The sequence below is a fragment of the Aedes albopictus genome, chromosome 3 (assembly GCF_035046485.1).
Source record: "Aedes albopictus strain Foshan chromosome 3, AalbF5, whole genome shotgun sequence".
Classification (NCBI taxonomy): Eukaryota; Metazoa; Arthropoda; class Insecta; order Diptera; family Culicidae; genus Aedes; species Aedes albopictus.
This window is the reverse complement of record NC_085138.1, coordinates 37459103-37520050: the sequence shown is the minus strand read 5'-3', so window position 1 is coordinate 37520050 and position 60948 is coordinate 37459103. Positions and strand designations below refer to the sequence as shown.

Below are 60948 nucleotides of genomic sequence, written 5' to 3'. Positions count from 1 at the left end.
TTTATATATAGCAGTGTGGCAGCGAGGACATCATCGGGACCAGTGGATACGGAGATCGGGAGTTCGATTCCAAGTAGCGGCAGGTACTTTAATTATTCAATTTTAAAAGTGATAATTCCAGTTCCACATGTATTGCGTCACGGTATCCATAGCTTAATTATATTTAATCGATTAATTTGGGGATGCCGTAAAACTATTATTTAACAACTGCGAAAAGGCTGAAAAAGCGCCTTCTCAAGATGTTATTCAGTTAGTGGTTACATAAGAGCCGAGAAAAGAGCTATGACTAGGTGGCATAGTAGCTGATCGCACAGCATGTACAAGTGGATTCAGTTCGCCAGATTCATTGGTATAGGGCTTGCATAGAAGCTTCCGTCCATATGTACAACACAGTAACTCAGCATCAAGCCGTATTGAGGACGCTTTGTTGACGTTTACATTCACAATAAATGTTAGTTGGGAGACGTCTCACTCTGCTCACTTCCCCTCGTTTCTCTTTTTAACGGATTATTCAAATATTCCATAGTTCGCAAATCGCGCGCTCATGGCGCTCGCATAATTTTTACTCCTGTTTGACCTTTGCTCACTACCGCCATCTACTCAGTGGATTTGCGTACCACAGCGTAATTAGTATGGGGCGATTATGTTTGCGTGACGATGATTTTTATCGCATTTTGTTCCAAGTGATACGTCTGTTTGTCTGTGATATAACTCTACGTTGTTTGCGTAGAACAGACGGATTCCTGGTGGAATCATGTTGGAAGCTGGATAGATCATTCAGAAATATGGAAAACAGTAATTGTCTTAAATTAAAATGGTTCCTATGTTTCCGGTTTGATTTTGACGACTAGCTTTCGATCCGTTAGATATGATTCAAACCAACGAACAAGATCGTCAGAAACAACTAGTTTTCCCAGCCGCGCATGCAATATCCCGCGATCTACGTGATCAAAGGCAAATTTCAAGCCTGCATATACAGTTTCGACCTGCTTTTCGGAGTCCATGTGACGAAAAAAGAGGACAATTGAATGAGATTTGTGGAGGTGGAATTTCTGGGATAGAATCCGTTTTAGTCTACAGAGATGTTATGTTTGCAAGATGTTTTTTTTTTTTTAATAATGACACTTTAAACTATAAAGTGCATCCGTGTCTGGTTTGCAAGATGTGAACAACACATTGTTTATCACGATTTCAAAAATCTTTGAGCTAGGAGGAACTCCAGGGAAAAATCCACGAGGGACTCTGGAAGCGAACCGGAAAACCTTTGGAAAAAAAATTTGAATCCTGGAAGATTCTAAAGGAAGAGGCCCGGAAGGACTGCTGGAGTACAGTGAAAGCAGCCATCAATCAAAGGAGTCGTCGGAACGAATAGTTCAAAGAAGAGTTCAGAGCGATTTTGGAGAAGAACACAGCGAGGGCGGTAATGCTGCAGCAAGGGACTCGACAGAAAGTGGAACGTTATAAACAGAAGCGGAAACAGCACACTCGCCTCTTTCTAGCGGAAGAAAGAAGCGCCGTTTTCAAGAAGTAGAACTGCTGTGCCATTATCAAGAAATACAGAATTTCCATCAGAAGCTCGACGCATCCCACAACGGCTACGTGCCGCGGGCCGAAATATGCAAAGATAAGGGCTAGCGCCTCTTGACGGACGGACGTGAGGAGATTGAAAGGTGGAAGCAGCACTGCGATTAGCACCAAAATGGCGTGGAGAACGCAAGCACGGGACACCAAGGCAAGGCAGCGGAAGAAACGACTACTCCCTCGCTGAGGGAAGTTAAGGGTGCCGTTCATCAGCTCAACACCAATAAAGCAACTGGTAAGGATAGTATCGCAGTTGAGCTCGTCAAGAAGGGCTTGGAAAAGTTGGACACCTGCCAGCACCGAATGATAGTCAAGATAGGTCAAGATCTGAGAAACCGAACATCTACCAGATACAGGAATGGAAAGAAGGGGTGTTATCAAGCCACCTGCATCGACGGCCGGTCGACAACAGACCAAATTTTCCAGATATATCATGAATACCAGGTCCACACAACATCACCTGTTCATCGACTTCGTCTGCAGAATTCGATAGTATCGACTTCACAGAGCTATGGAAAATCATGGACGAAAACGGGTTTCCTGGGAAGTTGACCAGATTGATTCAAAGCAACGACGATGTGTACAACTGCGTAAGTGTTTCGAATGAACTATCCAGTTCATAATGGCTGTGGTATCTTCACTTCGACAATCATCCCACGTTCACGTATTGTTGATTCGTACATATATTTGTTCTATTATTTTCACCTAATCTTCAGCCATGTCCTGTAAACCATTGACCCTCTTACATGACCTAGTTACACCGTCCAAAGAGTTCCTATTAACCCGAAGGATCCCCTACTTCACTTGGTTTGTGTAACATTCAGCTGAGTTGATCGCAAAGCAACGTTGCCTAATACAGTAAAAAATACATCTAACAAAATAGAAAGCTCATAGACAATAGAATTCTTCTCAATAACTATACTTAGCTAACATTTGTTTTGTTTTTAACTAACACTTAAAAAAGCTCCTCATTGTCAGCTATGGAGAGATATGACGACGATATAATCTAAATCGGTCGGAAATCGATCGCAAATCTTACAAATGCGCCAATAGAAATAGAAAGAAACGAAACCGAACTATATCGCGCTTATATGGGGGAGCGGTGTATCACAAAAATTCCGTCGAAATTTCACACTGTTCAGTTATCTCAGTTCAAGAAAGATAGGCAATGCGCGCGCAGTCGTAGTAATTAAGGGTGTCTCGTCATAAGTATTGTTAATTTGATTGCGGTTGGTTGTTTTCTCGATCACCGAAAGGGTTTGCGCCATTTTGGGCAGGAACTGCCCAGTGACTAATCTCATTTGATATTTATGTTACTATATATTGGGGGGTAATTACTGTTACTGTGGTGCGATTAGAGTGGTAGTAATTAAGCTTGCCTTCTATATTACTTATAGTTTTGTTTTCGCTGTTGCAGCTTTCAGTTTCATTGTCCTATACAAGCAGGATGGATTGATTGCGCAGTAATGAGGTTGCGTAGTACGTAACCTCAAAGGTGTAGTAGGTGCCATGTGTTTTTGATGAGATGCAGTATTTTACTAAAAAAATGTAGCAATACTTTGAGTAGTTTTCGCTGAAACTTTTTCAAGCCATGAGTCCATCAACCAAAATCGATGAACTATTTTTAGACTAGCCGTAGCATATAGTCCAAAGGTTATGTTTCACTAACCTTTCCATTCCTAATAAATTTTGCGCATACAAGTTTAGATGTTCATTTGGCCCATTCTTCAATGCTTCATCTATTTTAATGAAAATTTGTCACTACTAGAATTTATTACCGATAAAACATCGGTAGACAATATCCGAAGCTCACGACAATTGAAAAAAATTCTCTCCTGTTGTGACACAGCCACACAATAGAGATGTATGTGTGTGACGTTCATCTAATCTCATTCGAAGAAAAAGAAGATTGTCAATTAGCTCCGTAGCTTGGAGGAACAGAAGCGTCCGTCTTGGCGAATTGGGAGTTGTGTGTTCGATTCTCACCGGAGCACGTGGATTTCTTTTGGCAATTTAAATCTCAATTTTTCCATCAAACACGTGTTTCTGTAGTGTAGATGATTGTCTGTCAAAGCATTATCCACATTATAATTTCCACTTGGCTTGGTTAGCCTAAGTAAAATAAAGACAACTTCTAGGCTTCTAGTGTCTGGAAGATGTTTCCAGGTGAACTCATGGAAAATACTACCTAAGATTCATGAATTTCTATGGGAATTTACTTGAGTTTCTGACTGGATGATTCTTGGACAAATACGATAAATGCAGGAGGAAGAATTCTTTGAGGAGCCCGGATGTCTGGAGGTATGTTTGGAGGAATGTTTGTAGTGATGCCTGAAAACAACAAAGCAACATTTGTAGCTGAAAGCGACCCTAGATATGCTCATCAAAAAATCTTTGATGAATGCCTGAAGACATTCTTAAAGGAATACATGAAAGACTTGCTGAGGAATGTAAGAAGAGATTCTGTAACAACTTTCTCTTGAGAAATGAGAATAACTGATTTCTTCAGCTACAATTGTATAAAAACTTACTTTTAGGAAAAAAGCAGCGATTTCTTCAAGAATTTCTCAGGAATATTATTCAGAGATTAGAACAACAAAACTCAAGATTTTCCTTCTAGACTTGGCTTGAATTGCTTCACGTAATTGCTTCAGGGATTTCTCTGAGATATTCCGGCATTATCATTTCTGTAGAAATCCTTGCTAGAACCCCTAAAGAAGTCCTACAAAAAACATATTAAGGGATTCTTGAATCCTGACACCAATAATTATATGAAATTTTTTTTCTTATTCTAATGCAAGAATTCCTCAATCAATTGTTTTCCAACTTGGCCATCCGGTGTCTTATGATTAGGTATCATTAAAACCGATTGAAATTTCAAGAATATAGAGCCAAATGAACATCAACATTTGACTGCGCAAAGCATGTCAAGAACGGAATGGTTTATGGTAGCTTGGTTTCAGCGAAAACCTCTCCTACTAGGAAAAATGGATGAGAATGTATAGTATGTTGCCTGCATTTACCTACACATAATTTATTGTTTTTCACTAACTGTTTGAATAATAATTTACACAGACGGTGAAACGATCCCTATCACGTGGTGCGTCATCACTTACCTTACTCGTCGAAGGTAGGCGACCCGATTTCTGACCGTTCGACCGGGCTAACTACCTCCAGATGGTGGCCCCATTGCGGCGGCGAGATCGGGCCGCAGTCGGTTCAGCTGCGGTCAGGGCAGCATCAGCGGTTTGAAGTACGCCCGGCAGAAAATGGCCGCCGACGAGGGCGGTAGATCCTGACTCCGGTAGTAGGTGTTGCACTCCTTTTCGGTGAGCTTGTCGAACACGGCCGCGTACTCCCGGTGGAACGAGATCAGATCGATGTTCGACCGGCCGATGGCAATGAACGCCAGGAACAGAATGTCCCGGTAGATCGAGTGCGTGCGATCAACGCCGCGGTGCTTGAGCTTGTGCCGTTCGTTGGCCAACCGCTTGACGGGGGTGAGCAGATCGTTGCAGCGGATCGAAGCTATGACCTGTTGCATGACTCTGGAATAGTGGAATTGATCACATTAGACTGTGTTTGAGGAGGAAAAATCGACTAACAGAAACTTACGCTCGATTGATGGAGGTCTGATCGGTGAGGAGAGCCTTCAGGAGCGGACTGGCCGGCTGGTTTTGCCGCCACAGCATGTACATAGCGGGCCCGGCTTCCGAGTGTAACCGCGGATTGTCCCACAGACAATGGACCGAAACGGTTTTCAGATTGCTCAACGGATCCACATTCTCTCCTTCCTGGAATGGATAAAGCACGGATAGGCTATTTAATAAGACTTGTTATATGAGACTTGATCTACTTTGTCGAAAAAAAAAACCCATAAAAGAAAAATTCGAGAAGCACAATAATGCTTCCAACAATTTTCAGCATGAATTGTGCCTGAAAGTTTCCTAGCAGATCCCCGGTAACTTTTTTCCATGTCATCTAGCTGTGATGTAAATTATATTACGGATATCACCTCTAGTTATAATTGGCCTCTGAAAATATTCAGCAATTCCTCCCAATAATTATTCATGGACTTCTTTTGGGCTCCCGGGATTCCTTTAGAGATTTTTTTTCGGAGGCCGGAGGCTCTTTCACGGATTATACCGGAGATTCCATCAGACATTCCACCAGGGATCTTCTTGGCTTTTATCCCGGGTTTCCTTCACAGATTTTTTTACTGACTCATCCTAGAATTATCTATAGAAAAATCTATAGAATTTCACCCAGGATTCCTTCATTGATACCTCCCGAAACTTCTGCATTGAAAAATCACCTCGTTTTCTTTCGGGGTCCTTCCCAAGATTCATTCAGGGACTCTTTCAAGGATTGTTCCCGAAATTTCTCCCGAGATTCTTTCGTCATTTCAACATTATTTTTCCCGGAATTCGTTTAGGGATCTCTCCCGCACTCCGGCATTCTTTCATATATTCCTTCCGAGATTCATTTAGGGATTCCGTTGGGCATTCCTCCTAGATTTTTTGCTAGGGGTTCCTTCATAGATTTTTTTTCCAGTATTCCTCTATTAACCCTCTAATACCCAACCCCGCCTTTAGACGGGGTATAGTTTGAGCATTTTTGTAATTTTTGCTTCGTGGAAAATCTTTTTTTTTTCTAATATTTTTCGCTAATATTTTGGACTGTTCTGTATATCTCAAAAAGGTATTTGGTGTATTTTAAAAAAGTATTTAATTTTTTTTAAATTTTTGAAAAATTGATGTGTTAGTCACCTTTCAGAAGTCATTGTTTATTTTGTATTAAATCGCTACAATTAACATATTTTAATATTTTCCCAAACCTTTCTATTCTAGTTCAATATGTAGTTTAAGTAAGTCAAATGCACTCTAAAATTATTTTCCTTAAAATTACTCGGAAAATAAAATTTCCCATGAAAAAAAAAATAAAATAAAAATATTTCAACAATTATCATAAAATCTCAAAATGTTTCCGTCTCAAAAAATCCGTACTCCGAATGGGCTTCCAGGAAAAATATGAAAGTGTAGGGATGTTCAAAAATAAAAATTAGAAAAATCAAAAACCGAGATTCACGAAATCGAGAAGTGAAAAGAATCATCTTCCAAAACATATTTAAATCGATTTTTGATGACGAAAAATGATAGTAGGATCAAAATAAAAAAATGGGTATTAGGGTGTTAATTTCTCGCAGGATTTCTGCAGCGATTTTTCCCGGGATTCCTTCAGGTGTTCTTTCGGAATTTTTTCAGAGATTGCTTCCGGGATTTAAAAAAAAAAGTTTTTTCGAAAATTCTTTCATTGATTTTTCTCATGATTTTTACATTGATTTTTCCCCAACTTTCCTTTAGAGATTTCTCCAGAGATTCAAGGATTCTCCCAGGATTTAGTTAGGAATTTATCCCAGGATTCCTTCTTAAATTTCTCTTAGGATTGCTTCGAGGTTTCCTTCGGATGTATCTTCGGGGTTTTTTTCAGGATTTTGTTTCCGAATTCCTCCAGGAATTTATACCGGAATTCCTACATTAACCCTTTCCTTTCTACGATTTTGAACGATTATTGATCAAATGCGTTTCCGAAAAAAGAAATTAAACAAAAGTTATTGCAATTTGGCCAAATTTTTCGAAATCAACGAAAAAGTTGTTAAGTTTTAAGTCAATAGTATTTTGACTGTCTTTCAATAGTTCCACTGTGGAAGCAAGTAGTTGGCAGTTGGCTTTGTCCAATCAGATTACAATCATATTCAGGGTGTGTACTCATAACTCAAGATAAAACTCCCTGAGTTTTCCAGATTTTTTCCAGGGGAAATTTTGAAGGTTGAGATAAAAAAAATGACCTACACACTAAGAACCGCTCGGTATTTTTTCCATTGTTGTACTGAGCTCTCAACAGCAGATTTAACTCGGTACGGTCGGTTGGTTCTTTTGCGGATATTCTGTAAATGAGTTACCGAGCTCAGATAATAAACTGTCAAAAGTTACTGATACACGGTAAATCTCGTTACCGGTGAACGGTAAATACGATAACCGAGTGTACCGAGATAAATCTGCTGTTGAACACTCAGTAGGAAGATGGAAAAATTACTGAACTCAGTGAAAAAAATAACTGAGCTGGAACATCTGAATCTTAGTGTGTAGGTTTAAAAAAATATATAGGGGGTTGTGGGGCAAGATGGCCATATGGGGCAAGATGGCCAACCTGTGTTTTAAGCATTAATTCACAACACAAAAATATTTTCTGCATGGGTTGCGATTATAAACAATGCTTCATGTTTATAATGTGCGAAAAAGTTACTATTAGTTTAAAAAATCTGCTATAAAATAGTGTTTAAAGTTAGATTGAAAACAGTGTTTTCTTATAGTATCAGGTCATCTGATTTTAAGGATTAATAATGAAATAACATCGTTTTGAAAATTATTTTTAATTTTTAATGGTGTCTATATGTGACTGTTGTTGAACCTCGACAATAAAATTTCAATGTTTTAAATTGATTATGTCATATAAAAAATCATTCGGGGCAAGATGGCCACCTGTGGTAAGGCCTATGTCGCCAACCAAAAATCAATCTAAAGCAGCCTCAAAACTGTTATTGATGTTTAGAGATACTGCAAAACCACAGAAAATTGCTTTTTCGTATTAGTTTGAGCTGTTAAAAATAACTACGTGAAAGATGATACCTCAGAAAAACTTTGAAGTTATTTGCTGTTCAACGGTGATTGGTTTCATTGTATATTTTGGCACAGAGATGGAAAATTGTAGCTAAAACGGCCATAAGAGGGTTCGTAACAAGACGATGAATTACAGTATAATGCGTGAAAAGAGTAATGCATCTGCAGATAAATCGTTTCAAGAGAAACAAGTTTGCTGAAAAAAGAGACCAAATCATAGAACATTTCCAAAGAAATTTCTATCAATTTTATTTCAAACATTATCATAAAGAAAATGTTGGCAAATACCACACCAAATATAATAAATTAAAATTATAAATTATAAATTATAAATTACTTAAAAATTAGCGTTGCGGATGATTCGACCTTGGTTTATTGAACGTTGCTTGGGGATTAAAGCACACTAATTGCGAAAATTTAGCTCTGTGGCCGTCTTGCCCCGATGGGGTGGCCATCTTGCCCCATATGGCAAAAATTCTATGTCGAAAGTAACATTTTTCAAATGAATTTATTTTGCATTCGTAGTGCAAAATAAAATGCTTTTTTGTGTTAATAAGATAGAAAAGACATGAAACAAAGGGGTTGAATGTTAAATAGCCATATTCTAAAAAAGTGTATGCTCCCAAGGCGCCTAAGCTTAGGGTGGCCATCTTGCCCCAGAACCCCTATATGTACATTTCAAAAACTACACAAGAACATCTTCGAAAATTGAGTAAACTTCTTTAAAAGTTTGTAACATTTTTTGAGTTTTGTTAATTCCTTTCCGATAACGCATTAGAGTCACATTGTCACATTTATTTTCATCTATTCCTAATCTCCTAACCATGTGATCTAATGTTATAATTTTCTTAATTATCAATCTTCGTGCACATTTTCCCTCATCTTCAGCATCGAGGAGATCCGCCGGGCACCGCGAGTCCCCCTCTCTTCTCCATCCCGTTTCACTGTCCGCGGGAACACATTAGATTCGTCGAGATCGTCGGCCTTCGATCCGCTTTTTTCATCTTCGAACGAGGTGAGCTCCGCACTCGAACATCTCTTCATCGATCCATGACCTGGCAACTACTGAACCGTAGGAAAGCTCTGGAACCGCACCCCGCTTCGACCGAAACGACTTCTGCTACACTGTCAAAGAATGAGATATTTTCTCACTAGAGAGCCGACGCCAGTCTCATCTTTCTACTTCTCTTCTCGGCGTCGTCTCCATCGCGTGCGTGGTGTGCTTCAACCGAACGCTCTCTGGCCACATCTCGATCGTGCATCTTGCTCGTGAGATAAGCTCGTCAAAGTCGGCGATAGGACTCGTGTTTATCGTTATCGCGCTGTCGTGCAGATGGTGAAGTATTGTCGTCGCGGTTGAAACCCGAAGTTTTCTCACACCCGACAATCGAATTTTCTCAAAATCCATACGTGAAACCTAACGTCGGACATAGTGCGCTGGACAGCGGACCTGGCCTTCTATCCAGCGCACTATGCCCGACGTACGTCCGACACACGGTTTAGGAGAAAAATCGATTTTCGCGTGTCAAAAATTCCGATTTTCAACTGCACGAACAATATGTGTGGCCGAACAGTCACATGTACCATACTGAGATATGCGGTGTTAGTTGAGGTTGGATGAAATTGATGAGGCCGTTGCAGGGGTTCTCAAAACGCGGTGCACGATTAATTACTTTGTTCATGCTCAAAAACAAGGTCTTTTACTGATACATATTTCAAACGTAACAAACTTCTGAGACAAGTTTTTCACGATATGCTTCCAGAATTTCTCTGTTGGATTCCTCCTGACGATCCATTCAAAATCATTCAAAATTCCTTCAAGAATGTCACTTGGTGGTTCTCCGGGATAGCTTTCCAACAGTTTATCTCAGGATGTTTACCAATGTTTCTCGTGAGTTTCCTCGTGGAATTTCTCCCATAACTGGTCCCTGGTTTACATGAGATTTTCAGAGTTCCTCCTTGGATGTCCTTAATATTTTCTCTCGAGAATACTCTTAGTACTTTTTCCCGAGATGTCTCAGTTTTCTCAGGTTTTTTTTTCCTGAAGTTCTTTTCAAGATTTTTTCAATAAGACTTTGCGGAGTTTTTCGTAAGATTTCACTTGGATTACTGCGAATGTTTCTCCGGGAATTCCTTGTTAGGAATTGTGTTAATTATCCCAGACAACATTCTGAAAAAAACCCGTGGAAAATTCCTGGAAGCACACTGGGAAAACCTATTCAAGAAATACCTAAAGAAGTATCCAGCATCACAGGACAATTTCCGGTAAAGATTCCGGGAATATCAGGTGGATGATTGCAAGAAACTCGATACAACTACGAGGAACAGCCTGCCCTGAAAGAAATCACGGGAAGTATTCAATGAGAAATATCAGCAATAGCTCCTGTAGAAATTTCAGAAGGTACCGTCTTACCCCTCTGGTTCGACACGTTTTAATACGACACTTTTTAATTCGTACGCCGCTTATACGACACATGTCGAATTAAAAAATGTCCAAATGTCACAGCGATGTACACTGTTAATGCAAAACAGTTTGATATTGCGCTTATACTCGCACCCGCAGCAACTCCTCTTGCAGCCGCAAATTCCGGAAGTTTTGAGTTGGTGCTATTCAACACCCAAACCGCCTGGAGACCAACCGCAATGAACTGAGGATGGCAACAATCGTAGAAAGAACGAGCTTTTCATTCGCGCCACCGCAATATTTCATGAAATTATGTTTCATAACAAATCCGGGAATCAAAACAAAAACAAAAATACACACCAAAAATCAATTGAGGGTTTCAGCAAAATTTTGCTGAATTTTGCCGAGCTGAAGGTTTCAGCAAACATTTTGCTGAAATTCAGCAAAATTTTGCTGATTTGTTCAGTAAACTCTGCTGATCACCAGTAACGTTTTGCTGAAATTCAGCAAATTTTGCTGAAAGTTCAGCGAAAAATTTTGCTGGACCCTTCAGCTCGGCAAAATTCAGCAAAATATTGCTGAAAGCGTTTAGTGTGTAGAGTTGCCTAATTTCAATGAGCATGATGGTGTAGGGCGACCAGTATGTCGAATTTAAAGTTTACCCCGGTTATACGACAACAGTCGGTGTCGTATTAGCGGGGTAATACGGTACTCCGAAAAAAATCTCAGGAGAAAGTCCAGGGTAAATTCAGAAAAAACTCTGAAAGACATCCCACGACCAACACCGGAAGGAATCTTCTGTGAGAAGTTCCAGGAGAAACTCAGGTAAAACTTCAAAATAAACCCCCGTGAGAACATTTAATAACAATTCCAGCTTCCTGTAGAAAACCAGGAAGGAATTCTAGAAGAAAGCTCACAGGAATTTGTTGAAGATATTACAGGAAAACATTTGGAAGAAATCTAGGGAGGAACTCCAGCAGAAAATTCGTAAAAAAAAACGAGAAATTCTTGGAAGAACTCTAGTAGAAATGCCAGGAATAACTCCTGTAGCAACTCAGAGAAATTCTAAGAATATCTCCTGGGGAAGGCCCAAGAAGAACACCGGAAGCAAACGCGCAAAACCTCCAAGAGGAATCCCGAGAGATATTCTAGGAGTAATTCTGCGACAACTTCTACGATTTATCCCGAAAGAAATTCTTATAGAGATTTAGGTTAGATTCTGTTAGAAAACATACGTAAATGTCGTGTTGTTTAAGCAGGAGTAACTCCAGGAAAATCTCACGAGGGGCTCTGAGAGTAATACCGAGAAGAAATTATGTAGCATCCCCGTGAAAAACTCCAGGAAAAACCGGTTGGAGTTCAGGAAGTTTGAGAAAAAAAATCAGGAAGGAATCCGGAATTATACCTATCCGGGAAAAATTCAAAAAACAATATCAAGTAAAGTGGCGTGAAAAATACGGAAGCAGTTTGGTGAGAAAACCTAAAAGACACTCTGGGGGGGTGGGGGGGGGGGGGGGGGGGGGTGGGGTTAATTCTAAAGAAGCTCCAGAAAAATTCATGGGAAAAAATCCTTGTAGCCTAATTTCCAGGTTCATTCACGTCCACGTGGAATTTGCAACATCTTATCGGAATCGTCGGCTTGTCGGAAATATCTGCTAGGTCTAGAAGCCCTGCTTGTGGTTCACGATTGTCCAGATTCCTTCTTGATTGAAGTTGCTTTGAGAATAATATTTCAGAAGATTTTTTAACGTCTCTACGGAACCCCTAGCTACCAGTAAGAACATGCAGCTTTACGGGAAAAGTATTTGTTTTGACAGTTTGTTTTTACTACAAACATGTAGTAAAAGCTCATGTTCGACAGATGAAAACACTGCATGTTCGAAAACTTTTTTATTCATACCAACAATTCAGAAATCTTTTCTTTTGAGTAGATCTACAAGTAGTAAAGTTGACTACTTTTTATTCATACGATCCAGTGTTTTATTTTTTTAACGGATTAAAATTTCCCTGAGTACTTAAGTTATTCCTTGAGTGTTCCAGGTTTCGCCCTGTTCAATAAAATCCCCTAAGGATTTCCAGGTTTTCCCAGGTAGTAGACAGACACTTGTTATATAAACTAGTGCATCATATTCATCTGATTCCGTTTGTTAGGAGTTCGTCGAAAATGGTGCTCTAGAGCAACCATGGGAAGTAGAGGGTTAATACCTCTAGAGATTCGTCCAGGAATTCTTTAATGATTCCATTAGGGATTTCTCCTCGCATTTTTGTATTGATTCTTCCAGAACTCTTTCACAGGTATGTTCCGGAATTCTTTCCAGATATTGTAAAGGAACTTCTTTTGCGATGACCTCAAGGAATACTTCAAGATTGTTTTAGAGATTCATTCAGGGTTTTCAACTGCGTTTCCTTCAAGGTTTTCTTCAGATATTCGGTGTTCTTCTCGGGACAACCTCGAGTATTTCCAAGCTTTATCCTGCCGTTCGTACAGAAGTTATTCCTAGAATTTCTACAGGAATTTCTCACCGGATTTCTTTAGCAATTGTTCACGAAGTTTCTTGGGAAGTTTGGGATTCCTTCCAGAAATCTCCCCGTCTTGCTACCACAATCCCTCACTGGATTCTTCCCGGAGTTTATTCTGTAAGTTCTTCTAGAATTTTTCGTGAGCTTTGACCTAGAGTTTCTCCCGGGCCATTTCTGGATAACGGTTCTCGCGGGATTTCTCTTGAATGTTCACCTGAGATGCCTTTCCGAGTTTGTCCTGGGAGTTGTATTAGCAGATTCCTTTCGGTGATTTAGGATATATTCTGGATTTTCCTTCGGTGTTGCTTTTGAGATTTCTGTCGGAGTAACTGACTATATTTCTGTACTCCTCGTGAGATTTCTCTTATGGAAAATCACAGAATTACTTCCAGAGTTCGTCCCGGAGTTCATAACGGAAATTGTACGAGATTCCTTTTGGAATTTCTCTGATAGTTACTACCGGTGTTGTCGTCGATATGTTTTCAGAAATTTTTATTGAATTTGTGAGAAATTCCTGTAGAAATATCGAGAGGAATCCTGATGAAACCTCGCTCGCTGAACTCCGCGAAGAGCTGTTGGATAAATCCCGAGAGGAACTTCAATAGAAATCCCGAGAAAACTGGGACACTCCGAGAAAAAAAAAACTTCTGGGTGTAATTCCGGGAGGAAATATTTGGAGAATTCCGGAACGAACTCTGAAAACTTATAAAGAAAATCTCGGCAGGAATACGAGAAAATTCCCGTGAGACGCTTCAAGAAAAATCCCAGAGAATTCTCTGGAAGAATACTGGAGAAACTGTTGGTAAGCTATCCTGGAAAACTGCTAAGAGACATCTCTGAAGGAGCTTTGGAAAGAAATTCCTTTGTGGAAGAAATTCCGAAGGAATCCCGCGAGAAACGAGCGATACCGGGAAAACCTATAGAAGAAATTCCGGGCAGTACTTCTGCAGAAATTCCAGGAATGAACACCGATGAAATCGTCTTTGGAACTCTGGCAACAAATCCTTGATAGCCTCTGGATCAAATATTAAGAGAACTCCGACGGAACAAAACTCCGACAAACCTGCAGTAAAAAAAAATCCCAGAAAAATTCAAACAAGAACTCTACGAGAAAAAGCGAAAGAATTCTATGAGTAACTGCAAAAGAATCGCATAAAATATGCCAGAACTAATCGCGGAAGGCAGTCAAGAGAGAATCTTTGATATATCTATAGAGTTCCGAGAGAAAATCTCAGAGAAACTTCGGAACGAATTCTGGATAGATTTCCAAGCACATTTTAAAAAACTTTCTGAAGAAATGCCTAATCCCTGTAAGCTTTTTTGAGAACACAGATCTTTCACCAAAGTTTACTAGTATCCATCGAATTACTATCTCTGCCGCCCGTTTTTATTAGAAATTGTGAATAGTCCATTGTACTTTGAAGATTTTCATCGGAAGCCCAACATTACTACAACACTACTTGTAGCATCCTCTAAGTCTGCTTTTAAAACTTTTAGTATAAACTATTTTTATTCATAGGCTTAGTTTGTATACGAATATACGAAAGTTGTAGTTTGGTGAACTCGTTATTCACACATCACACGAACATGTACAAAAAGGTAGTAAACTCAGAATTACTACTTTACATTCATATGGCCCGTACATACTGTTACACAATTCTTACCTTCTTCGGCAGACAGAGGTTCGGTAAATGCGTACTGACGTCGATTCGCTCCATGAACCACACCAAGTTCCAGTAGATGATGGGATGTTCATCGACGAAGCTAGCCTTGGCCAGCGCTAGGTCTCCCTCCTGGGCCAGAATGTTTTCCAGCTCCTTCCGAAGTACCAACGGATTCAGGTATGGCACGGTAATTACGTCCGCTTGCTGTTGCTGCTGTTTGGACAACGTCGTTTGGTTGTTGGACGACCGCTGTTCCTCCGATATGATGAACACGTTCAGGAACGGGACCGTTACTTTGGTGCAGGCGTGACACGTTGTGTTCAAATTCGAATCCTCGGCCGACCAGCCGGCCATCACATCCTCGTCGTACAGTAGCACCGAACAGTTGTGACACTGCGAGCAGGATGTGATCTGTAGGACGAAATCGGACTCGTTCGGTTCCGAAATCTGAAAGGATTGAGAAAGCAAGCTTCGAGAGCAAGTTCCGTGAAATAAATTTTAGGAAATCCTACCTCAGCTACCGCCGTGTACACGTTGTCCGGCAGCGTGGGATATGTGTTCAAACTGTTGTTGGACGTGGTGTTCTCCCCAAGAGGCACTAGGTTATTGTAACTGGACTTCCTGGACTCGCTGAACCGACCCCACAGATCGAACTCACTAGAAACTCTTCGCGATCGGTTTCCGTTGATGCCGTCTTCGTTTAGCAAATCACTCTCCGAACCGTGAACGTCACGATCCAGTCCCCCGACGCCGTTGATCGTTCCGGATCCTGTCTTAACGGGAGTTGTGTTGGCCGAAATAGCCTCCTTTATTTCATCCAGCTTCTTCGCAACGGAAGTGGCTGCGTTTTTGATACTGCTCAGACCTCCCTGGAGAATCTCGTTCGATTTCTTACCCGTCAGACTTGGACTGAAATGGGGCAAACAATCTCGGGTTAGGATAATCCTAAGTGTTAGGGGATTCTCAACATCTACGCACTCAACATGGGACAACATTGAACGAGCACGATTTGAGGGGAGAGGGATGGCGTGCACTTACCTGACGCTAGAAATGCTCTCTATCACGTTCGTCGATAGGGATTTGAAATCTTTTTTCATGGATAAACGTGCAGGTGAGTAACGGCTACCAAAAATATAAACATGATACATGAGAATGGGAAATTATAAGGCGCATCAAAGGATTGGGAGGGAGAACTTATGTATACGAGCTGGGATGTAGATTATTCTGTTCGGGTTTGAATATGGCGTGACACACATCCATTTACTCGAACATCAATCGAAACCCCCATGGATGATCGGTTGGGCATGCATCATTCCGACTAAAACTCAACTTTCCAAATGACATCGAGAGCGACAAAAATAAACCGCTTAGTTCTCATGCAACTTTCCCGTCCATACTCACCCGAAGTTGAACTTTAACGACGACCCAATACTGGCAAAACTGGAAGTAACCGAACTCGTCACGGGCATAGTTTCCGACCGGTGCATGCTCTTGTTCAGCTGCATCGAATCGTCGAACGTTGCGGATCGTTGACCCTTGAACAGGATCGGCTGATCCGTGTAGATGGTATTGTTGTGATGAATTCCGTTCTGACCGCCAGTTCCATTGGCACTCGCCAAGGACAGTTTCTCCGTAGACTGTTGCACTGCCAACAGCTCGTCGTTCCCATCATCATTCAACGCACCCAACGGATCGTCCTGGGTCACTAGTGTGCGAGGCGAGACCCTACATTCAAAAGCAAACGATCAATTCAGAAATATCAAAAACCAATCAATTACACACCAAAACTTACTTTGTTGGACTTCCCTTGGCGTTATCCTTATCGTCCGCCAGCTCCTCCTGCGAACTGTTCTCGTTTTCGTTCTGGAAATCCAATGCCCGCTTCACCTTGGTCACGGCGCTGTCCCCTATCGCACCGTTGGCCGTTACCACGGTACCGTTTGGAAAACCCTTGGCCTGCTTCTGCAGTTTGTCGATAAACTTGGAATCACCAGCGAAGCTATCGGCCCGGGCCAACATCCGGGGACTCAAATCGCACGACGAACTCGAAGAGGACGGTTTGAATGAGGATTGCTTATCTTTCGGACTGTTGCTTTTTAGGTGGCCGGCTTCGCCGCTTATGAGCAACCCGGCACTGGACAGCACGTCCGATGATTCCTGATGGGCGGAAGTTTGCCGCACGATCGCTCCCAAGCGCCCTCGCAGTTTGTCGAAGGCGGCAAAGTCAATGGCGGAGGTGGACTGGTGTTCCGCTTGGGAAATCCCCGAGTCCAAACTGGTGCGAGAAGTTCCGTCAACGGATTCCAGGGTGCAAAGGTTATTCTCCTGGGACGCGGAGAGCCTTCGACGGGCGGCGAACTTTTTGCCTGCTCGCTTGAAATGTGCAGCTCCCATCACGATGTTCCGAAGACGATTCCAGCGCATTTGACTGGAAAGGATAGAATCCGAGGGCCACTGAGCTTCCAGCACGCAACGATTGTAGAAACCGTAGGTTAAGGCATTCGGTTGGATTCCGGATCGTTTCATCAGGTAATGCAGACGCACGGCCAGGACCGGGAGATTGTGCATTCCACACAACTGCATCATTATCCTGTAGCAGACCTCATCGCACTGAATTTTCAGTTTGCAGGCTTTCGCCAGCAAGTCGTAGGCCGCCTTCAAAATGGTGTGCTCTCGACCGGAATTTTCCGAGATCAAACTCGGAAGAACCATGAAAAAAATGGAGTAACAGGCAGCCAACAAGTGTTTGGCCCACAATTCCGGATTGCCCTGGTTCTTCCGAGCCAGCTTCTGGGCCGTTTTAATTTCATGTTTTGTCCGACGGGCCATCGGAGATCCGGGAGCCAAACTACTGTGCTGCTGCAGCGCGTTGACCAGCAGGCTCCGTCGGGATTGTTTCAACAGAATGGGGTTCAAAACGAACGATCCGTACAAGAATCTCTTCTCGGTTAGCCCCGGTTGACACTCCGGAGGCAATATGAACTTTGTCCGCTCACTGCCGTGACCAGAATCCCAATCAATCAGTTTGATCTCGGTGGGAGTATCCTCGTAGGCGCTGACTTTCTCCGCACACTCATCGAAAAAGGCCAAGTTGTGATCTCCGTCGGACACGAATGAACGCTCCTCGATGAATTTGATGAACATTTGCGTTTTCATGAGCATCTGAAAGAACTTGTGATGAGCTTTATCTCGCGATCGTAGAAACGCATTCATCTGAAACAGTGCATCTGGATCGGTGGCTCGACTAGTCGGGGCTTGCGAAATCGGCACCAAGTAATCCCTGTACCCCTTCAAAATCGAAGCCATGAACTGCAGAAACGCTTCCTGTATTCGTTGTTCCAGGTTCTGCTCGCGTCGCTTTTTCTTAAAATCACGGTCCAAACTGTTGGATGATTCGTTCGAGCTGGTTTGACTCAGTTCTTCCAGGTTCCGTAGGGTCTGTTTCAGGACGCGAGCCGCTCGTTTCGGAAGAAGCTTGGTGTTCAGATGTTTCTGCGATTCGCAAAGTCCGATCGTGTTGGTATCCAGATCGACGCAGGTCACATCACTGGGTGGTTCGTACAGATCGAAAAACCTCGAGTCCACTCCGATCAGATAGGGCAGTGGCGCGTGCAGGACCTCTGCCAACCCCAGTGGACACAGCGGAATGTAGGGACACTGCCATTTAAACGGGAAGAGAAAAGACGAGACAGCCTCGGCGACGGCCGTCAGCGTGGCAGGTCGAAGAGAGTGGATGAGGATCTTCTGTTCGGTCATCACCAGGAGCAGCACGTGCAGGCAGTTCTCCGGACCCAGATTGGAGAGCAGCTGGCGGAATCCGGCTCCACTTCGCGGAAGGGGCGAGTCTTCCGGAAGGGTGAGCAGAATTCGCTCGTTGTTGAAGTTGCACAGCTGTAGCAGGATGCTCGGGGACGGGAATGGCACTTCGTCGAGCAGATGGGTAATGTAGCGTTCGATCGGAACCTCTAGCGGAGCGTCGAAGATGGAAACTTGCTGGAAGGTTGAAGAATTCTTGTAATTATCAGACCGATGTAGACGAATAACGGACTTACGTGCAAAAATTGAAGCCATTTTTCAAAAGTATCACCAAAAGGCCACCTGGACAGCAGACAGATCGATTTGTTAACATGTAGGGAATGGGTTTTGTGGGAATCCGAACCCCATTCGAGCAGTTCCCGCTGCTGTTCGTTTAGCTGTTTTTCACTGGAAACGAAAATCGACAGTTATTTTATATACCTCGGTACATTATTGTTAGATCGGCATTGGCGCAACTAGGAAATTTGTCTAAAGAGGTTGGTTGAAACGAGTTCAAGACTACGAGGATGTTAAACATGAATATTGTCCATATTCGCATAGACAATGTGAGCGCCACTGTAATTTTCAAAACAGAGATTCTCTCAGAATCCTGAGAGAGATTCATTCAGAATACTGAGAGGGATTATTTCAGAATCCTGAGAAGGATTCTCTCAGAATCCTGAGGATTTTCTCAGAACCCTAAGAGGGATTCTCTTAGAATCATGAAAGGAATTCTCTCAGAATCCCGGGAAAGATTCTCTAAGAATCCCGGGAGGGACTCTCTCATAATCCCGAGAAGCATTCTCTCAGAATCCCGAGAAGGATTCTCTCAGAATCCAGAATCCTGAGAAGGATTCTCTCAGAGTCCAGAATCCTGACAAGGATTCTCTCAGAATCCAGAATCCTGACAAGGATTCTCTCAGAGTCCTGAGAAGGATTCTCTCAGAATCCTGAGAAAGGTTCTCTCAGAATCCTGAGAAGGATTCTCTCAGAATCCTGAGAAGGATTCTCTCAGAATCCTGAGAAGGATTCTCTCAGAATCCTGAGAAGGATTCTCTCAGAATCCTGAGAAGGATTCTCTCAGAATCCTGAGAAGGATTCTCTCAGAATCCTGAGAAGGATTCTCTCAGAATCCTGAGAAGGATTCTCTCAGAATCCTGAGAAGGATTCTCTCAGAATCCTGAGAAGGATTCTCTCAGAATCCTGAGAAGGATTCTCTCAGAATCCTGAGAAGGATTCTCTCAGAATCCTGAGAAGGATTCTCTCAGAATCCTGAGAAGGATTCTCTCAAAATCCTGAGAAGGATTCTCTCAAAATCCTGAGAAGGATTCTCTCAGAATCCTGAGAAGGATTCTCTCAGAATCCTGAGAAGGATTCTCTCAGAATCCTGAGAAGGATTCTCTCAGAATCCTGAGAAGGATTCTCTCAGAATCCTGAGAAGGATTCTCTCAGAATCCTGAGAAGGATTCTCTCAGAATCCTGAGAAGGATTCTCTCAGAATCCTGAGAAGGATTCTCTCAGAATCCTGAGAAGGATTCTCGCAGAATCCTGAGAAGGATTCTCGCAGAATCCTGAGAAGGATTCTCGCAGAATCCTGAGAAGGATTCTCTTAGAGTCCAGAATCCTGACAAGGATTCTCTCAGAATCCAGAATCCTGACAAGGATTCTCTCAGAATCCAGAATCCTGACAAGGATTCTCTCAGAGTCCTGAGAAGGATTCTCTCAGAATCCTGAGAAGGGTTCTCTCAGAATCCTGAGAAGGATTCTCTCAGAATGCTGAGAAGGATTCTCTCAGAATCCTGAGAAGGATTCTCTCAGAATCCTGAGAAGGATCCTCTCAGAATCCTGAGAAGGATTTTCCCAGAATCCTGAGAAGGATTCTCCCAGAATCCTGAGAAGGATTCTCCCAGAATCCTGAGAAGGATTCTCCCAGAATCCTGAGAAGGATTCTCTCAGAATCCTGAGAAGGATTCTCGCAGAATCCTGAGAAGGATTCTCGCAGAATCCTGAGAAGGATTCTCGCAGAATCCTGAGAAGGATTCTCGCAGAATCCTGAGAAGGATTCTCTTAGAGTCCAGAATCCTGACAAGGATTCTCTCAGAATCCAGAATCCTGACAAGGATTCTCTCAGAGTCCTGAGAAGGATTCTCTCAGAACCCTGAGAAGGATTCTCTCAGAATCCTGAGAAGGATTCTCTCAGAATCCTGAGAAGGATTCTCTCAGAATCCTGAGAAGGATTCTCTCAGAATCCTGAGAAGGATTCTCTCAGAATCCTGAGAAGGATTCTCTCAGAATCCTGAGAAGGATTCTCTCAGAATCCTGAGAAGGATTCTCTCAGAATCCTGAGAAGGATTCTCTCAGAATCCTGAGAAGGATTCTCTCAGAATCCTGAGAAGGATTCTCTCAGAATCCTGAGAAGGATTCTCTCAGAATCCTGAGAAGGATTCTCTCAGAATCCTGAGAAGGATTCTCTCAGAATCCTGAGAAGGATTCTCTCAGAATCCTGAGAAGGATTCTCTCAGAATCCTGAGAAGGATTCTCTTAGAATCCTGAGAAGGATTCTCTCAGAATCCTGAGAAGGATTCTCTCAGAATCCTGAGAAGGATTCTCTCAGAATCCTGAGAAGGATTCTCTCAGAATCCTGAGAAGGATTCTCTCAGAATCCTGAGAAGGATTCTCTCAGAATCCTGAGAAGGATTCTCTCAGAATCCTGAGAAGGATTCTGTCAGAATCCTGAGAAGGATTCCCTTAGAACCCTGAGAAGGATTCTCTCCGAATCCTGAGAAGGATTCTCTCCGAATCCTGAGAAGGATTCTCTCCGAATCCTGAGAAGGATTCTCTCCGAATCCTGAGAAGGATTCTCTCCGAATCCTGAGAAGGATTCTCTCCGAATCCTGAGAAGAATTCTCTCAGAATCCTGAGAAGGATTCTCTCCGAATCCTGAGAAAGATTCTGTCCGAATCCTGAGAAAGATTCTCTCCGAATTCTGAGAAGGATTCTCTCAGAATCCTGAGAAGAATTCTCTCAGAATCCTGAGAAGGATTCTATTAGAATCCTGAGAAGGATTTTATTAGAATCCTGAGAAGGATTCTATTAGAATCCTGAGAAGGATTCTATTAGAATCCTGAGAAGGATTCTGTCAGAATCCTGAGATGGAATTCTCTCAAAATCCTGAGAAGGATTTTTTCAGAATCCTGAGAAGGATTCTCTCAGAACCTTGAGAACGATTCTCTCAAAATCCTGAGAAGGATTCTCAGAATCCTGAGAAAGATTCTCTCAGAATCCTGAGAAGCATTCTCTCAGAATCCTGAGAAGGATTCTCTCAGAATCCTGAGAAGGATTCTCTCAGAATCCCGGGAAGGATTCTCTCAGAATCCTGAGAAGGATTCTATTAGAATCCTGAGAAGGATTCTATTAGAATCCTGAGAAGAATTCTATTAGAATCCTGAGAAGGAGTTTGTCAGAATCCTGAGATGGAATTCTCTCAAAATCCTGAGAAGGATTCTTTCAGAATCCTGAGAAGGATTCTCTCAGAATCCTAAGAAGGATTCTCTCAGAACCCTGAGAACGATTCTCTCAAAATCCTGAGAAGGATTCTCTCAGAATCCTGAGAAGGATTCTCTCAGAATCCTGAGAAGGATTCTCTCAGAATCCTGAGAAGGATTCTCTCTGAATCCTGAGAAGGATTCTATTAGAATCCTGAGAAGGATTCTCTCAGAATCCCAACAAGGATTCTCTCAGAATCCTGAGAAGGATTCTCTCAGAATCCTGAGAAGGATTCTCTCAGAATCCTGTGAAGGATTCTCTCAGAATTCTGAGAAGGATTCTCTCGGAACCCTGAGAAGGATTCTCTCTGAATCCTGAGAAGGATTCTCTCTGAATCCTGAGAAGGATTCTATTAGAATCCTGAGAAGGATTCTCTCAGAATCCCAACAAGGATTCTCTCAGAATCCTGAGAAGGATTCTCTCAGAATCCTGAGAAGGATTCTCTCAGAATCCCAACAAGGATTCTCTCAGAATCCTGAGAAGGATTCTCTCAGAATCCTGAGAAGGATTCTCTCAGAATCCTGAGAAGGATTCTCTCGGAACCCTGAGAAGGATTCTCTCTGAATCCTGAGAAGGATTCTCTCTGAATCCTGAGAAGGATTCTATTAGAATCCTGAGAAGGATTCTCTCAGAATCCCAACAAGGATTCTCTCAGAATCCTGAGAAGGATTCTCTCAGAATCCTGAGAAGGATTCTCTCAGAATCCCAACAAGGATTCTCTCAGAATACTGAGAAGGATTCTCTCGGAATTCTGAGAAGGATTCTCTCAGAATCCTGAGAAGGATTCTCTCAGAATCCTGAGAAGGATTCTCTCAGAATCCTGAGAAGGATTCTCTCAGAATCCTGAGAAGGATTCTCTCAGAATCCTGAGAAGGATTCTCTCGGAACCCTGAGAAGGATTCTCTCTGAATCCTGAGAAGGATTCTCTCTGAATCCTGAGAAGGATTCTATTAGAATCCTGAGAAGGATTCTCTCAGAATCCCAACAAGGATTCTCTCAGAATCCTGAGAAGGATTCTCTCAGAATCCTGAGAAGGATTCTCTCAGAATCCCAACAAGGATTCTCTCAGAATACTGAGAAGGATTCTCTCGGAATTCTGAGAAGGATTCTCTCAGAATCCTGAGAAGGATTCTCTCAGAATCCTGAGAAGGATTCTCTCAGAATCCTGAGAAGGATTCTCTCAGAATCCTGAGAAGGATTCTCTCAGAATCCTGAGAAGGATTCTCTCAGAATCCTGAGAAGGATTCTCTCAGAATCCTGAGAAGGATTCTCTCAGAATCCTGAGAAGGATTCTCTCAGAATCCTGAGAAGGATTCTCTCAGAATCCTGAGAAGGATTCTCTCAGAATCCTGAGAAGGATTCTCTCAGAATCCTGAGAAGGATTCTCTCAGAATCCTGAGAAGGATTCTCTCAGAATCCTGAGAAGGATTCTCTCAGAATCCTGAGAAGGATTCTCTCAGAATCCTGAGAAGGATTCTCTCAGAATCCTGAGAAGGATTCTCTCAGAATCCTGAGAAGGATTCTCTCAGAATCCTGAGAAGGATTCTCTCAGAATCCTGAGAAGGATTCTCTCAGAATTCTGAGAAGGATTCTCTCAGAATCCTGAGAAGGATTCTCTCTGAATCCTGAGAAGGATTCTCTCAGAATCCTGAGAGGAATTCTCTCATAATTCTCAGTGGAATTTTCTCAGGATCCCGAGAGAGATTCTCTCAGGATCCCGAGAGAGATTCTCTCAGGATCCCGAGAGGGACTGTCTCAAGATCCCGAGAGGGATTGTCTCAAGATCCCGAGAGGGATTCTTTCAGGATCCCGAGAGGGATTCTCTCGGGATCCCGAGAGGGATTCTCTCGGGATCCCGAAAGGGATTCTCTCAGAATCCCGAGAGGGATTCTCTCAGAATCCTGAGAAGGATTCTTTCAGAATCCTGCACCCTTAAGGTGAATATATAACGAAGCCACACCTCTAATTTTCGAGAGCACACATCTGAAGAACCGAATGTCGGATTGAGCTGAAAAGTTGATCGATTGGTTACCCGCTGGTGGTGACCAATCGATCAACTTTTCAGCGCAATCCAACATTCGGTTCTTCAGATTTGTGCTTTTGAAAATTCGAGTTGTGGCTTCTGCATATATTCACCTTAAATGAAACAACACAACGCACGAGTAACTTTCACGCAGCGTGAAAATTTCACAAATCTGCGTGAAAATTCTTTTGTCTTTTCTGTCGCGTGAAAGTTACTCGTTGCTCTGTGTACATCGAGTTCTGCGTGTGAAAGAGTTTGTCTCAGAATCCTGAAAGAGTTTGTCTCAGTATCCTGAGAGGAGCGAACCCTTAAGAAACATCTAGAGGAATCTTTGAATGAACTCCAGGAAAAACCTCTGACGGGTTTTCAAAAGGAATCGCTGAATGAGTTCCTGATTAAATTGCTGATGAATTTCAAAAAAAAGTTTCTGCAAGAATCCCTGAAGGAGTTCCTATAGGAATCCCAGAAGGCGTGTATGGAGGACAAGGAATCCCTGAAGGAGTCCTTGTAGGAGTTCGTGGAAAAATCTCCCCAGAAACTCCAGGAGTAATTTATCAAAGAATGCCAGGAAAAATCCTTGTAGGTATTTATGGAGGAATTAAAAAAAACATCTAGAGGAATCCTTGAATGAACTCCAAGACAAAAACCTTCGGACTATCTAGAGGAATCTTGAAGAAGTTCCTGGAAGATTTCAAAGAGAAAATCCTGGAGATATCCCTGAAGAAAGTCTTGTAGAAATCCTTAACCCTTTCCTTCCCACGACTTAGAACGACTATTTTTATGCCAAGCAAGCATTTCTAAAAAAAAGTGCTTGAACAAAAGCTATTGCAAATTGGCCAAATTTTTCGAAATCAACAGAAAAAATAGTTGTAAATCAATAGTTTTTTGATTGTTTATCAATAGTTGCAATATTGAAACAAGTAGTTGGCAGTTGGGTTTACCTGATGACATTACAATTGTATTCTAAAAACTATGGCATCATATTCATCTAATTCCGTTTGTCTCGATTTCGTCGAAAATCGATGGTGCTCTAGAGCAACCATAGAAAGTAGAGGGTTAAAAAACTTCTTGGTGAACAAAGAGGAAACTCCTGGAGAAAACCCTGAAGGAGTTCCTGGAAGAATCTCTCCTGCAATTACAAGATAAATTTCTCCAGCAACTTCAGGAGAAATCTCTCAAAGTATACCAGGAAAAATCTCTGAAGGATTCCATGAAGAAATTCCTGAAGGAATCCCTAAAAAAATCTAGGAGAACTCACTGAAGCACTATCTGATTAATCTTGGAGAAATCCCTGAAGGAGTTCCTGGCGGATCCCCTCAAGAAATTCCAGGAAAAATTATCCATGGAAATCCAGGCGAAATCCATTAGGAATTTCTGAAACGATTCATTGAAAAATCTCTCGAGAACTCCTGGAGGAATCTCAGAAGGAGTCCCTGAAGGAGCTTCTGCGGCAATCCACGAAGGAGTTCCTGGAGAAATTCCTGAATTTCTGAGTTGGAGTTGAAGAAATCCTTGAAGGAATTTAAAAGGAAATCCCTGGAGTTCCTGAAGAAATCTCTTCAACCATTTCAGGAGAAATCCCTGAAAGAGTTCCTGGAAAAATCCCTGAAGAAATTCCTGCAGAAATCATCGAAGGAGTTCCTAGAGAAATTCCTGAAGGAGTTCATGAAGAAATCCTTCAATGATTTCCAGGAAAAATCCCACAAAGAATTGTAGGAGAAATCCCTTAACGCTTTCCTAGCCACGACTTCGAACGACTATTTCTATGCCAAGAAAGCGTTTCCGAAAAAAATGCTTGAATAAAAGTTGTTGTAAATTAATCATTTTTTTTAAAACAATTAGTTGGAAATCAATAGTAATAGTACAGTGATTGTTTATCAACAGTTCCACTAATAAAACAAGTAGTTGGCAGTTGGATTTACCTAATGAGATAACAATCATGTTCTTGATACTATTGTATCATATTCATCTAATTCCGTTTGTCTCGAGTTCGTCGAAAATCGATGGGCTCTAAGGAAACCATGGGAAGTAGAGGGTTAAGGAGTTCGTGGAGAAGTTTTTGGAGGAGTCCTTGCAAAAACCTCTGGTAGGAATTTCTGGAGAAATACCTCAAAAAGTTCCAGATGAAATCCCTCAAGAAACTCTAAAAGAAAATCCTCGGAAAAAAGCCAAGAGAAATCTCTGAAGGAAATCCTGGAGAAATTTCTGGAGGAATCCTGCTGGAGGTACTGCTGGAGGAATCCTGCTGGAGGTACTGCTGGAGGAATTGTTGATAAAATTCTCAGAGGAATCGCTGATTGAAGTCTTGAAACAATCTCTTAAGGAACTCCTCGTAATATCTCTGATGATTTTCCTGGAAGAATTTCTGAAAAAACTATCGAATCCCTGCAGAATTTCCTGGTGGAATGCCTGAAAAAAATCTGGAGAAAACCTTGGACCTTGGACCTTAGACCTTAAGAAAATCTTGGGAGGTATTCAAGAAAAAATCCTGGAGAAATTTCAGAACGAAAATCCATCGGGCAACTCCTGCCGAAAGATCTCTATAAATTCTAAGAGAAATTACTGAAGGAATTACTGTAAAAATCCTTCAAGAAGTTCATGTGGAATCTCCTGTTAATCTAGTGGTTAAGGCTATGATCGACAATCCGCAGACGGAGGGTTCGATTCCCGTTCCGGTCAGAGACGAACCAGCCAAGGGCTGAAAGTCTCTCTAATAAAGACAAATCAATCAATCAATCCCGTTCCGGTCGGGAACATTTTCTCGACTTCCTGGGCATAGTGTATTATCATTGAACTTGCCTCACTATAAACACACTCATGTAATTGCAGGCAAAGAAAGCCCTTCAATTAATAACTATGGAATTGCTCAAAGAACACTAAGTTGAAGAGAGGCAGGCCAACTCCCAATGGGGACGTAGAGGCATAAAGAAGAAGAAGAAGAAGTTCCTGTTGGATTTTCTGAGGGAGTTCTAGGAGGAGTCCCTCAAGATGTTCTTGAAAAAAAAAATCATGAAGGAGTTTCTGGAAGAGTCCTTTAATGAGAACTAACTCAAAGAATTCCAGGAAAAATCCCAGAAGAAATTCATAGAGGAATTTAAGAAGACATTTCTAGAGGAATCCCTGACGGAGTTCCTGCAATAATCCCAGTAGGAACTTGAGAGAAAATACCTAAAGGAACTGATGGAGAATCCTTTGAAGGAGTTGCTCGAGAAGTCCTTGATGGAGTTACTGAGGAAATAGCTTCAGCAATGCCAGGCGAGGTCTTTACAACATTTCCAGCACAATCCTTTAAGAAATTCCTGGAGGAACCAAGGAAGGAATTCCTAGATAAATTTCCGAAGATTCCGAGGAGAAATCACTAAAGAAGTTCATGCAGGAATCCCTGAAGGAGTTTATGACAGAATTCGTTAAGGAATTCCAGAAAAATCCCACAAATATTTCTAGGAAAAAATCCTGCCGAAATCTCTGAAGAGTTTTTGTAGAAATCCCTGGAGAAGTCCTTGGAGAAATCGCTTAAGGAGTTCCTGGAGCAGTCCCTGAAAGAGTTCCTTCAGAAACCAATGAAGGAGTTCCTTAAGATATCCATGAAAGCGTTCCTGGCGAACTCGCTGAGACAGTTACTGGAATAATCCCTGAAGGAATTTGAGAAGAAACTCCCGCAGGAATTCATGGAGAAATCTCTCCAGCAATTCCAAGAGAAAGGCCTCGCAAATTTCCAAGAAATTTTCTGAAGCAATTTCTCGAGAAACACAAGAAAAAAATCTTAAAGAAATTGCTAATGGAATCCGCGTAAAATCCATGGTGAAATCAATGAAAAAGTTTCTAGAAGAATCCATCAAGGAGTTTATGAGGAAATTTCTCAAGGAATTCCCAGAAAAATCCACCAAAAGTTCTAGGAAAAATTCCTGAAGGAATCCCTGAAGAGTTCCTAGAGAAACTTCTGGAAGAGTCCCTGGAGAAATCTATGAATGAGTTCCAGTAGAAATCCCTCAAGGAATTCCAGGAGAAATCCATCAAGGAGTTTCCTTAAAGAATTCCAGGAGAAACCTCTTGAGGAATATGAGTGTAAAATTAGCATTTAAGTTAAAATACACATTAATAAAAATGAAAAAAAATCTTGAGGAATTCCTAGAAAAATTCCTTGAAAAAATGCTAGAAGAATTTCCTAAGCAATTTCTGGAAGAAACCCTGAAAATAATCTTATATTGGATAAACTCCCTTACGAAATTCCTAGAGTTATTCAAGAAGAAATCCCTGAAGGAATCTCTGCATGAATTTCTAGAAGAATGCTTGAACCAACGCCAGGAGAAGCCTCTTACAGAACTTCTAGAAAAATGTTCGAAGGAACACTTAAATTAATTCCTGAATAAATTCCATTGAATCTCTAACGAAGTTCCTGAATCAACTTCTGATGAAATTCCTCGAGGAATCATTGCAGAAGTTTCCCAAGAAATTCCCAGAAAAATCCACCTAAAAATGCAGGAATCCCTAAAGAGTTTCTAGAGAAACTCCTGCAAGAGTCCCTGGAGAAATCTTTGGAGGGGTTTCTAGAGGAATCTTTAAAGAAGTTCCTGGAGAAATCCTTCTAGGAACTTTAAGAGAAAATCCTCAAATAATTTCAGGAGAAATCTATTGAGGAATTCGTGGAAAATTTCCTGGACGAATCTTTGAAGGAATTGCCTGAGGGATTTTTTAAGAAATTTCTTGAGGAATCCCTGAATAGTTTCAGGAATTATTATCTTATGTTGGATGAGTCCCACATAGAATTCCGGGAGGAATTTAAGAAGAAATTCCTGGAATAATCTCTGAAGGAACTTTTGGAAGAATCCTTGAATTAACATCCGGAGAAACTTCGAACAGAACATCTAAGCCACGGTTCCTAACCTTGGCTCTCGCGACCTCCCAGTCTGTCGTCACTACGCTTTTCGTAAAACAATCGAAGCGTGCCTGCAAGCGGTTGGGGGGTCGCGAAACGAAGGTTGGGAAGCTATGATCTAGAGGAATGTTCGAAGAAATTCCTGAACTAATCCCTGAATAAATTCCAATGGATCACTAAAGAAGTTCCTGAATCAAAAACTAATGGAATTCCTGGAAGAATCATTGAAGAACTTTCTGAAGAAACTTTTGAATGAACTCCAGGATAAACCCTTGACGGAGCTTTTAAAGGAATCTCCGAAGGAAAATCCTAGAGGAATCTCTGAAGAAATTCCTGGAGGAATCCAAGAGGAAAATCATAGAAAAATCTGAAGGAACTACTAGCGTAATCCTTGGATTAGCTTCAGTAAAATCTCATGATGGAACTTCTGGAGAAATTCCTAAAGAGATTCTACGGTATGAAGGAGCTTATCAATTTGGGTTTATATTGGTGGACATCGTCTTAGAAACTTGTCCTAGTTCTGATTACAGAAATTTCTAACTACGCCAATATAGATCGATGCCTCTCAAATACTCACTCGAAATCTTCGTAGAATGTTAAGGCCGAACCGTACACTTTGTAGGTTCCATCGTTGACCGTTAGCACAAACGTGCTAAAGATAGGCTGGATGGGCTTCCGCTTCAACTGAAATAAGAAATAGTCATATAATATCTTGCTAATAATAAAACCAAGTAACAACCACACGTACTTTTCCATCGCCCCCGGGCACATGCGGCCACGCTTCCAATGTGGTCCCCATCGGGAGGCAGAACAATGGTACACTGGGGCACAGATTTAGCGGGAAATCGTTGTGGTCCACCGTGGGGTACCGGTGCAGAATCTCCGGCTGGTAGCTGATCAGTTTCGGACGGTTCATTGACTTTTTGTAGCATAGGTACACGTCGCTGCCCATGATGCCCTTGTTGAGCGTCTTGTGGATCATGCAGAAGGCATGCGGTGGTTTCTCCCCCTTGGACGGTATGACCACGCAGAGATCGGTGACGACCAGCTCGTTGCAGGGCATGTCATTCTTGGCGCGGCGAAACGTGAGAAATGTTTTGGCCGACGAATTGTTCACGTTGGCCAGCCGATCGCCGGGGGTGTAGTGGACAATCTCCGCATCGGGCATGATCCGCTCGGCACCTTCGTACATGACTCCGATGTCGACCAGCGGCGGTTTATCCTTCCCCCGGCGGTAGTAGATGAAGCAGGCCACTGTCCGGACGGAGCCATAGTTGAGATCTGCCAGCAGACCGGTCGGTGTGTTCTCGAGCACCTCGTAGTCGGCGGGAATCTTCTCGCCCAGCGATGGGAAGAACACGCCGATGTCGGTGATGGGATCGATGGTGACCGCCGAGCGCAGGTGGGACGAATCGTTGAAGATGTTCTCCTTCAGCAGCTTTGGGTTCTCCGGCATGCCGGCCACCACAAAGTAATCCGCCACCCGACGCTCGTCCATCGTGGGTGCGGTGTTCTGGAAGAGATGAGAAAAAGCCGGTGTAAGAAAATTTAAAAAGCAATGAATCGTTTCTTAGAAATAGCACAATGTATGTACAACTACATCTCTTTCCCATTGATGACCTTACCACCCATCATCCAAGTTATGGCCATCACATTTTGCTCATCTCGGCACTATGTCGGCCATTCAGCGCACGTGAGTCAAGATATGAAAAAGTCACGTTTTTAACCCTCTAATGGATACCTGGGGTCCATTGGACACCAGAGCCACTTTGAAGTGGTCGCAAAAAAGTTTGGATTGACACATCGGTCCCGTTTTCACAGTACCTTCAAACTACACCACGATGAGTTATTTGTGCAAAAATAACAAATATTTCATGGCGTACTATAGATTATTTTTTATGTCAAAGTTGAACCGGGCGATTTTGGTCCCCTGGGGTCCATTGGACCCCACGACACGAATGATTATATCTTGTGATCGTCACTTCCTAGAATAATGCTGTCTTCGACAAAATTGTTCAATAGACCAAGGGCAATCTTGTGACGAGCAAATTGAATTGGAATAAGCCCAGTAGGTGGCGCTATTGTTTATTCAAATTATGGATTGAAAGTTAAATTTAGCTTGAATATCTTGAGATTCGGAATGTATAGAAAGTTTGTGTCTTCGGCAAAAGTGTTCAATACATCAAGGATTATTTGGTAATGAAAATTATTTTGAAGTTTTTCTGCAAAATGGCGCTAATTAATTCGTATATGCCCAGCATCCTAGATTACCGAGTGGCAAGCGTCCTCAAATAAGTACGCTTCTTTTGAAGTGAATATCATGAGAATAACACAATATAATTACATTCTGTTCACAATACTAATACTTTCAATTTGGTGGATAATTTACTTCAGAATTGACTCACCCGGATACCTCCAGGAATTCCTCCCAAAATTTCTGAAGGAACTCCTACCAGGATTCTTCCAGAAATTAATACAGGGATTCTTTCAGTAATTCCTCCCGAGGTTCCTCTACGATTTCATCTGGGAAATCCACTTAAAAGCCCTCCGGAAATGACTCCCAAAACTACATCTGGAATTCCACCAGGGATTCAACTAGGAATTCGTAAAAGGATTCTTCCACAAATGCTTTCCGAGATTCCTCCACGAATTCCTCCCAGAATTTCTTCAGGAATTTGTCTCCGAATTGCTCCCGGGTTTTCTCCAGAATTTCCTCCCGGGTTTCCTGCATGAGTTTCTCTAGGAAATCCACTTGAAATTCCTCCTGGGATTTCTTCAGGAATTCCTCCGGGGGTTGCTTCAGGAATTCCTCCTGAGATTTCTCCAGGAATTCTTACCGGTATTTCTCAACGAATTTCTCCCGGGATTCCTCCAAGAATTCTTCCTGGCATTCCTCCAGGAATTCCTCTCGGGATTCTTTCAGGAATTTCTCCCGGGATTCTCCAGAAATTTCTTCCGGGATTCCTCCAGGAGTTGCTCTCGAGATTCCCCTACGAATTTCTTCCAGGATTCCTCCAGGAACTCCTCACGGGATTCCTCCAGGAGTTTCTCTCCAGGATTTCCTCCCGGTTACGGGAAGGAAACGTTGAAATTTACATTCCATTTTATTCGATTTTTCATGAAAATATATTTTGTATCACAGAGAACAGACATCCAAGCCTATAGAAAATTGTCTCGAAAGCTTTGCAAGGATTCAATTTTTTTAGCGTTGACAACACTAGTCACCTATGCGGCAAGTTGCTACAATTAGTGGTGAGTACGCATATCTACATAAGTTTTATATTCACCACCGACAACAGCGTGGGAACATTGGGACAGAAGCGCCACCACGATGTTGCCACTTGTGTTGCCATTTCAAATGAATGTTTAATTCCTTACACAGTTTTGAAACTGAGCTTGGATGTCTGATCTCTGTGCTGTGGAAAATTGTGTAGATTATGATCAAAGTATAATTGTATGTATCCGGTAATCTGTACACGCAGAAAAAAATATATTGAACTCAAAAATAAAGTGCTTTGAATCAAAGAAAATAAATCATTGAACCACGGCCTAATACCTTTTTTGCTTTGAATCTAAAATATTTGGCATTAGTTTCAAAGCATTCATCACATTGTTTCTAAAATCAAGCCTCGCGGCATTGATTTTAGTTTCAAATACTTCTTCACTTTGAATCTATAACATTATTGCTTTGAAACTAAGCAATTTTGTGATTTCAAAGTCCATATTTTTTAGAAACAAATATCCATCGACTTAGATTCAAAAACAAAATATTTTTGTTTAAAAGTGGTAACGAAATGAAAAAAAGCATGCGAGAATCGAACACGGGTACTGTTATAATATGCATCACTGATAGCGAGCTATCGTTCACGACCAGATCTGCTCTTGAAAATCTCAGGGTAAAACTGAATCATCTTGCTCATTATTGGCTATGTGCATTCTCCGATATTGAAATCAAAGAAAATATTTTTTTGATTCAATAAACCCCGCGACTTAGAAATGAAGTCTCTTTGAATTTGGTTCTAATATGTGTTATTTTTCTGCGTGTAATATAGACACTATAGATTCCATATGCTTTCCAAGGTTCAGACAACTGTAAGGGGCCGTCCATAGATGAAGTGGCATTTTAGGGTGGTGGGGAGAGTCTCTGATTATGCTACGAGCCATGTATTAGGTATGGGAAAATAGGGGAATAAGGGGGGTGTCAAAAATCGTCAAAAAAAAAAATGCTACGCCATTTATGGATGGCCCCTAACCATGCGATCTGTCAATTCGTTTAGCCAAACGAGATTTACGGAACGATAACGACTGTGGGTTGTGTGACGTCATTTTCTATTAGTACACACTAAATTCACTATAAAACACTCTAAAATTGCGTAATTCAAATATTTCTCCCCAAGTCTGTAGATTCTATAGTGTCTATATTCGGTAGGTCCATGTCCTGCCAAATAACAGCTGTAGACACCATCTCTATAAATAATAAGCATCCCGCACCAGCGTCTCCCAATAGGAGAGTTCGTATCAAATGGCTCATCAACTGAACATTTTTGACCTACCCAACAACTAAGACACCATTTTTCTAAGAAATCAGGATCCTGAGATATTATGAGATAAAAAAATTTGCATGCAATCTAGCACTGCCTAGTGGTGGAATATCGAATCAAACGGTCCATAATCTATAAGTTCTTGACCAACCAAACAACTTTGCCGAAGACATCAACTATATAAGTAATCAGGATCCTGAGATATATGAGATTTAAATTTTACGAGATTTAAATTTTATGAGATTTAAATTTTACGTCTGTTTGTCTCTGATTCCTCTTGGGTTTATTCAAATATTACGAAACGCAAAATTTGACAACTTAAGGGCTCCTCCCTTCTCCGTGTAACAACTTTTGTATGGAAAATTTTGAATGAATCGTAACACAGCGCTAGACCACCTCCCACTCCTTGGCGTTACGTAATATTTGAATGACCCCTTTTGACCCGCTGGACATATATGTCTACTCCTCTACAGCAGTGCGATTTACCCTATTGTTTCGGTACGTCTTGTCCTTGTCCGCTTGTTTAGGTACGTTATATCCTGTAGATCGGGGGCATTTTTCAATGCTCACTAGCACCACCTAGCGGAAACTTCCCGAACTAAATTGTTCATCACTAGATAGGCCTTGACTTTCCTAACATCTTTGCTGAAAACATCACCCTTTCAAAAAGTAAGGATCACGAGATACGCGAGAATATATGTTGGGGTCCAATGGACCCCAGGGTCCCAAAACGGACCTTCATTTAAGGTATCCTCTTGAGGGTTAATGAGTTTGCAGTGCACTAGCATCTATCTGTTTCCATCTCCTCTGCGTTCGCTCGATTGATGGCATAATCAACGTTGGCATCTATCAAGCACCCAACATGAATCACTATTTGCTTGCTACCTTGTAGGGTACCTACATGCGACGAGCATTCCATCACTGGCCCAGCACTAGGACTAGGGTTAGTCGGTGCTGTCACTGTTAGAGCTTGTCTTTTTTTTTATGATTGAACGAATTCTTTCGAGCTCTAATCACCCGCAACCGACGACGACACGCTGATTTGTCTCTTGAAAATGTACGGAGCCACCCGAGTCCTGTCCGAGGGTTAATGAGATTTTTCTTCAATCTGACGAGAAAAACCACAAACTGCTGTTGCAACTCTTATATTGCAGTAATTAGTGATGTGTGCGGTACAATTTGTCAATCTTCCCCACAGATAGGCAACTCGAGAGGAGGTTCGTCTAAGTAAGGGTGCTTCAACCTTCCGGACTACTTCATATATGCTAGTCATAGCGTACTTATTTATACTTATTTCTCGTCGTACAAATAAGTGGCAATTCGCTGATGGACATCAGCGTCGTCGTTCGGAAGTCGAAAACTGGACGAGACTATGCAAATGCTATCAAGAGCCATTTCGATTCGTTTACACACTGCATTGAGGTCAGAGCTTGTTGGGATGGAACTTTAGAGTGGAAAATGGACTCCGGTGAATGCATAAATAACCGATAACCAGGACAGTCTGCAGTGTATTCTATCTCGTGTATATAGTGTTTCATTCCATTTATATTGCAGTTCGATGATTGGTAGAGGAACTGGAGAGAACAAACTGACCGATGAGGTATTCAAGTGGATTCAATTGTGATGAGTTTTTGCATATTTCTTGGATAAGCAGATAAACAATTCTCAATAACCGAAAAGTAATGCAAGACTACAATATTGTACTAGTTATTTCTAATTTACCTAAAGTTTGCAGAAAAGTAAAATTATAATTGAAGCGAACTTTTTCAAACATTATATAAAAAATCCCGAAGATCCACGAAGGTATCTTCTTCTGTAAAGAGAGAGGCGAACCAGCCAAGGGCTGAAAGAAAGAAATATAAATGAATCAATCAATTCTGTAAAGTTTTTTGAGCATTAAGATATTGAAGTACTTGCTGATGATTAGCACTTCAACTGTAATCTCACATTTGTTGATCGTTGAAATTAAGCGTACTTCCAAAAATAAAAGGTAATACATAATACATCAATTCCCGGAAGCTAGATGAGCCTCCTCCATAACAATAATAGACGCTAACCGGTTCATTAACCCTACTGACGTTGTTATTATGTTATATCTATATCCATAGGTGACACAGCGTAGCGTCGTTCGATGCTTCCTTTCAACAAACCCGCATCTATCGAGCATTATTTACAACACGTTTCGCCGATATTTTTGATGTGTTGTAGGAGGTAGACAGTACCATATATTTAGTGCGGTACACGCGTGGATATTCAGCAAGACCAGACTCAGGATGATGGGTGGGTTTGATTCCTGGTAGATCCAGGATCTTTGCATAACGTAAATTTGCCTGACTAAATAGCGTATCTTAATGCTTGTCACACGATATACATACACATACAAAATGGTCATTGGTAGAGGAAGCTTAAAGTTAACAACTGTGTGAGCATTCAAAAGAACACAAAGCTGAGAAGCAGGCTTCGTACCAGTTGGGACGTTACGCCTAAGAAGAGAATAGGTAGATGGATACCGCTCTATGACGTAATTGTGGAAACGCGCAAAACCAATAACCCAATAAAGTCTATTCGGCTCTTCCCCGCAAAGATCCGTCTTCGTTTGTATAACCACCTGGTTCAGTATGTTGTGTGTTGTCGTTCCGTTTGCTGTCTGCAAAGCCAGCCAGCACAGCATGCGCGCGGTTTGTCGTCGTAATTCGATAAGTTCATTTGCATACGACGGTGGCGATGATGATGGCAACGGTGACAACGACAACTCGACGAGTTCTTCCTGTCAGCATAGCGTTCAATCTGTGCATTAGCATTAGCATTAGTATCTACCTTTTACCTACAAGGTACGGAACAACATAGTTACCATTACATAAGCCAATACGCGGTCGCCATGTGCGAGCTTATGTATAGGGGTCCCTCTAGGTGTCGTTCATCAAGCACGTAGAATTTCGGGTCACTTAGACCTTCACAGAAAGAAAAAGTGAAAATTAATCGTCATGTAAACCGCAAAATAATGGAAATAATGATCATGTAATCGAGAATCCAATGTAACATTCCATCAATTATAATGCACATGATTAGCGAAATGACTGTTGATGAACATTCCAATATACTGAAATCGAAATTAGTATGACAACATTACTTTGTGCCTGCAGCATCTTGAATTTGCAAGCGGACATAATATTTCTATGAAAAAGTCGCGAACATTACATGACCGTAATGTAAAGATACGCTAGTTTAGCTGAATGCATGACAAGTGGATCAAAACAAACATGGCTACTGTGTTGGAACGGATTGCTGCTGGAGAGCTCCCGAAAAGTTGAAGTTTCCGGAGGATTTTGCCACGGGTTTCAAATTAAAGTAAGTATTTCAAATGACATCATGTACATATGTTTATAGCAAGTAAATCTTGATCTTTTTACAGCCGCTGGAGGAAAAAAAAACGGACCAGGGTGCTGTCTTCGATGGATTTTCGCTTGAACTTTTTTTCCATTACGGACTTCTGTTGCTGCTGCTGCTGCTGCTGCTACTGGTGCGGCTCACTAACAGATACACAGTTCGAAAAAATAATGTACAATTACATGATATATCATGCACATAATTGGAGCGTGATAAATAATGTACCTTTACATGAGATTCTAATCTTGTGATGTCATGTAAAGTTCGTATGGCCTCACGTAAGTTTGCATTATAACCAACTTTGCTTCAGAAAAAGAATGAAATGTGATTTCACTTTTATAAAAACTTTCAAACACTGATTTAGAAAGAATTTTTATGTTTATTTTCTTCTAATAATAACATGCTTTATGGGAAATCCACACATTATCTGGAGTGAATAATATATTATTCACTCCAGATAATGTGTGGATTTCCCATAAAGCATGTTATTATTAGAAGAAAATAAACATAAAAATTCTTTCTAAATCAGTGTTTGAAAGTTTTTATAAAAGTGAAATCACATTTCATTCTTTTTCTGAAGCAAAGTTGGTTATAATGCAAACTTACGTGAGGCCATACGAACTTTACATGACATCACAAGATTAGAATCTCATGTAAAGGTACATTATTTATCACGCTCCAATTATGTGCATGATATATCATGTAATTGTACATTATTTTTTCGAACTGTGTTGGTTTAAAGAAAATTGGTTGAGAACGTAGACTTTGGTAAGACATACCCCTGCACTTAAAGTTTACGTGGTTTATAAATAACCTGGTGTTGATTCTCAATTTTGAAGCATCATTGATGCTTTGCGTTTTACTATCGGTGCTGAATTGCAATAGCAATATGAATATCAATTCACAGGGTAACACATCCTATTGTGGTGGAGTAAGGCAAGTAAGGAACAAAAAACGGGAATAAAAAAGGAAAGGCCTATAATCTAAATTTTCAATCCCTTTAAGAACTGAACATCAGGAACAAAAGCTAAATGTAATTAAAAATATCAGGTTGATTTATAAGAAGGTATATTGATATTTGTTTTAATTCGTATAAATACTTGTATATATTTTTCTGCATCATTAGCACTGTAACTCGCTAGCTCTTCCTTTTCTTGTCACAGGGTCGTTAATCAATCAGTTCTACTCACCAAAACCGTAATCGAGTCCTTGCTTCCAGGGGAGCACCACGGTGAAGTGGTAAAACGCGACACTTGCCCACAGATGATTCCTACAAAAGAAGAATAGCAAAATAGTATCTTACAAAAGATTCACTCAAAAGCTGCAGACTAGTAGACTCTGAGGGGACCACCCTAGGCGAGGCTTGAAGACTCCTTTCGAGTCCGGCAAAGGCGGAAACAAATGCTAAGTGGTGGACTAATCTAACTGTGCCTTTCTAGGGAATGCGCTCTCATTAACTTCACAATGATTAAATACACATGCTGATTTATTTGCCAAGATCGGCTATTAGGGTAACGTCACATGACACCGGGTACTTGCGGTTCTCGGGACAATCCAATGGCACTTGAACCATTCCATGGTTACGGTCGATCCTCTTGATGTTTGAGGACAGTCCTGTGCACCAAGACGGTCTGGTCTCTAGACCGACGGACTTCTTGAAGCTACTTCTTCACCCTGGCCGATTGGGGTCGGCTGCTGGCTTCCAGCGGGTCGCCAGGCACTTCGGAGCTTGATCTCTGCCGGCGGGTTCGCCGGGCGATTTGGGACTACCAGCGAAATGCCGTACACGTGGAGGTCTACCAGCGGGTCGCCGGGCGCTTCAGGGCTACCAGCGGACTGCCGGACACTTCGGGACTACCAGCGGGTACCGGACACTTCGGGGTTACCAGCGGGTCGCCGGGCGCTTCAGGACTACCAGCGGACTGCCGGACACGTCGAGGCTTCCTATCTGCCGGCGGGTATGCCAGGAACTCTTCGGCAGGTTTGCGATACCCGAATGGCCGAACGAGGGTTCGGCGAGCGTCCTTCTTGCTTGTTGTGGTTATAGGACGTATCAGCTATGCGATGCTATCGGGGACGTCTTCCCATCGGAGGAGCCCTACGCAATGGTGGTCGTTGCGGGCGGGGCTTCACTTTCGGACCTCTTCCTTCAGATCTCTGCTCGACCTTGACGTTGTAGGGTTGCACCTTAGGAGACTTCGGTGTGAGAGTGCGCTGAATGAGGAAGGATCCGATCCTCGATCTGGGGATACAACAAACGATCGCTTTTCGCAAAACAATAAGAAAGAAAAAGGCCCACTAGGACCTGTCCACAGCCATTAGTATTGTACCCGGTGACATTTACAAAAGCTTCTTTGAGAGCAAACAATACACTATAACAATTACCTTTTTCTTACAGTTAACAATCAAACAATAGCTTTTCTTTCGGTTGACACGTGGGGAATCTAACCTATCGAACTAACAACATTGTTAATATTTACTAATGATTTGCAATTACATTCTACGCACTCTTGATCTGTAACTCTTTTCTATTGCACTTCTGCCTGGATCGGTTTATATACTTTTCCCCTATCTTCAACCTAGAACAAATTAACACCAATTAGAAAACTACACCACTTCTAATAAGACGGTTCGGCCGTACTTTTACTAAACTTTATGGGACACGACGCGCACTAATCACCCAATGATGGTCGGTAGCAGAAAGAACTAGTCTAGCCGAAAGCTGAGTATTTTAAGTGTAAGAAGGAGCACTTCGGAAACGAAGTGTTAACGAAGTATGACAGTAGCTCACTCCTATCTGGCAATCCTTTTTTAGAGTACTACATCTGTTGGCAGATGATTGAACCAAAGGCGGGCGAAGTTAGCCCGCGCTCAAACCGCTGTGAACAAAGTTATTCGATTATCGGGTGGAAAATAAAACTGATTAATCTTCGACATTGTGACTACGCAATTCGTTGGTGGAGCCAACACATTATTATTGGAACCAAGGGGTTTCAGCACTTCTAGAAATCATAAATACATTTCTAGGGTTTCGAATCGCTTCCTATTCAAAATATGTATTGCAGTTTCATTTATTACCTGAACAAAATTTTTTTTTTTAGACCCCTTCTTTCCTATGGTTTTCGGAAATCCGATGAACCCAAGACACACTTCCACAACAATGGGTCATTCTCCTCTACGCTTCCGTAAAAGTAGTGACAGCAAACGTACGAGTCCACACGAGAATCGATTAGCAATTCTGGTCACACTGAGGGAGCGGATTTGCCAAAGACTTTTATGGGTAACCACCGGTGCCGGAGAGAGGAAGAATGCCGTGATGTTGGAACTTTAGCATACCATGTGGGAAGAGCCCACTTGATTTTTGTAACCATATTTCTGATAGTGGAGTCGGTGTACGTCGTACATACATACATGGGTGGATGTAAAGAGATATTTTGTCATACGAGCGGAAGAAATGTGTATTTTTTACATAAAAATGAATTTGGAACTTTTCACATGGTATTACAGTCGACTCTCCACATGTCGATGTTCTACATCTCGATATTTCTCCCAATCTCGATGGTTTGGTCGGTCCCTTCATTCTGCATACATTTTACCTTTCTACATGTCGATATCTCCTTATCTCGATATCTCTCTATCTCGATGCAATCTCGTTCGTTTTTGTTCTAGGTTTTCTCTCCATATGTCGATATGCCCGTTTTAACAGGTTGCTTGATCTATTTACTTAGATGCAAAACATTCTAGGAAGGCGAAGTGACATCTGTTTGTTGACGGTTTTTCCTAGTTACGGACAATTTTCCAATCTAGTGTGCATAACAAATAGGTTCTTCAGTTCGGTCTCTCCCTATCTCGATGGTCCCTTGAATATCGAGATGTAGAGAGTCAACTGTATAGAAATGTATGTTGTGTAGTAAGTAGCAGTAAACCTATTACACTACGATGTCGAGGCGACTATAGACCAAGTAGGTATATGAGACTGAATATTTGAATTTCAAAGGTATTAAAAGACTGGCCTTAGTGAAAATTCCCTAGACACTGAGAAAACTGTTACGGCGAATTTCATCATTACTTTCGCTCTAAACTTTTAGGTAATTTATCACTTAACCATTTCTCGGAACAACGCCAATTTATCATCAAGGTAGTTTACCAACATCATTGATATGTAACATTACTCAGTGTTTAACGGAAGAATCAGATCAGAGAAGTGTTTCTCTGAAATTCTGATCTTCACTACGGAATCACTCTCTAATACTGCTTTAGGTATGAAAGACTATGCTATAGAACAGCTTGGGAAGGTTAGCACATTGAGAATATTCAGTTGTTTCATATTCTGAGACTGAGCATGAGCATGAGCATTGATGACCGTACAATCACGGAATAGCAACTCCGTGATTGATCTGTGCAATCGAAATTGCGCATAGAATAACGGAGCTTGATAGACCAGCTCTTGGTTTTTAGGTGTTCAAACTGTGGACTAAACTGGTCATAGGGTGGACAGATTCGTGAGATGGTGAACTAGCCCGGATTTCGTTGTCGGATTGAGTTTTCGGAACTTAACACTTGTTGTTGGTTTGGAGTTTCAGATTAGACTGCTGTTTTCATTATTTACTAGCTGTCCCGGCAAACGTCGTACTGCCTGCCTACTGTGTTTTTTGACATGCAGCTCTATAGGGACGTCTCCCGCCAGCTCCCGCCAAGTCATCTGTATGGGAACCCCTCGTTCCAGAGACCGGAGAGGTCTCACACCAAGCTAAGAACCTTCCCCGGCCCCGACAGCACCCACGTACAAAATTTCACACCGATCGGTCCAGTAGTTTCCGAACCCATAGCGGTCAGACAGACAGACAGACAGACAGACAGACAGACAGACAGACAGACAGACAGACAGACAGAAATTCATTTTTATATATATAGATTCATTTCCTCGAGTTCTTCGACTCATTCGAGCACGCTAGAGGAACGTGCGAAAGCAGAACTGTCCAGTGACAATGATCAAGGTGCTTATATCTTCAGGTATATAACATTTGTAAAAAGAAAAGTTACATGCACAAGTCTAAATGTCTATGTTGCCCTTTACTTTAATTCAGCGCTAAATTTAGGCTGCGGGTCAAAATGGAAAAATGATGTACAAAAAAAATGATTTAAAACTAGCTGTCCCGGCAAACGTCGTTCTACCTGCCTACTGTGTTTTTGACATACAGCTTCCTACAGAAGTTCCCCGCAAATCCATGTGTATGGGAGCCCCCTTTTCCAGAGATGGGAGGGGCCTCACACTGAGCTAGGAACCTTCCCCGGTCCCAAAAGTACCCACATTCCAAAGTTCATGCCGATCGGTTCAGTAGTTTCCGAATCCATAACGGTCAGACAGACAGACAGAAATTCATTTTTATATATATACTAGCTGTCCCGGCAAACGTCGTACTGCCTGCCTACTGTGTTTTTTGACATGCAGCTTCATAGGGACGTCCCCGGCGAAGTCATCTGTATGGGAGCCCCCCGTTCCAGAGACCGGAGAGGTCCCGCACCAAGCTAAGAACCTTCCCCGGCCCCATAAATACCCACATACAAAATTTCACACCGATCGGTCCAGTAGTTTCCGAATCCATAGCGGTCAGACAGACAGACAGACAGACAGACAGACAGACAGAAATTCATTTTTATATATATAGATTTTTATATAGATAGATAGATAGATAGATTTGTTAAAAAATGTCGGATTCTTGAAAGTTGTTGGAATGAGCTAAAAGCATTTTTAAAATTTTATGAAATTTTAGAAAGTACGCATAATCCACAATAAAAAAAGGTTTTGGGCAAAATTTTGCTAAATGCTACCGTTTCCGAAGTGCAGCGATTTTACTATAAAATTTAATTAATATATCCTACTTTTGGGTGTTTTCTAATGTTTTTCAAGTTATGAAGGATTTTTTGTTGGAAGACTGAGCAGCGCATGTTCGTATAGTTCCTAAAACTGAAGTTATGAACATTTTTCGGAACTTCCACGCTATGACGGAGCACCAGACCGTAAAAAGTTGAAGTCCATCCAGACCGATAATGGTAATGAATATACTAACAAAGACTTTCAATCCTTAATGCAAAAGGAATACGAATGACTACACTCCCGAGCAAAATGGCATGACGGAACGTGCCAACCAAACGATTGTAGAGAAGGCACGGTGCTTATTGTTCAAGTCTAAGGTTTCAAAACGTTTTTGGGTCGAAGCCGTGGCAACCACTGTCTAGTTGACCAATCGATCGTCAACCCCCGTGGCCACAACATGACGCCCGAGGAAGCCTGGAGTGGAAGGGAACTACCGCGACAGTGGGTATTTTTGGGACGAAGGACATGGTCCAGATTCCAAAACAGAAGTGACGCAAGTAGGATCCCCTGTTACATCAAGAGGCTGGAAGCGTGCAATACAGATTGAAATTCAGGCACTGTAGACAACAATACCTGAACTCTCAGCGAGCTGTCGAAGGGACGGAAGCCCAAAGCTGGATACGAAGGGAGGAGTTCAACGTCACAAGGCGCGACTGCCGACTGGTATTAAAAGGCTACTCTTAGCGATAGGGTGTAGATTATTACGAGACCTATGCCCCTGTCGTCCGATAAACATAATCTAGTCGTGGACCAAATGGACGCTGTTACGGCGATCCTGCAGGGCAAGGAGACTTATATGGTGCAACCACCACGCTTCATCGATGGTCGTAACAAAACGCTGGTCTGCAAACAAAATAAAGCTCTGTACGGACTCAAGCAATCAAGTTAAATCTGGAATCAAGTGCTGCTCTGAAGAAACTCGGACTGACTGCCACGAAATACGATTCCTGCGTGTACGTGAAGATCCGAGAAGAAAAAAATGTCATTGTGGCTATCTACGTGGACGATCTCATCATTATTAGCAACAATGAAGTATGAAGAACAAGCTGAAGAAGCTGCTCAGCAACCACTTCCGTATGAAAGATCTCGGATCAGTGTAGTATTGCGTTGGAATTCGGATCGAGAAGACAAACGACGGTATCGCCCTGGCCCAGGAGGCGTACGTCGAGACCGTATTGAAGCGGTTCAACATGAGCGAGTGCAAGCCCGTCAAGATTCCGATGAACGCCAGCGAGGAGCTCTCAACCGAAATGCCGCCAAAGACCGACGAAGGGGCCACGATGAAGGACGTTCCATATCAGGAAGCAGACGGATACCTCATGCATCTGGTCCAGTGCACCCGGCCGAATATTGTGTTTGCGGTCAACGTCCTTAGCAGGTTCAACCAAACCCTGGTCCGAAGCACTGGATAGCCGTGAAACACGTTCTCCGATACCTTCGGGGATCATCGAAGCAGAAGTTGCACTATAAGCGAGGAGCAATATCATGGTCCTGCAAAAAGCAACCACCAGTTGCACTTTCGACGTGTGAAGCGGAGGCGATATCGGCTGCCGTTCCAGATGCATCCTGATGGCGCGGTATCTCAAGTTTGTTTGGAGCGACGCAGGCAATCAATATAAACTGCGACTACCAAAGCTGCATCGTGATAGCGAAGAATGAATCCCCACACAAAACACATCGTCATGACCAGGCCAGGGGCTCATAGAACATGAAGCTAGGCATACAGATATTGTCTCAGTTAAAACTTCCCGCGAAGATGAAGACGATTGGCAATATCTAGTAGTTGATTTGTAGTTCACCATAGAACAAATATACTATCTATACGCATTTATGGGCAGAGTATATTTCCGTGTTCCAAACAGATCTCACAAAATACAGCTTCCGTCAAGCGCGAGCTACTACACTCCATGACAATGAGTAACAAAATTGCTACATCAGCCCGGAGCAGAGCTGAGCCGGTGATGCGTGACTCACGGAAGCTCACGACGCACAACAAGTTCTCAGTATAGCAGTGATACATACGCACATAGTAAACATCAAGGTAGAAGCTGTTAGCTGGCTAGGTGCGGCGATACAGAAAAGGCGTCATTGAACTTGAACCGAGCGCCGGAATAGGTAGCGTAGATGGACCAGCAGACTCACACAAACGTGTGCAGTTCCATCATCGACGTAACCATGTGCATGAGATGAGGATACATACACGCATCAGCTGTCGATAATTGGCGAGGCAACTAATGATTCAATCTCGTGCTATCATTATGATTCTGCAGGGGGTTTTCAGGTATGCACACACATCAACCGACCAACCGTAGTGGCAGCGCTTTTATCTACATCGAGCAGGTGTGTTTATATTTGGAAGTTGACGTAATCTACATCTGCTCTCATTTTCGAACGCTTTGCTGCTTTGCACCGAAAAGGGATTAGATTTCGTGTCTTTCGTAACAAAACTTAAACCGACCCACTTTACTGAGCAGACCCAAGTTGGACACTCGCAAATTTTACGACCAATTGTTGGAGCATCACGTCCGCAAAGACCACCCTCACCGGCCTCATTTCGTTGGCTGCTCACCAAGGTCGCGCAATGTAGAAGATACGCTGGCTGGCTGGTGTTGAATTGGCCAAGCTCACGGAAACCCATAAAAAAGGGACAATGTTTCGGTTTACGTGACGTGACTCGAACCGGTTTGTCACCTTCCAAAATGACCGGGCAGGGTAGGGAGACGATTGAAGCAATAATTTACTATGTATGAATAATTCACCTAGTGGAGGGTGTTGTAGCTGGACAAACGTCTTGAAATCCCGCTTCAACAGTGCATCAGAACTTCAGACGCACAAATCTCAAGAAGCAAGCATCAAACAACAGTAAATTTTATTATTCTGTTCTTGTTCACGTGTAATAAGCTTAAAATAAGAATATCAGATGCGCTTGTTTTGTTTACGAAGTGATTTGTGCGTTCAAAATCGTGAGCAGGTGCCAAAGTCGGCCATTGTGGCGGCCATTTTGGGATTCTAACGAGTCTGTCCTTAATGGATAGCAATTTAAACATAAGTCGTAACGTCATAACTAGAAACATTGGCGTGAAAAGTTGGTGCGAAAAATGTCGAATTTCCGATGAGGCCACCTATGCTATTAAATTAAATACAGAGTATACCATACCTATGTCCTTAAGGTATACAGTTTGAGCATGAGCATGAGCATTGGACCCTATGTCCCTAAGATATACAGTTTGTTTACAAAATAATGTTTTTTTTTTCGTTCGGGATACGAACTGAAATATTGGTACCCCCTAGAAAAGAATCGTAGCTACGCCAATGGGGAGCGATAACTTGAAAGCATCTGCTCATAAACCGACGTGATAGCTTGATGAACACAAAATGGGTAATGATGGGCAACATTTGGTACAGATTCTTAAGAGCTATTATAAACAGCACCACTAAAACATCGAAAAAGTGCTCTACAACTGGTCCGAATGCGGGTCATGGTCACCCTCCAGTCGATGTTTCGCATGGACGAACTGCTTCACCATCCACCCGCTCTCTGTCTGATGGCAATTATGCTTCATTTGTTTTCAAAATTTGCAGCATCGAAGCCGCCGCCGCGCCGGTTTACAATCATGACGCTCGAACTCGGAGGAACACACTCATTGCCATGCAACGCCCCATGCATATTAGAGTGGGTCAACGTTGTATGGAGAAACTTTAAATTTGATCGTATCAACCCGGAACAAAGCTTTTTCAATCTATATTTAGCGTCCAAAACAACTGTGCAAAATTTGGGAGCGATTGGTTTCATCCCCGTATTCCGCATTGCGATTGAAATTTGTATGGAAGTTATTGCGGAGATTCCACCTGTTTAGACTCCTGCGCGAAAATTAGTTGCGTGGATTTTTCTTGCGTGGGCCCACAGTTATAAAACCAGACCGCGTGCTGGTGAATATGTTACGCTGTGTTGTTAGGTACACATTTGGTGATAGTTTTGCATTGTAAACAAACATTTATCACGCACCTACACTGAAAATGAGCCTAACCATTTATTTGCTTCGGACTCTATAAATCTTCACAACGGGCAATAGTATGGGAAAACGTACTTTTTTGCATTTTACTCATAAGCTGAATTCTTTTGTCTAATACTATGTAACCAATGATTTTAAAGTATATCCTAGGATATTGCGTTGCGTTGCGTTGCGTGGTAACGGAGTAATTCGTAGATTGCAAACTGAAAGTTGTCATGTTAAAACTTTAATACTCCTATTCTAATTGCTTATGGAATGCTATTTGGGAAGGAACAGCTATCCAATCAGAGGTTGAAGTAAAAAAGACATGAAAACTTCCATTGCCGGCCACACCCATCTTCTCCGTTACGAGGATAGGAAAGGATGTGATGATATGAAACCTACTTTATGAAAGGCCAGCGACTCACCGGCGCCCCATAGGTGTCAAGGAGTTGGATATTTGGAATGGGTTGATTTGGGATTCACAATAAGCGAGTGATGCGACAAGATTCAAATTGTGTGAGTGTATTTGAGTAGTATATTTAGATGTATTGATGTGAGTGTAAGTGTTTAGTATATTTAAACACCAACGTTGGGAGTGACGTAGCTAAAAGGTTTTGTCACTCCTTGGGCCATTTTTCTCCAGGGATGGGGCACAGGCATTTCCACCAGTGGCGTAGCCAGAAATTGTCTCTGGGAGGGGTTTTCAACGGTCAATGATACCTTTATTGATTTGACACTTAAATTTTATAAACAGTAATGAGCAATTGTGTTCGTAGTTTAAAAATAGCGGCACAGCCGAAAAAATTTTTCGTCGCAAAGCGCTTTATGCTAAAAATTTGTTCCTCAAATTATGGCTCGTGGGGGGGGGGGGCGGTGTTTAACCCTAAACCACCCCCCCCCCGTGGCTACGCCAGTGATTTCCAATTAAGCGCCATTGCTCGCTCTCTGAAACGATAACAAATACGTTATGTTTTAAAGTATAGCCTAGGGTATGCCGAACAACTTTGCCGAAGACCGCAAAGTGATCCGACGCTTGTGAAAAAAGTTATTCGCCTGGTAACTTAGGCCAAAAATTGAGATTTTATTATTGATGTTATTCCTTTACATGTTAAATGTTAAGCACCACCGGGCAATCTGTACGTTATAACTTTTTTCACAAGTATCGGATCATTTTGCGGTCTTCGGCAAAGTTTTTCGGCATATCCTGGGCTATACTTCAACGTCATTAGTTAGATCGTTTTAGACAAAAAAATTCAATTTATTAGAAAAATGCAAAAAAGCACGTTTTCCCATACTAAATTCTATACAAATTTCAATCGCAATGCGGAATACGGGGAAGCAATCAATCGCTCCCAAATTTTGCACAGTCGTTTTGAACGCTAAAAAGAATCGAAAAAGCTTTGTTCCGAAAAATCGACTTTGTTGACCCAGTCTAATAATGTACACACAATTTGGTAACATTTACGAAGCCGGTGGTTGTTGATGGAGAGTGCTTGTGGTAACGAACGCGACGATACACACCCCATCATCGTATTCGTATGTTGGCGGCCGGCCAAATCGTAGTGTAAATAATCGATCATGTTCTACCATAACGAGGAGATGACATCAAATCATTAGTATTGGATTGTACTCTGTCGACGAGGAGTGCACTTAGTTGATATAGGATGATATTGCATTTGGGAGTGTAGGTCCCAAAAGTTTAGCCGGAGCAAACTAATAATAGACCTAATTCAGATCTGATAAATTTTGACAATTTTGCGGGTTGAAATTGAGTCTACCACAATTGCTAACTAAGAGTTTTTCCAATCGACCATTTTGCGTTCATATATCGTGTGGAAGAACCCGTCACCATCAGCATGGTCCTACTGAATAACAGCGAGTGTACCACCTTGGCATTTTTCTTCACACTAAGCTAAGAAAGATTTTTCAAATGATTGTCTCTTCATTGATCATCAGATACGATTCATCAATAATGAATAACAATCGCCGCAAAAGATTACGAACACCGGTGATGGTTGAAACAATGCCTTTAAAGGAACCGACATACGCTTTGGACCTTCATATGTATGGATTATGTGCATCAAGCGATACGCATAGTGCATACACAGCATCGTGTTCACACCGCATTCAGTCACAACAGTACAACATCATCGACGCGTTATGCAACTTGAGGTATGCGCTACTGGCAAGCTGTGCACTTCGTGCACGTGTTACAATATATGTATGCCTCAGGGAAAAAGTGTGGCCTCAGCATAAAGCATTGAATCGTGTTTATGCATTTGTCGTTATTATCATGATCAGTCGATGAAATGAATCCGAATAAAAAATTACTATTTATCCAAATATTACTAACATCTGATAGGTTTCATTGTTCATAATAAAGTACACAGTTGATGTATTGCAACTTTTTACAATAAAAATCTAGCCCATATAGTTCGTACGATAAGTGAACATTTGTTTTATTAGTGACTAATTGATTCGATTGTTTTTCATCAGTTCTTTAATAATTTAAAGTAGCTATAAGTAAAAATCAATTACGGTTGTTTTTATTCAGTTGGAAAAGTGCCTGTAAAGCTCTCATGTACTTTTAATTAAAAAAAGTTTATTTCTCAATTACACTTTGAAACAATTCGCAACAATGAAATAACAATAAATATTATTGTTGCGTGAAACATGCTATTCTATTATGTTTAATCAAGTACAATTTATTTGTTTTTTTTTTTTAGTTTTCGTTTAAGCTTTGAGTACATATGGAAGCTCTGAGTTAATAACTATGGAAGTGCTTATAGAACACTATAGGGGCCGTGCATAAACCACGTAGACTTTTTGGGGGGAGGGGGGGGGGTCTGTCTCGCCAAAGTCTACGCTCCATACAAATTTTAATTTTTTTGTATGGACAAAAGTCTACGAGGCGGAAGGGGGGGGGGGGGGGGTCTGAGATTTATCCAAGTTACGACAAGAAAAATAAAAATAAGAACAATGTTTTTTTTCCATTATTTTCCAATTAACTAGAATATCTAATAAATAGTAAACTACCATTGATAACAATAAGAATACAGTTAATTTGTTAGGGTCAATGTCTCATAAAAACACAATACATGCTATTGTTTTTCGTGAAAAAATGAATAAAAAATTTCTCAAAATTTTATGGTTAAGATACATAACGACTACCATTTTTATTGTAAAAGTGCCATTTACCATTCACCGAATGGTATTTAACAATAGTGGTGATGGTGATGAGTGTGCTGTTCAAATTACAATACGTTTAATGGTGAAAAATTTTCGAAAAAAATATGTTTTAACACTAAAATTTTTCGTATTTTTATAATATTTTTTTATCAGATGTTTTCAAAAAAAAATCATTAACAGTTTTGAAATTAACAAAACATCTGTGTACATAACATAATGTTTATTAATGGATAACCATGTCAATGTTCCGAAGGCTGCAAACGAAGACAAAACTCGCGTTGTACAAGTCTCTGATTGTCCCGGTCGCTTTATACGGTCATGAAACGTGGACGTTGAAAGAAGTTGATCGGAGAGCCTTTGGAGTCTTCGAACGTAAAGTTCTGCGAACAATACTCGGCGGTAAACTGGAGGACGGCATCTGACGGCGTCGCATGAACTACGAATTGTACCAGGTATTGTGCGTTGCAAGAAAAACACAATTATGGCGACTACTTTCTAAGGCCTTCAATGATGGACAAAATTTAATCGCAGTGCAAATGCCACGTGCAGTCACCACAGCAGTCATCATATTACCCGGCCATGTGGCGACCTTGTTTCAAGAATTATCAAAGAGCGCTATGATGGAACATTTGAAAACAGGTATGTTTTCTTAGGCGACTGTCTCGCGCGTATCTCTGACTGCGGGTAAAAGTAGTCGCGAAAGTAGATTTTATTTCGATTCGTATAATATATAAAGAGATAAATATAGTGAAGCGAATACAACACGGCAGGCTGTGGTGGGCTGGACACGTAGCTCGTATGCCGGAGGAACGACAAGCTAAAATTATATTCAGCAGAGAACCAGGAAGGGGTCGTGGGCTTCGTGGAAGGCCGCGCACACGTTGGCTTTTTGCAGTTGAGGAGGACCTAAGGACTCTAAACGTTCAGGGCGACTGGAAACGTTTGGCCCAGGACCGAGGCCAGTGGAGGCGGATACTTCATTCGGCGTAGACTCACCGCTACGAGTTGTAGCCCATCAAGTATCAAGTAAGTTTGTCAATGTCATGTAAAATGCATGACATTTATCTGCACTGCGAATAATTAATATCAAATCAATCGAAGTGAGTTCAAAACCGATGTTTGAATTACTTTTCACATTTGTCTCGATCTGTACAGATTTTCTACATTTTTGATTGAAGAAGGGCGGCCATCCTCGTGTTTAGGATAGAGACGAACCAGCCAACGGCTGAAAGTCTCTTTAATAAAGACAAATCAATCAATCGGCCATCCTCACTGATCAGTAGGGTGCTCCAATTCTCATCCTATTAATAACAATAGATTGAAACGCTGTTCCTTATTTTTATGTTTCTTGTTACAAGTAAATAACGAATCGCTTGTTTAGGAATACGAGTGTGAGTTTATCAATGTCTTCTTTTACAAGCTATGATCTTACTTATTAAAATTACTTATGGATAGATATTTGGGAGCGAAAAATAAGTTCTAAAAAATCATGTTACAATCGAAAGATCAGTGAACATTCAGCCGGCAAATATATGAAAACAATGACTTTTCCTTAAGATTTGTTAATTACAAACGAAAAACAAATTTTCCATGGCAACTTGCATGCTAGTTTGCATGATTACCATCATGCGAGAAAATATCCGATTTGTTTTTCTGCAACCAGCTCCTACTTCCGTATCTCGTAGGGTAGAAACCTACTTCGTCATATGCGCTAATTACCGTCATATCAGACGGAAAATAGACAAAACTTATGAATAACCAGCCCGTCTAGCACTAAAATCGAATAAATACGGGAAATTTCACGTTCCACTTTCACTCCACTTACTAGTTACAACATGTTTCTCGTTTTGCGAACGACGAAGGCAACCGCACCAAAGCAGCAGCTAGCCGGATTGTTCTTCATCACCGTTCAATTTTCACTTTGCCAGATTCGTTTCACTGTTTGTAGAATGCAGCAAAACTATTCATTAGATCGTATCAATCGCCTTTTCCGTCGGTAAAATGTTTGTTTACAATTGTCTTCGTCTAGGGAGGATGCAAGCAAATACGTGAGTTAATTTTTGGCACAGAGAAGGATTCCTTCGTTGCACTGTGATGGCGTAATCTGGTGGGCAAAAACATTAATTGAAATACCGTCATCGGTATTCTAAAGCTGCATCCCCCTGAATTTAGAAGATTTTTGCTCTATCGCGCATTCAACACATTATTTGGATTGCGAAGGGTTTGACCGACATTTTGAAAAAAAAAACATCTACGGTAAAGTCTTTTTGTAAAGTAACTTTTGACCATCCTGTGTACCATAGTGTCAAGTAGAAGGTGTGCCAGGAATTGAATTTAGGTTGTGCCTAAAATAGACGTGGACTAGACGGAAACAAAATTCCTGGGACAATTATTCAATGTTATTATTTTAAGGAATTTGTAGTTCTTTCACAATATATTTTACATGATATTGAAGCTTACTTATAAATTAGTAATTGATACTAACTGCACAAGAAAAAAATCGTTGCCGGATCCATGACTAAAATGTTATGAAATCATAAAACTTGTCGCTTCATGATATTGTAACTACAAGTCATGATATCGTGACGTTAACAACGATTATCATGAATAATAATAACTGATTCCATCAACAAAAGTCATGGCCGTCAAAAGCGTTATGAAAAAATTAAGCTCGTTTTCATAAATTGAATACCATAAAGCTGAGTCATGGTAGCATGGCTCTGAGTCACAAAACTATGACGCTGAGTCATCTCAACCAGACGCTCAGTCGTATAAACATAACGCAGAGTCATAAAATCATGAATCACAACAAACGAATTTGGGCACTGTAAGCGTTACGCAAACCCTCGCGCAGAATCACCTACGCCATTTTTGTCACTTCTGTCAAGGCGCCTTTTGTGAGCGACAGAGTTTTCCGGTGAGATTTTTTTTTTGGTTTTCGAAAAAGTGTAGTGAATTGTTCTTACTTAAATAGTAGTAAACTATATAATTATTGAACTACATTCCAGAAGTTTAAAGTGGAAAAACTCCATATTCCGGCACAAAACTCCGGCCAGCTTCATCAGCAGCAGAACAATCAAGCTCACGCACAATTACGGCACAAAATTTTGGCTAAATGCATGACGTAATCTATGGACGCCCCCTATGTCTATGGACCATTTTACGAGACGGTTCAGAACAACTGATCGCTCATTTTATGAATGAAAATTTGACAGTATGGAGCCAGATCATTTTGACAGATCTCACACGAGCAAGAAAAGGTCGGCAAACTGCATGAAAATTGTTCGTCTCTTTCTTGCATGTGTGTGATCTGTCAAAATGACCTGGCTAATGTCAAACATTTCGAGGTTAGGTTCCGTGGTGTAATGAAGAAAAGACTTGCGTGGTGTAATGAAGAATATACTTTGTTTTTTGCAGCCAAACAAGACAAAAGAAATCTCAAAAAGTGCAGCCAAATGGCAAATACCAGAATCATAAAAATTACTTCAATATTCAGGAACCTTGTTCATGATTTCAGAGTGCGTGCTTCACGATAACATGACCTTAAATGCCACTTTGCACCAATTAATCCGATAGTATAAATTACAAATACTAGAATCATGCATACTGCTTATGTTTTTATAACATTAGGTAATAAATTAAGAACATGCTATATGATAACATGACCAGTGCTACCATTTTTCGCAAATCGATCCAGTACCATAAATGACAAATACTTGCACCATGAGTAATGCTCAAGCTTTCATAAATTTAGTTCATAGTTTGAGTACGTACTTCATGATAATATGAACCGACTTACCAAATTTCGCTAATAAAACTGGAACCATAAATGACAACTACTAGTTCTATGAATACCGCTTCTGGTTTTATGAATCTAGTTAATAGTTCTGGTATTCATGGGCATGATATCATGACTTAACTTACAAATTTTTGTCAATAAATATGAAAAACGTAACGCCAAGGTGACGTTACGGCAACATGAGTCATGAAAGTATGACCTTTTTTTGTGGTGTATATTTATAACATGAAAACACACATTTTACGCGAAATCATGACTCATTTAGCAGGTTTCAAGCAGCGGATTTTTTCCCGTGTGGGGCTAACGAGGTGCAAGATTGAACTCGATAGTTATTGGTCGAAACTCTAGTTCAGTCATATCACCCAACTGATTCGCACACGAATTGTACGCACTAGAATCACGCATCGTGTCAAACCAAGTTACGATAGTGAAGAAACCGCACTGCAACGAAACCGACATCTCATCGTGCGCGATGATCTAAAAGTACTGATTATGAGCATATGATTAACATGCACACTATGTAATGTAATGGCCTATCGGAGAGTGTGATGTATGCAAATGTGTCATCCTTCTGTCGAGAGTAGGACGAAACGAAATCAAAAGAACGCGATATAACAGTTGCATTCTATTCGTTTGCGACTTCACTTCGAAGCTTATTTTCATTCTTGTTTGAGCATATCCAACAGGAGCACGATTATTTACGAAACGAATCGTTCATGAGCTTGCACTTAGCATTGATAGCTTATGTATTTTCTCAAAATACTGAGTTTTGTGCAAGTCTGAGGATTTTCTCTAAATTCACATTTTTGAGCTTATTAAGCTGTAGAAGATTTCAATAATCCGAGATATATTTTCAAAAATTACTAAATATTGATGTTTTATATAAATGTGTTGAACTTTGTTCCGAAAATACTCAAAACTATAATTAGTTTTACTAAAAAATGAGACTTTTATAGAATATTTATTAAATTGCGGTCGACGACTAGATTTATAGTATTCTACATATATGCTTTTCAAACAAATACTAAACAATATGCTATAATTTGCTATAATTGCTTGTGCAAATTTAGCGCAAAAATGTTCAAAAACTTTTACCTAAAATTCTATATTAAAGCAGATATTGACAGATCGCAGAATTCCGCCAAAAAAATATTTTTTGGGGTTGGACAAGACACTTTTCAAGAATATCCCCTAGCAACATTTCCTGAAAGTTCTACAAATACTGATTTAGGTAAAATTACTGAGGAAACTCTTATGATTCAGCTTAAAACGATTTTTGGCAATCTATTAAGTTTTAAGGACTTTTCTCTTAATCAGCTACAAATGCTTATATACATTTCACAGGAAACTATATCTGCAAGTTTTGAGGTAACATTTTCATCAGCTTCCTAACACGTTTTGCAAACAATAATGGCAAAAGTTCCTACAAGGGTTTCCTCAACAAATTTATAAGCTGTGGATCACTGTTGAAGAACTTGTACAAAAAAATCGGAAAAGTCTTAAACGAAAGTTTCAGGTTGCCTAAAAAGCTAGAGTAGGTATGTTAATAGCTACTCCATTCTACAGTAAACTGAGTTTTTTTTTTTCATTAAAGACGCTACATTAAGTGTACGAATGAGTTGTAGGAATTGTAAGTAAGTATTGCAAGTTGGGTAAATTTCGTAAATCAACTGTAAAAAAGTATAGTAAATCAATAGGTTTTTGATTTTTTATCAATAGTTTAGTTACACTCAGTGGCGTCTCGTAACCTCACTTTTTACCTGTTCAACGACCCTAAAAGTTGCATTTGCGGAGAATTCAGGATCCGAATCGAATTGAAAATGGGCGGAAACGGCTATTCTCGTCATTTTCTACAAATTACACGCCAATTTATTGCGAAAAATCAAGAATTTACATTCGTTGAACAGGTAGAGTTCAGGTTAGGGAATCGCCACTGTTTACACTATTGAAACAAGTAGTTTGTAGCTGGATTAACCTTATGAGATTCCAATCGTAGTATAATAGTTATTTAAGTAACGAGTTGCAAAAAGTTTATTTTTTCAGCACGAGTCGTACATTTATCCAACGAGGCTTGCCGAGTTGGATAAATACGAAGAGTGCTGAAAAAATCGAGTTTTGCAACGAGTTCCATACAACATTTTATGCAATGATTTTTTCATAATGCAACCCATTTGAGTTGCATAATGATCATAATGCAACTCAAATGAGTTGCATTATGAACATTAAACAACTATTTTTCATTATGCAACTCATTTCAGTTGCATAATGAACCAGTTCGGAAAAATTGGCTATTATGATATCAAAATGAGTTATATAAAATGTGAATTATAATACTGAATTGCATAAAAATAATTGCTCCATATTTATCTAATTCCGTTTGTCCCAAGCTCGTCGAGAATCGATGTTGCTCTAGTTCTAGTGCAATCATGAGAAGTACATACATAGATGGTTAATAAGTGAATGACTGCCGATTGTGGAGCAAGGCAAAAACTGAGCCAATTCCAGGTCGGCTGTCTCAGTTGTTGATATATCAGTTTATTGCCCACGAATTGCATAAAACATTCAGTTCCAACTCCAACCACGACCATTACCCCCAGCAAACCTACAGGGTTCAAAAACCCGCATAAAAAACCCCCGAAAATCCGAACCGCCATTCGATGAATTATTCAACCTAAAGAAACGAACCGTTGTTGGCGTTGGTTGCGCCTGTTGACCACCACGCGAAACTAATGCGAAAATGATGCGCTTCCGATTGACCGACCGTCCGACCGTCCAACCGAACCGAGAATTGAGCCAATTTATGGTCCATCCAACCGTCTGGGACGGAAGATCTTTTTTAACGATCGCACAAAGAGCCACCATTCAGGCAGTACCGTGCCAGTGATTGTCCGGCGACCCCGCCGCCGCTGCCACAGAAAGAGTAATACAAACAAGGCTACTGTACCCAATGTGTGCTTTGGATTGGGATTCGGAAGAAGAAAGGAGTAAAAAACCGGAATCAGTGCAGCATTGGGTATTAGCGTGGGACACAAAAAGACATTTTACTCCTGTACACTTTTTGCGTTCCATTTTGGCCCCTTATCAACTGTGCAAAATTTCAGCTCGATCGGAGAAACTATATTTTAGCGCCAGCCATTCTAAGTTTTCATACGATTTAGTATGGGGAAAATCACTTTTTCGAAGAAAAATCGCCACAGGTTGCTCCTTAACCCCTAAAAATAAATCAATGAATGATTTCTGTTGGAAATTTTACGAGGAACCAACCCTCCGAAGACCGCAAAGCGATCTAAGGCATGTGGAAAAAGTTATTAACTGAAAACCGAATGGCATGCAAACGCTGTTTAACGTGTAAGGAATAACAATAAATAATAAAATCTCGTCATTTTATCGATCGGGTGAGGCCTAATAAGTTTTTCCACGAACGTCGCATCGGTTTGCTGTCTTCAGAGGTCTGATTCCTAGTGAAGTTTTCTACAGAAATCATTCATCGACTTATTTTTAGGGATCTAGGGGTGACTCCTAGCGATTTTTCTTTGCAGGAGTAAAACTTCTCCATAGTAAATCGTATGAAAAACTAAGAATAGCGGGCGCTAAAATATAGTTTTTCCGATCGATCTGAAATTTTGCACAGTTGATATGGGACCAAAGTGGAACTCAAAAAGTATACAGGAACTTGAGTTTTTTTCCATTTTTTGTATTTTCCCATATAAACCGTGTACCAGGCTATTGGGTATACATCAAGTAGGCAGACGGGGGAGAACAACATGTGGTCGCGGGCGATCTCCAACCGGTTAAGTCGCGGGCACTCTGCTGGGAGTACAATAAAAACGAAGTCGCGCTATGATTTGCTCTTTATTTGCACGGTCTTGCTGTCTGTCTCGAGTTGTGGTGACGAAGAGGCTCTCTCGTCTGCCTGTTGATTCTGTACAAGCACGTACCTATTTACAACAGTTTTTCTTCGTAGACCGGAGCGGACCATGAACTTTTGCTGCACTATAGGTATTGGATGGTAGACGATGACTCATCCGATGTCTGGTCGGTGCCTACCAACATCAAGGTGAAAACAGCGATGGATAGTTGGTTTATGGAATCGAAAGCGACCAGATTGAAGCGAAGATGTTTTATGGATACATTGAATAGTGTCTATAAGATGAATCAAGACTATTATCATATGACAGAATATTCCAAGCAGAGTGATTTAAGATGAATATTTGCTTGGTTCAACCTGGATGAAAGCATAGGTAGTGGACTGCCGTTCTACGTCCGATTGTCCCATGTTATATGGTAATCCCATATAACATGGAACAATTATGCGTAGAACGGCAGTGGAGGACTGGTACTTGGACCATCTGCTTTGACGCCAACGAAGGAGAATGATTTTCTTTCCCGATCTAATCCTAAACTGTGCCAACTGCCGCCAAACCTCTCTAGGTGCTCCATTTGGAATTCTACAGTCATTCCATCCGGATTTTATCCAAAAACCAGGACTTCTCCAGGAGTTTCTTATGGGATTCTTAAGAGGGGATTATTTAAAATTCCTTCAGAAGTTCCCTCTGGGACTTTTAAAAGGATTTATTCTGAGATTCTTAAACAGGTTCCATCTGGGATTCTTCCAGGAAGTTCTCCCGGGAGTGATCCAAAGAATTCTTCCGGAATTTAATAAGGAATCCCCTTTTGAGATGCCTTCCAAGATTCCCCAAGGTGTCCTCTTGCAAATTCTTTCCATTGTTCTTTCTGGAAATCCACAAGAATTTTCTCCAACAGTTTCACCAGAGATTTTTTCCTTCCAAATCCTTCCAACAATCCTCCAAAAACATATTCCGGGATCCCTGCCAGGATTCCTCCAGGAACTCCTTTCAGCATTATTTTAGGAACTACAGGGGATAGACAAAATGATCGGGACAGGCAAAATTTTAACTTTTCAAAAAGTGTTCAACTAGCTGTAACTTTTCGAAAAGTGCATCAAATATTCTCAATTTTTTACTGGAGGTTCATCAAGAAGATGTGTATCAGTGGTCCAAAATTATGAAACACCGAGCCATTCTCCACGAAGTTATAAAGATTCTTGAAAAAGGTAAAATTATCCGATAGCCAACTTTGAGCTGTTATATCTTCGGATTCAATGAACCGATTGAAATTGTCAAATAGCGCAGCGAGCAGCGGGACGAGAGAGATGACCAGTCGAGGCGGTTCCAGGATCTTCAGCGGTAAGTTTCAACGGTAAGTATCACCACTAACTTTTCTTCTTTCCAGGTTCTTCTTCCAGCACAATAGGTACGCTCCACAGGTAAGTAATCACACGCGTTAACTTTTATTTAGACGATTTAATTTCTCACTACTAACTTAATTTATTTCAACTTAAATTTAACTTCATGCAAATTCACTATTAATTTCTTCAGTTTGTTGACACTCGATGACGTCTGGATGGATCTTGCAGCAAAAAAGAGGATGACACATGTCACCGATTTCCCTTAAATAGCAAGGTGCCCGGAAGAAGGTGTGCAGCCATGCTATTTCTCCTTTTCTCCTTTTTTGGGCCATTATCGGTGTCGACGAACGGTGGGTTGAATTGGTCCCGTGTTTCATCTGCTCACGTGTAGATGGCGCGATAATCGATTTCTTTCTCATTCGTGCATTTCGGGTACTTTCGTTTCTCCGTGTGGATGCACGAACACACTGGCCCCTTCAGGAACGTTGTTTCTGACAGCCTTTCGACGACGATGACGATGACTCTCGACGATGAACTGTCATTCCTTCTGCTTGATCGATGAACTTCGTTGTTTTGATTTGTAGACGTCATTACGGGTTGGACGACAAATTTCTGCAAAACATTAGACCCGGTAGCGGGTTCAACTAAATTTAAACACTAAGGACAGGTGCTTACCTGGTCCCTGTTTATAACAGGCCTTGAATTATTTCATTTTAGGTACTCGCAGGCGGTTGATAACGTTGGAGAATTCTCGAGGTAGATGGAATGGTGTTATTGTGCATCCTGGTTTTGGCTCGGTTTCTGCGTTCGTTGGTCGAAGGATGATGCGATTGGCAGGAGGCACACTTTGTTTACAGGACGGAGGAAACGACCCGTTGGTGTTTGGAGCGTCACTACTCTGACAATGCCATCCGGACCGGGATGAGTTTGATGAATCCGTGCTGTGGGCCATTTCATCGGTGGGCTATTTTCGTCACAGAGAAGAACCAGCTGATTTTCTTCAATTTGGACCGGAGGAGAAAGCCATTTGGATCGTGGTTGCAAGGTGGAAAGATACTCCAAATGCCACCGTTTCCATAGTTGCTGAAACAGTTTTTGTACATGGTGCCACTTGGTGAGCCGATTGGATGCAATTTCGGTACAGTTCACATCGGGGACTGATTTGAGTGCAGATCCGGTCAGAAAATGGCCAGGTGTCAACGGTTCGTAGTCCGTCGGATCGTCACTAAGGGCCACAAGTGGTCTCGAATTTAAACAGGCTTCAATTTGGCAGAGAAGAGTTTCCATATCGTCAAATGGTAGAGTGTTGGTTCCAAGGACTCGGACGAAATGCTTTTGGGCTGATTGAATAGCGGCCTCCCAGAGGCCACCGAAGTTCGATGCATGAGGCGGATTGAAGTGCCAGCGGATTTGATGAGCGTTGCACTCCTGGGCGACTGCCTTCCGGTATTCCTTGCTGTTTACCAATTGCTTGAGCTCATTTGCGGCCCCCACAAAGTTCCTCCCATTATCGCTGTATAGGTCAGCACATAATCCTCGGCGAGAAACGAAGCGGCGAAGGGATTGAATAAACTTAGCGGTGCTCAAGTCTGCCACTAATTCCAAGTGCACCGCTTTGGTGCAGAAGCAGATGAAGACAGCGACGTAGGCCTTTCCTGGTGCTGCCCGGCGGTGTGTTGGTTTGAGACGAATCGGTCCCCAATAGTCTACTCCTGTCACAGAGAAGGGGCGACTCGCTGTTATCCGTGGTGCTGGTAGTTCCGCCATGAATTGCTCCAGGCGCTTTGGACGGGCTTTAAAACAGACGATGCAGTTGTGGACCACACTTTTGGCCAGACTTCTGGCCCCTATGACCCAGTAC

General features: G+C 41.4%; 2 protein-coding genes across 3 annotated transcripts in view; both read right to left on the bottom strand.

Annotated features, from left to right (window-relative positions):
- Positions 1 to 2246: 2246 nt before the first annotated feature.
- LOC109419296 (DENN domain-containing protein Crag) lies at positions 2247 to 30602 on the bottom strand. 2 transcript variants are annotated; one of them, XM_062855717.1, is made up of 10 exons: positions 29838 to 30602; positions 29667 to 29773; positions 18902 to 19052; positions 16642 to 18842; positions 16251 to 16574; positions 15888 to 15971; positions 15362 to 15758; positions 14850 to 15296; positions 5197 to 5375; positions 2247 to 5129 (listed from the first exon to the last, which is right to left on the bottom strand). In XM_062855717.1, exons 1-10 carry the CDS (start codon positions 30585 to 30587, stop codon positions 4811 to 4813), a joined length of 4959 nt encoding a protein of 1652 aa, XP_062711701.1. In that variant the 5' UTR covers positions 30588 to 30602; the 3' UTR covers positions 2247 to 4810. The 2 variants fall into 2 exon arrangements, with proteins under 2 accessions (XP_062711701.1, XP_062711702.1); XM_062855718.1 differs by lacking the exon at positions 15888 to 15971.
- A 29256-nt stretch (positions 30603 to 59858) lies between these two features.
- LOC134290175 (uncharacterized) overlaps positions 59859 to 60948 on the bottom strand; it is a 5271-nt gene continuing 4181 nt past the window's right edge. Inside the window, exon 1 of the mRNA XM_062857237.1 lies at positions 59859 to 60948. This exon is cut by the window's right edge and continues 4181 nt beyond it. Coding sequence (XP_062713221.1) covers positions 59859 to 60948 — 1090 coding nt within the window.

Coding starts and splice junctions, on each gene's coding strand:
- LOC109419296 (XM_062855717.1), bottom strand. CDS start 30,587: ATGGACGAGCGTCGGGTGGCGGATTACTTTGTGGTGGCCGGCATGCCG. Junction 19,053..29,666: donor ACATTCTACGAAGATTTCGA/GTGAGTATTTGA, acceptor TTTCGTTTCCAG/TGAAAAACAGCTAAACGAAC. Junction 15,972..16,250: donor TCGTTAAAGTTCAACTTCGG/GTGAGTATGGAC, acceptor TATTTTTGGTAG/CCGTTACTCACCTGCACGTT.